Source organism: Chelonia mydas, chromosome 6 (genome assembly GCF_015237465.2).
Source record: "Chelonia mydas isolate rCheMyd1 chromosome 6, rCheMyd1.pri.v2, whole genome shotgun sequence".
NCBI lineage: Eukaryota > Metazoa > Chordata > Testudines > Cheloniidae > Chelonia > Chelonia mydas.
In genome coordinates, this window is record NC_051246.2 from 131,196,250 (window position 1) to 131,268,338 (window position 72,089).

Consider the following 72,089-nt stretch of genomic DNA (forward strand, 5'->3'; position numbering starts at 1 on the left):
GCAGTGCGGTTCCGGGGCAGCCTCCCAATAGGAGTTGTGGGGGCGAACAACCTAGTGAGTTTTAACACAGAACGTGATAAGGTGATGAAGAGGTTTATATGACAGGGTTGCCTGGGATAGCAGGGATTGGACTCAATAATCCACGTAGTCCCTTTCAGCCCTATGTTCCTTTCAGACTCTGTTTTCCTTCAGTGGGCCCTGGAGCAGGCCTAGAATGATTCATAGACTCCCTTGTGATCATGGAATCTGACTCCTGTATGGCAGAGGCCAGAGACCTTCCCCTGTTTGCATTAGAGCATATCTTTCATAAAAAAAGTCCTTAAACGATTCCTTAGACAGTCTCTGTAAGACAAGCCACATACAGAACACATGATGGTGAATATGGTAAAAGATTTGATTGGCATTCATTTAGGGTGAGCCTGAGTTACTCATGCATGGTCTCATCCCTTGTGAGTAAGTAGGTGCCAGAGGGTGCAGGGTCCCTTTCAAAGGGGACGTGGGACCAGCCCCTATCACTAGTGACTGGTTCCTTGGGGGAGCAGATTAGCTCGGAAGCAGGCATGCTGTGGCTGAGTAACGAGTGATCGCTCAGGGCTGGGCTGGAGGCTGAGCAGATAATATACAACAAGGAGGGGTGCCAGCAAGAGAAGGGGCTTGGTCAGCTCTTCTTGGGGCTAGGGAGGTAGAACTGCCTGGGCAAGGGGGTCAGGCAGGCTCAGCCTTTAGGAGTTCAGCTTTGGATGGTCTGGACTATTTAAAGGGTTATTTTGATAAGGAGACACAATAGGGCAAGGACCTGGGAGGTCTCCCTCTCGTAGAGGAAAGGAGAGTACCAGTATGAGGAGGGGCTGGGACAAACAAGAGGCAGGAAAGAATCACGTGAGGCTGTTTCATGTTGTGCCTTATGGACTTTCTGTTGAACCAAGGGCGGGTGAGGAGATAACCCTGGGAACCAATAGAAGAGCCCTGACTGGGGTGGTATTTGAGTTGAAAATGGCGACAGTGGTGGCCTGTGAGATGTGCAAGGGCGTGCACCGAAAGGGGGCACTGGCAGGGGTGGGGCACTTGATGTCTGACACAGAAGCTCGAAGAGAAATCCCAGGCTGACCCGAGGTAGTTAAGCAGAATGACTGAGAGCAGAATACTGCAGTTCTTATTCAGTCCAAGCTTCCAGGGAAGTCAGTGGGCATTTGACTAAGGAAGGACTGCAGGATTTTGTCCCAGAGAAAAAAACCAGTGATGGGAAACAGGTTGAAGGACAGACAGAAACTAGACAAACTGAAACATCTCTAGTAGAAAAGGATCGGGGAAAGAGACGGGCAGCAGCGCAGCATGGTAGAGGGGTTGACATGGCCCTGTATCTTTGATGCACAGTACTATTCAACACTCAAGGCTGTTCAACAGTTAGTGATTTGACCTTGGCAGCTCACTGAGTTCTGGAGCTCCTTGCCCTCCTTCTACCCTGCTTCCGTTTCTGGCGTAGCCCCAGATCATCCCATTATGGATGTAACTATGGAGCAGGAAAGACCTAGCCTAGGCTGCTTAAAGCCCTCAGTTGTTCTGCACTGATCCCAGGGGTGGGGGGTGGAAATCCACTTGTATTGGGTCCAACAACCATTACTAATTGAAGTGAGGTGGTTGCCAGTGTAGTGTGGGGTGATGTCAGCATTGACAGTGAAAGAGAGTAACCCTAAACAGGTGGAAACCGCAATCCTGCCCCCCAAAGGCGAGGCATCTCCTCCCACATCCATGGCAAAATGACAGCAGCAGATCCCGGACAGTCTGACCCGGTTCCCATGGGCTGCTCTCCTGGACGTGAAGACCACAATCCAGCCTTCGTTTGGTAGAGGTGCCGTTTAAGACCCAAGGTAATGCTGTTCCCCGATGTAAGAACTGGATGGCATCAGAGCTCCATAAAATGCTGAGTTTTCACTCCACCACTGTGACAATGGACTCTGACCCATCGCAGCAGGGATAATGCTGGTTGGATGAAGATTTTGCCCTGTAAACTAACTTAATCAAATGGGTAGAGATGTTATCTGGCTCCATCACTGTTTGGCCAGCCTTCCATTTATTGTGGATCCTGCAATGTATATTTTTCATAGACAAGTTTCTATTAGCTCCAATAGAGTGGGGAGAACAGAGGCCAGCTAAGGTTCCTTTCCAATAGCTCTCCTGGCCCTCTTCCTCCCTCCTTCGCTCCTGTCTACGCTTACTAAGGGGAAGGAGGTGTTTGGTTCTGTGAGTCAGCATAGCAGCAGGTTTGTGTTCATGAAGTGCAAGCAACACTTTTAGAGGGGCCCTGACTCCCAGCAAGAGACACAGTGAAGTTGGGAAGGGAAGAAAAGGCTTGTTAGCTCTTCGGTCTAGAGCTATCTGCTGATATTCTTGGCCGACTGCATATATTCCTTCACACTTATTGTTATGGCTAATACTAGTTAGTTAATTAGCTCAGAGTTTTCTTATGCTTATAGCTGCAAACCATATGTTTAGAATATCCTGTGTGTAACCCTTCTGCCCATCAGAATTGACAGCAACAAGGGCTGGGTTCAGCATCTAGGGGTTCCATTCCAATAACACAATGCAAAACTGGCTCGAGCCCCCACCCAGTGACCTGGGATAAGTATTTACCACCCCCGCTGGGTACCTCTAAGAGGCAATACTTCCCCTCTTGCAAGCACAGAGTCTGAGTGTAGCAAAAGCCTTTTAATAACAGAGAGAAACAACGTGGCATTATGTTGGGGAAACACCACCAACAGGATTCATAACACAATCCATGAGCAAAAATCCACCCCAAGCAAATTGGGCCGTGTCCTTTCTCTTCGGTTCTTGAGTCCAGCAACCCAAAAGTCACCCAAATTCCCAAAAGTCCAACAACCCAAAAGTCTTTGCCCCTGGTCAGTGCAACCCCAGAGTTTGAAAATTTATCTGCAGAGTTTTACCTCCCAACCTGGGTGGAGATGGGGGTTTAAGGGGCACCTTACAGGGTCCAAAGCCAATTACCCCACCTCTCCTCTCTGTCAGACGTCCCATGAACTGCTCCACAATATATCTTCAGGCCCCCCGCCACTACTTAACACAACACTCAGTGATTTCAGCTTGTAGTAGGGGAGCCTCAGTGCTGGTGTACCATTAGCCCAAAGTGAATTCAGCTCAGCAGCCTATAACTGGACTCCTAATACAATCAAAATTAGCTCTGATATTCTACAGTGGAGAGAGAAGGAGATGCAATTGGCATGTGGGGCCCATACCACCAGGCACTAATACCTGTCTCCAGCCTCTTTCAATTCACTGAGTTTTGGAACCCATGTCCCTTGCCTAGCGAGTGGTACTTAGTTGATGACGAGTCCCTCCATCATAACAAAAGGCCAAGTACAGTTCCACTGTCCTCGATTCACATAATCAGGATAACAATTTATTCTTCCTGCCCCAATAACAGAGACACTGGGGATCCCACAGCAGCCAAAGTGACCATTTGGGCAGCTATGGCCTCATGCTAGGTGGGGTGCGTGTGCCTATGCAAATGAGATCAGCCCCTGAAGTTCTTTTCCACAACTTGCCACAGCTCACCACCAGATGTCAGGGTGGAGCTCATCCTGACTCTGCTTACACCTGTAATGAGCAGCATCCCCAGCACAAGATCCTGGTGCATACTTCCAAATTATGCGGGAGAGAAGGGATGCAGCACAGTCAATGAAATAGTCGCAGTTGCTTTGTGCTGTAGTTTGATAATGGACTCTTCAGTCATCAGACAAAGTTCTCCTTCGAGTGATTGCTCGTGTCCACTCAACATAGGTGTCTGTGCTCGCCTCATGCACTGGTGCCGGAAGCTTTTCCCTCAGCAGTATCCGTAGGGGACCAGCTCCAGCACGCTCTGGAGTGGCGAGCACATGCTGCGGTATATAGGGCACCGCCGGTTCCCCCCACCCTCAATTCCTTCTTGCCACCAGTGACGGTGCTGGAACTGTTGCCGTTTCAGCTAGTGCTGGAGCTGCTCATTCGTATGAACTGGTTATCTCCTGTTTATACTGCATGTAGTTTTCGATTAGTGTTTATAAATCCCTTAGCTATAGTTAGAGACTTTGCCTCGGGTTGGGGCATGACCCGGTCCCCAGGCTTTAAGCCCTGTGATCGCTGCAAGAGGCCCATGGCCATTAGCCATCCACAGAGCAGTTGTCTGCATTGCTTGGGTGAAGGACGTATGAGTGAGAAGTGCAAAATTTGCAAGTCTTCAAGCCAAGGACTAAGAAGGAGCGCGATATTTATCTAAGAGCACCCCTTATGGAGTCGGCCCTCATCCTGGCACTGGAGCAACGCTTCTACTCAGCCCTGAGTGCCGTGACCTATCTGTGGCTCCGACCAAGAACCCGCAAGGAAAAGATAAGACTGGGTGTGAGCAAGGTCCCATGCCAGGCAACTCTTCACCCATGCTGGGATCTCGGGCCCAAGCTCCCGTGGAGCGATGAAGCCCAACCCGCTCCCCGCTGGCAACCCCGGATAGTGGTAGAGGCCTCTGTCAGCTCCGGATACCGTCCACACCGGAGACCCTGCAGACGGCGCAGGAGATCACGTCCCTCCCGGTGCTGCCCATGTCGGCTCCTCCAGTTACCCGGTCACAAGGTAAACCTGAGTTTGGACTGCTTTTGTCCCCACCTCAGTGGCACCGTTCCCCGTTGCAGGGGACGTTCTGCCAGCTGTCGCCCTCCTGTAGCTGCCACACATCTGACCGTGATAGGCAGGTGCAGCACAGCCCCATTTGGTCCCCGTACCGTGGGCATGGGCAGAGAGGCTCGAGGTGCAGCTCGTCAGCCACTGGGCGCAGACCTTTGGAGGCACACGCCCCTCGGCAGGAGTACCCTGTCCCAGCACCCAGTATCTCAGAGACCACAGTCATAGGCACCAACTTCTCCTGGCGCTGGTGGGAGCTCGTGGCCCCGGCCCCACCCCAACTCCACCCCTGCCCCGCCCCATTCCAACCCCTTCCCCAAAGTCCCTGCCCCAACTCCGCCCCCTCCCTGCCCCTAGAATCATAGAATCATAGAATAACAAGAGTTTGAAGGGACCTCTGGAGGCCATCTAGTCCAACCCCCTGCCCAGAGCAGGACCAATCCCAACTAAATCATCCCAGCCAGGGCTGTGTCAAGCCTGACCTTAAAAACTCCTAAGGAAGGGGATTCCACCACCTCCCTAGGTAACGCATTCCAGTGTTTCACCACCCTCCTAGTGAAAAAGTTTTTCCTAATATCCAACTTAAACCTCCCCCACTGCAACTTGAGACCATTACTCCTTGTCCTGTCCTCTTCTACCACTGAGAATAATCTAGAACCATCCTCTTTGGATCCAACTTTCAAGTAGTTAAAAGCAGCTATCAAATCCCCCCTCATTCTTCTCTTCCGCAGACTAAACAATCCCAGTTCCCTCAGCCTCTCCTCATAAGTCATGTGTTCCAGTCCCCTAATCATTTTTGTTGCCCTTCGCTGGACTCTCTCCAATTTTTCCACATTCTTCTTGTAGTGTGGGGCCCAAAACTGGACACAGTACTCCAGATGAGGCCTCACCAATGTCGAATAGAGGGGAACGATCACGTCCCTCGATCTGCTGGCAATGCCCCTACTTATACACCCCAAAATGCCATTGGCCTTCTTGGCAACAAGGGCACACTGTTGACTCATATCCAGCTTCTCGTCCACTGTCACCCCTAGGTCCTTCTCTGCAGAACCGCTGCCGAGCCATTTGGTCCCTAGTCTGTGGCGGTGCATTGGATTCTTCCATCCTAAGTACAGGACTCTGCACTTGTCCTTGTTGAACTTCATCAGATTTCTTTTGGCCCAATCCTCCAATTTGTCTAGGTCCCTCTGTATCCTACCCTCCAGTGTATCTACCATTCCTCCCAGTTTAGTGTCATCCGCAAACTTTCTGAGGGTGCAATCCACACCATCCTCCAGATCATTAATGAAGATATTGAACAAAACCGGGCCCAGGACCAACCCTTGGGCACTCCGCTAGATCCCGGCTGCCAACTAGACATGGAGCCATTGATCACTACCCATTGAGCCCGACAATCTAGCCAACTTTCTACCCACCTTGTAGTGCATCCATCCAGCCCATACTTCTTTAACTTGCTGACAAGAATACTGTGGGAGACCGTGTCAAATGCTTTGCTAAAGTCGAGGAATAACATGTCCACTGCTTTCCCTTCATCCACAGAACCAGTAATCTCATCATAGAAGGCAATTAGATTAGTCAGGCATGACTTTCCCTTGGTGAATCCATGCTGACTGTTCCTGATCACTTTCCTCTCATCTAAGTGCTTCAGAATTGATTCCTTGAGGACATGCTCCATGATTTTTCCGGGGACTGAGGTGAGGCTGACCGGCCTGTAGTTCCCAGGATCCTCCTTCTTCCCTTTTTTAAAGATGGGCACTACATTAGCCTTTTTCCAGTCTTCCGGGACTTCCCCCGATTGCCATGAGTTTTCAAAGATAATGACCAATGGCTCTGCAATCCTATTGAACTCCTTCTCCAAATCCCCGTCCCGGCCCTGCCTCTTCCCCGAGCACGCCACGTTCCTCCTCCTCCCACCTCCCTCCCAGTGCTTGCCGCTGTGAAACAGCTGTTTTGCGGCAGGAAGCGCTGGGAACTAGGGGGAGAAGTGGCGCACCCAGGGGAGGAAGCGGAGGCGGAGGTGAGCTGGGGCAGGGAGGGGAGCACCTATGACCACAGCGCCTATGGTCACGGTACCGCTCCAGGGATCTGTCAAGGTATCAATGGTACCATTCCTTAGACCATCGCTGATCCCCTAGGAGGGCATCACCACTTGTGGGAGCTTCCCAGCACCAGGCCCTCTCCGATTCCCGGTCCCGCTCCTAATCCTGGTACTGCTCGTGAAGCACAAGACGTAGATCACTAGCTCCAAGCCAGTGAGTCCACAATGTCTGCTGGGAACTTCGCTATTGCTATTGATTTTGAAGTGGAAGGGGCTCAGATACTATGGTGATAAGCAGCAGTATAAAACCCGTATATAGATAGAGAATCAAGCCCTGGCTCCTCCTCCAACAGCTGTACCATTAAATACAAGGGGCTCCATTCTTCTCTCAGCTACGCTACTGCAGCACTTATGGATTTAACTGGGAATAGCTCCCATGGAACTCAGGAGCGAATGGAGTCCAGGGATTATTGTCTGAGTCCAAAACAAAACCAGGCATTTCTAAGCCTCATGGGCTCTAAAACTAGATGCTGATTCTGGGCCTCAAAACTAGAGCTGGCTTGGAATGTTCTTCTTTTTCTCTTAGCTGGAAAATAACAATTTATTGAATCCAAAACTTTTTGTGGAAATATATTGGTGTCAGCCAAAATTTCTTTGGGAAGGTTTCTTAGACCTTGGTTGAAATTTCTGCTCCATATCAGAGAGAGAGAGAGAGAGAGACCCCCAGAATAGCTAATAGCCCACTTGTTAGGGCACTCCCCAGGTATGTGGAGACCGGCATTGAAGTCCCTGAGCCAAAGAAGGCAGAGCAGGGCCTTAAGCCTGGGTTTCCCACATTCTCGGGGAGCGCTGACCACCAGGCCATTGGCTCTTCAGCGGCGGTGTGTCTCTTGCTCGCTGTCGCTCACTCCCCCTCCCCACGTATTTTTCAACAGTCTTCAACCGAAACCAATATCAAAACCTCAATGTTTCATGACACAGAATTCTTGTTTTCTGACCAGCCCAACTCAAACCACCATTCTGCAGGGTTGTTTGCCTACGAAGAGAGGGCAAATACAAATATTGACAGAACCCTTGTCTTCAAAGACTTTTAAATGTTTAACTCTGTGAAACTCACAAAATAGCACCTGTCAAGAACATGCACAAACTTTTATATTTCACTTCCCTCCCTGCCTGTCAACCTTTGCTGTAATATGAGCACTGCCAGAGGTTTCCTACACTCTCAGCTGTTTCCTTGTGATTATTACTTATGCTAGGCCTTTCCTGCTTTTGAGTGATTTATCACTCCCTCTCCTTAAAGGGTAGCCTTGCTTTAGTGATGAATTGTTCTATCCTGGCTTCTTATACTGAGTTCAGGTGGGCAAGATTTGAAGCCATCTCACATGTCTTTTAATTACATGAACATAATTCTCTTCTTCATGCAGCACACGCATTCAGGCTAGCATTATTGTGCGGTAAGAAGGCTTTTGTCTATATTACGAAATAATTTACAAGCGTATAATAATCTGCCTGCGTTCGATGAAGTGAGCTGTAGCTCACGAAAGCTTATGCTCAAATAAATTGGTTAGTGTCTAAGGTACCACAAGTCCTCCTTTTCTTTTTGCGGATACAGACTAACATGGCTGCTACTCTGAAACCTTTACAAGGGAATTTATTAGTAACATTAGGAAGAAGCAATTAAGCTGTGGAGATGGTTCCATTTGCAAGTCCCAAGGGGCAAGTCTTGTTTTTCAGCATAGTGAAGCTTGCATTTGCTGTTAATTTCAAAGGTATAAAACAACAATGGGCCTAATCCAAACCCCACTGAAATAAAGGAAAATGCTGCCAAAGCCCACTGAAATCAATGGATTAGGCTCTGTATGTCTAGACTGGCAGATCAATTAAACTGCCGTATGCAGCTAAGGCGGAGGGGGGAGCAAGATAAATGAATAGTTAAAGAGGTTACCAAAATGAAGGAACTCGAATAACATTTTACTCAGCTTGTGAGAGGACAGCAGTCTTGCATACCTTTTTATACCTCATGAGCTTGACTTTGTTGGTAAGGATTTATGTCTCAGCTGAGTCAGATTTTCGCCTCCCTTAAATGAGAGGTGCCAGACCGTCGGTCACAGCTCTCTCATTCAGATCTACACTAAGCTATTCACCTATTAGCATTTCTCTGTGCTAAGAGCAATAACCTCAGCATGGAATAAGTGAGTGCACGTGCCCTAAAGGCCGTGGAAGATAAAATAGAGATAGCAGTTCGCATCAATGTACAAATGGAAAGAAAATTTGAATGCCCATGTTAAAAGAGCCACTTCTCGGCTATTTTCTACTGGCATGCATGCAGCAGATAATCCAAGCTCTCCCGGGCATTGGCAGCATTTTAAAAAAGATCTTTATGTAAGGATAAACTGTTCTGAGGCAATTTCTCCAGAACATTAGGCACAAACAGGCTATGCAATACCTGGGATGAATTCCTTCAAATGTTTTTTGGTCATGAACAAGCGAACAATTTTGGCTCCCACAATTAGAGTCTTAGAGCTATTTTAATAAATGTGCTCTGACGTAGCATATTTCAGTTTGTGGCAAGTATTAATACATCAGGTGTCACTGCACTTCTGTGCGGTAGATATTATTATAAAGATTCACACATAGCCTCATTCCCCTAAGAGCTTTATTTTTCAATGCCCCCCAGAAGTATATTCTCCAAATGAGCGGATATACGTATTTGTGCATATGAGCATACTCTGTGAACATCCACTTGGGCATTTTGAGGGCAGAAACAGAGTAGCACAAGCACACATGCAGTGACCCACACAATTGCCACAGTTGTACAAGCAAATTAATGTGCTTGCAAATTTTGCAGCAGATTTTTGGAGACCCTCAGAAAATCTGGTCCGAAGCTATTTGCCCGGGTACAACCTATTGTATTGATGATGCATAGGATAGTTACCCTGGAATTGAGGGGAATGTTACCCCAGAATTTGGTCAAGCTAATTGCAGCCATATTGTGTGCATTTAGCCATCATAAATTAATAAAAGAGGACACCACATACTGTAATTAAGGGCTAATTTGGACAAGCAGGGCTTCTGGAAGCAAGGCCAAATACTAGCTGCAGGCTTGCAGTTTCTGCTAATCAGAATGGGAGGAGGGGAGAAAAGAGTCAACAAGTTATGAGACTGAAAGAAAATAAGAGGACGGAGACCTTGAGTCTGGGCGCCTTTGATATGGAAACGTATTATGACTAAGGCCATGTCATGGGTGGGTAGAAAGCTGGCTAGATTGTCGGGCTCAACGGGTAGTGATCAATGGCTCCATGTCTAGTTGGCAGCCGGTGTCAAGTGGAGTGCCCCAGGGGTCGGTCCTGGGGCCGGTTTTGTTCAATATCTTCATAAATGATCTGGAGGATGGTGTGGATTGCACTCTCAGCAAATTTGCGGATGATACTAAACTGGGAGGAGTGGTAGATACGCTGGAGGGGAGGGATAGGATACAAAAGGACCTAGACAAATTGGAGGATAGGGCCAAAAGAAATCTGATGAGGTTCAATAAGGATAAGTGCAGGGTCCTGCACTTAGGATGGAAGAATCCAATGCACCGCTACAGACTAGGGACCGAATGGCTAGGCAGCAGTTCTGCGGAAAAGGACCTAGGGGTTACAGTGGACGAGAAGCTGGATATGAGTCAGCAGTGTGCCCTTGTTGCCAAGAAGGCCAATGGCATTTTGGGATGTATAAGTAGGGGCATAGCGAGCAGATCGAGGGACGTGATCGTTCCCCTCTATTCGACATTGGTGAGGCCTCATCTGGAGTACTGTGTCCAGTTTTGGGCCCCACACTACAAGAAGGATGTGGATAAATTGGAGAGAGTCCAGCGAAGGGCAACAAAAATGATTAGGGGTCTAGAGCACATGACTTATGAGGAGAGGCTGAGGGAGCTGGGATTGTTTAGTCTGCAGAAGAGAAGAATGAGGGGGGATTTGATAGCTGCTTTCAACTACCTGAAAGGGGGTTCCAAAGAGGATGGCTCTAGACTGTTCTCAATGGTAGCAGATGACAGAACGAGGAGTAATGGTCTCAAGTTGCAATGGGGGAGGTTTAGATTGGATATTAGGAAAAACTTTTTCACTAAGAGGGTGGTGAAACACTGGAATGCGTTACCTAGGGAGGTGGTAGAATCTCCTTCCTTAGAGGTTTTTAAGGTCAGGCTTGACAAAGCCCTGGCTGGGATGATTTAACTGGGACTTGGTCCTGCTTTGAGCAGGGGGTTGGACTAGATGACCTTCTGGGGTCCCTTCCAACCCTGATATTCTATGATTCTATGATTCTATGATTCTATGTCTACACTACAAAGTTAATTTGACTTTATGTAAGTCGACATCAAGCCTCCGATTTAAGCAAGTCGATCTTGCGTGTCCACACTATGCTCATTGTATTGGCGGAGTGCATCTTCACTACAGAGCTTGCACTGATGCATGGAGCACTGCATTGTGGGTAGCTACCCCACAGTGCACGTAGCCGAGTGGAATTTTGGGCTGGGCTTCCAATGACTTTTAGGACCAAAACACTGGCGCAGGTGGTTATGGGAAGATGGTGTTAGCCTCCCATGATGCACTTCCCTCCCTCCCTGAAATCAACGGCAAACAAACCAAGCCTTTTTTACACCTTTTTTCATAACCCTGGGTTACCCGCACAGACGCCATAGCATGATAAGCGTGGACCCTGCTCAGCTGTACACGGTTGTTGTGAGCATTACAAACACCTCACGCTTTATCCTGCAGTGTTTACACAGCCGATACAGGAGTCGCTGCGCGGAAAAATGTGATGCCACACAAGCAGCCCTGCTGGAAGACCTAGAGCAGAGCAATTTGCAGTTGCTGGCAACAGTCATGCATCACCTTGACATGGTTGAGCACCATTTCTGGGCCCGGGAAACAAGCACTGACTGGTGGGACTGCATCGTTATGCAGCTATGGGTGACGAGCAGTGGCTGCAGATCTTTAGAATGCTTAAGGCCACTTTCCAGGAACTGTGCGAAGAGCTTTCCCCAGCCCTGAAGTGCAGCAATACTAAAATGAGAGCTGTTCTGACAGTGGGAAGTGAGTGGTGATAGCTCTGTGGAAGCTTGCAACGCCAGACTGCTACCAGTCAGTGGGGCCATCAATTTGGAATGGGTAAATCTGCTGTGGGATCTGTTGTGATCCAAGTTTTCAGGGCCATTAACAGGCTTCTGCTAAGAAGGGTAGTGATTCTGGGAAACGTGCAGGACATAGTGGATGGCTTTGCCGCGATGGGGTTCCCTGACTGCGGTGGGGTGATAGACGGAACGCATATCCCTGTCTTAGCACCAGACCACCTTGCCAAAGAGTACGTAAATCGAAAGGGGTCTTCTCAGGGTGTTGCAAGCGCTGGTGGATCACAGGGGCCGTTTCACCAACATCAATGTGGGATGGTTGGCAAAGGTGCATGACACTTGTATCTTTAGGAACACAGGTCTGTTCAGAAAACTTCAAGCAGGGATTTTCTTTTCAGACTGAAAAATAATGGTTGGTGATGTTGAAATGCCAATTGTGATCCTGGGAGACCCAGCTTACCCCTTGTTCCCATGGCTCATGAAGCCGTATGCAGGCAGGTTGGGCAGGAGTAAGGACTGCTTCAACGATAGGGTGAGCAAATGCAGATTGGTGGTGGAATGTGCCTTTGGACATTTAAAAGGTCGCTGGTGTTGTTTGCTTACTATGTTATACCTCAGTGAAAGTAATATCCCCATTGTTATTGCTGCCTGCTGTGTGCTCCATAATATCTATGAAACAAAGGGAGAAAGGTTTCTGCTGGGATGTGGGGTTGAGGCAGATCACCTGGCAGCCAATTTTGAGCAGCCAGACACCAGGGCAACAAGAAGAGCCCACTGAGGGGCTTTGCATCTCCGTGAGGCTTTGAAAACCAGTTTCATCAATGACCCACAGTAATGTGACACTTATCTGTGTTGTTCCTTACCAACCTGTCCCCTCCATTGCATTTTCTCCCCTGTAAACTCCACCCCCACCAAACAACCATGTGCTGAATGAATAAAGAGCCCTTTCTCCTCAATCCGTTAAGTTTTATTATGCACACAGACACACAGAGACAGCAAAGAAAAGTAAGATAACCGGAGGCAAAAGGGCACCATACTCCCTGGAGGGGAAGCATCCGGCCATCGCTGACCTGCTGCTAATTACTCAATACCATCTCAGATTCTAGGTAATTATTTGGGATGATCTAAACCTATTGCTTATGTTTGTGTGTGCTTAAATCTAATAAATAGTTATTTTAAATAAGAGCACACTTATTTGTATCAATCTTTCATCAGACAGGAATGCTGTGTTCCCATTGATTTATTCCTGACACCACCTGGAGTGAAACAGTTATGTTACCACTGCTTTGGGTTTTGAAAACCCTGGGTAACAGGACCATCTAGATAAATTCCATGAATTATCACCAGTAGCAACAATTGTGTGGGACTGATTTAGTTGGCTGTCTTCAGTAGGGTTGCACAGGTGTTACTGATTGCAGAATTTGGCTCTGGAGTTAGAAACAGGTGAATAATTCTGTGAACATGTGAGGCAGAATACAATCTGAGATCACTGTGGTATAGCTCTGTTAATTCTGCAGTGCCAACAAGAATAAAAATAATAATAATTAAAACAAGCAAATATGTCCAGAGACACACTGAAGAATGACCAGCTTCTCTTGTGTGGAAGAACTGGTCCATTTCAGGGGAACATGTCCTTGTGAACAGCTAAGAGTTCATACAATGGGACGGTATATAAGCAGTATTACAGGGTATTTTTGCTAGGCTGTAATTCAGTAAAATTGGGTGCGCAGAGAAAGCATGGGAAAGGAACGATAATAGTTAGAATTGCATCAGTACCAATGAGTCAAGGATTCAAGTGCACAGCGGAGGGGGAGGAAGAAAGTTTAGAAGGAAGTTTAATCAGTAGGTCAAGATTTTAAGAGATGACTATGTTAATAGTTTGAAACATAGCTCTAACTCTGAAAAGTCATCGTATTGCATCTCACACATCAATATAACTGCTTACTTGGGACCTGGGATCAGTGCCCATTACCATCAATGGAAAGCCTCTCATTGATTTGAGTAGGTGCTGGATCTGGCCCCAAGTCATTCTTGTGTATTTATACGGCCATAACATCTGGAAGGCCCGACTAGGACCCAGATGTGCTAGGCACTGCCCGCACACGCAACGAAAATAATCCCCTGTGTCACAGAATCACAATGAGAGACAATAGGTGGAAACACCAAACTGATGGGGATGCACAAAGTAACGGACAGTTATGATTAGTATAATGAGTCAGGCCACACACTTTTGATTTGCAAAAGTTCTGGGCACCTGCAAGATTTAGCTAGGTGGCTAAAGATGCAGATAGGTGCCTAGTGGGATTTCCAGAACTGCCCAAGTACCTAACTTGCAATGAAACCAATATCAGTTAGACACTTGTGAGAATCCCAGCAGGCACCTAGCTTCATCTTTAGGCAACTAAACACCTTTGAAAATTAGTCCTTAAGGTCCAGACTCACAACAATATTTATACTCGTAATGTCCATTGACATCTGAGCCTAACTGCCTAGCCTCAGGTCCTATTAGCTGCACCTGTGTAAACCACTGCAAGCAATGGGATTGTACAAATATAACTGAGGGCCTGAGTTGCTCGGCAGAACCTTTGTTACAGGTGATGATGTGCAGGAGCGAATGAATAAAGCTGAAATTTCAGAATTTCCACACTCAGGGTTCAGATCTCACAAAAATCTCTTGTAAAATGTGCAGATTTGATACTGAAATCATGGCGAGACACTGACATGGAGCCCAATGATGCTGTGTGTACCGTCATGTCTCAGACTAGAAACAGACTTTCAATTCATCGAGGGAAGTAGAGATCAGGTTATTGAAGATCACAGGAGATCAAGTCAGAGCCAAAGCCATTCCCCTCAGCAAGGGAACTCCTTTCCTGTGCTTTGCATAAATGCCACCTTAGTGCTTAATTTTTGCCAGAGAGCCCTGGCACCTCTCAGCTTGGCAGTTCATAGCTCCAGCACCTCTGGGCTTGCTGCATCAGGTTTGAATGTTGTCATAAATATAAAGGGAAGGGTAACCACCTTTCTGTATACAGTGCTATAAAATCCCTCCTGGCCAGAGGCAAAATCCTTTCACCTGTAAAGGGTTAAGAAGCTACGGTAACCCCGCTGACACCTGACCCAAAATGGCCAATAAGGGGACAAGTTTCTTTCAAATCTGGAGTCGGGGGGGGACAAAGGGTTCTGTCTTTCTGTGTGATACCTTTGCTGGGAACAGATCAAGGGTGCAAGCTTTCCAACTCTTGTAAAGTTAGTAAGTAATTTAGCTCGAAAATGCATTAGATTTTCTTTTGTTTAATGGCTTGTAAATTCGCTGTGCTGGAGGGAATGTGTATTCCTGTTTGTGTCTTTTTGTAACTTAAGGTTTTGCCTAGAGGGATTCTCTGTGTTTTGAATCTGATTACCCTGTAAAATATTTACCATCCTGATTTTACAGAGGTGATTCTTTTACATTTTCTTAAAATAAAATTCTTCTTTTAAGAACCTGATTGATTTTTCATTGTTCTTAAGATCCAAGGGTTTGGGTCTGTGTTCACCTGTACCAATTGGTGAGGATATTATTATCAAGCCTTCCCCAGGAAAGTGGGTGTAGGGCTTGGGGGGATCTTTTGGGGGAAGACGTCTCCAAGTGGTCTCTTTCCCTGATCTTTGTTTAAATCGCTTGGTGGTGGCAGCATAGGGTTCAAGGACAAGGCAAAGTTTGTACCTTGGGGAAGTTTTTAACCTAAGCTGGTAAGAATAAGCTTAGGGGGTCTTTCATGCAGGCCCCTGCATCTGTACCATAGAGTTCAGAGAGGGGAAGGAACCTTGACAAATGTAAAAAAATTACGAGAGCCCCAGCACCTAATTGCTTGAACCCCAGCACCTCTTTCATTACAAACATTGCACTGGGCCATCTGCGTTTTCACCTGGCCAGGAACTGAAGGTGGTGTAACTGAGTTCTCCCATTGCTTTGACTGCAACTAGTTTTTGGGGAGTAAAGAAGGTCTCCACTGCAGCATCTGACTACCTTGGAATGGGCACTGGGCTTGAGAGATGACATCACGTAATTTACTGTTCTGAGCGATGCACTTTGGTTGCTTTATTAACAGAGCGACTGCAAAGCAAGCCGTGATTCTAGGAAAGGACATTGAGGGTTGTCAGGGAAGGCATAGAATTTATATTGACTAATTTATTTACATAATTGAGTTTTCCCCCAGCCCTGTCATCTTTCATAATAAAGTTTATTAATAACATAGACATCTAGTGATTGGACTCTGGCCTCTCCTAGGAAGTAATTGGGAGCTTGTGTGTGGGTGGTGCGAAGCTGGGATTGCTGGTGAGCATCAGGTTATAGATTAATTTATCTCTTGCCCCTATTATGCCTACTGGGACCCTTGCAATTACATCTATTGCACTGTTTCCAGTGATCTCTTATTTATATGAATTATAATTTGATGAATTTATATATTACCTATTGAATGTAATGATGACAGTTGATTCCCACAATCATCACTTAGTAACTATACACTTACCTCCTTATCATGAAGATGCAGCTATGCCTCAGTTTACCTCTGACTGGTGGGGTAGCTTATTCTTTCAACTAGACCTCCTAGGGCAGTGACCATTCAAAAGTAAATAATGTTAATGATTTTCCCAGCATCACACAGGGGTCCGTTGAAGAAATAGGAATGGAACCCCTGTCTCCAGAGCCCCATTGCATTGCCGGGACAACCATTCTGCTGAACTTTGTTGCAAGCTAGTTACAGTTAGACAAGGGTTAAAGACTTACTACAGTCAACACCCTACCCAATATGTTTAAATATTGCTTTCAGACGCTTCTACGCCAAATCCCTAACAGTTAATGTGCTGGGAAACTCAGCTACTTTCCCACTGCTAGGCAGTTACTGACCATTCACTATCATCCCAACCAAATTCCACTGCAATCTCATTTGTAATAACCAAATGCGGCAGGAAAAACAAAACCTGTCATCGCGTTGGTGGCATTTGAGAGTAATGTGCCTTTTCTCATCTTACTTAATTTAATGTGTGGTTCAGATGTTCCTGTCTCCAGTGTGATAGATCTTGCCTTGTAGTGCAAAAGCTCTCTATAATCTGCCTTGTTCAGAAAGTAGATTGTAGCTATTCATGCCTTGAAATAAAATATGAGTATGCTAGAATTCTACCCCCTACATTCCACACAGCAGTTATTAGTGAAACCAACATATTTCTTGGTAGTCATTGTTATTACATTATGACTCCTTGGGTTTAACTAATAGCTTCCCCCCTCCTCAAAATTCTTCTGATGTTCTGAAGCTTCCAGAATACTTAATACAGTAGTTTGCTGTAATGAAACTGCCTCATTAGGTTGATGCATTTGAACATACATACTAATCAGGGCTGTCACAAGGAAAAAACACTTTATTTTGTTCTTTCCTGGAGTTGCCACTTGAAACAAGACCAATTATTAATAGTGAATGGTGCATTTCAGATGCAGGCCAAGGAAAAGATAAGAAAAAGGTACAGACAGTTTCACTGGGCTCTGGAGAAACTGCTTGTCTCTAAAAGCAGGAGCACTTTCTCTCTCACTTGTATACCTATCTAATTGTTTGTTCTGCATAAAACAATGAATTTTTCAGATAACACTTTTACATCCATAATTTACTCTAAGGCCATAATTTCCAAGTGTGGGCAGAGGAACAGTTGCTCAGTTCTGCAAGCACTCAAAATAGATCTGCAAAAAAAACCCAACCCCCATACTATCTCACCAGGTCTCTTACATTAAATGTTTAATTAACAAAATTGTTATGCATTACTTATGGCTGCTGCTTCAGTCTATTGCTGTGTTTCAAGAACTATATTATGAAGTCTGGACTTGTTTTGTCATTTTCCTGAAAAATAAACCCAAAATTGGGTTTGCTGTATAGCACAGACGTTGATTCTGTCTGTAATAGGCTTCGGAAATGTTTTTTCCCCTCTTTCGCATAAAAAGATTCTTCTGTTTCTTTTGAGGTTCTGATCACATAAAAATGAATGTGTTCATGCTGTCTCATTTCATCTTTAATATTCATCTCAACACATCACTATTAAAATAACCCACCTCTTTTATTTTGTTATGTCAAATTACATTTATTGTAATGAGGGGTAAACAAAAATAGCCCCTCACCACTAAACATAATTGATCCTCAAGCAATGTTTAGGGTATAAAAAAGTTAAGCTAAGTTCTCTCCCACCACATGATCCTCATGAGGCTTACTATCGTAGCTCCCGTTCACATTGGTATCCACAGAGGTGTGGCAATATCTGCCAGGCTTGCTGCTGCTTTTCACTCTTCTGTGTTCTGTTGCTTCCCCAAAGTGGATGCACCATGGACCTGCTCCAAAGCCCATTGAGGTCAATGAAAAGATTCCCATTGACTTGAGTGGGCTTTGGCTCGGAGCCTATTTTCTATGGATTCCCCCCACTTGAATATATGAGATATACCTTACGTTAAGCAGCCTTGATAGTGTTCAGCAGAGAATACCCAGAGGATGTTGTGAAGGCCAAGACTATAACAGAGTTCAAAAAAGAACTAGATAACTTCATGGAGGATAGGTCCATCAATGGCTATTAGCCAGGATGGATAGGGATGGTGTCCCTAGCCTCTGTTTGCCAGAAGCTGGGAATGGGAAACAGGGGATGGATTACCTGATGATTACCTGTTCTGTTCATTCCCTCTGGGGCACCTGGCATTGGCCACTGTCAGAAGACAGGATACTGGGGTAGGTGGACCTTTGGTCTAACCCAGTATGACCATTCTTATGTACCCAACCTGAGTTACTACTCTGGGTAGAAAATGACCCAAGATAAGAGGCACATGAAGGAGTTGGGGAATCACTACTTGGAGAGTGAGTGGTGACTTTGGGGTTAAGCAGAATGGGATGGGGGACAGAGGAAAGAGAAGGCTGTGATATGGTTATGTTTGGATAAACTATATAAACATATCTACATGTCAGTGAGCCTTTTGAGGTCTCCCTTTTTCTTCCCTTCCTCATTTTCCATCAAGATAGGAAGGATAGACTTGTTCCAAATTTATCTGGCACTATAAGAGACCCTTGTTTGTAGCTAAAAAAAAAGCCAATTTATTTGCTAATAATAAATTTGCCTCTTAAAGATGGCAGTTTAATTCTGAATGGTTTTGGCTATCTATAACTGGCCTTCTGGGGACACCAAATTACTTGTTAGCATGCTAACAAATGTCATTCATCTGAGTAGGTCAGCCAAGGTGGCCATCTGTCACACTGTCCTCTTTGGAGCTGTTCCTTTAGAAGGATTACTTTAATAATAAGGAAGAGTTTTAAAAAAACGTAGTGTGGAGGATACTGGATAGCTCAGGATCCTAGTAACGGGAGCTGGAGCTTTTCTGTTAGCTCATTGATCCAAGTCTGGTCTGGATTAGATGTGGTGGTCTTCATTCACTTCCTAATGGACAGGTTCTTCGATTCCAAAGCCAGAAGGGATCATTTTGTTCATCTAGCCTGACACAGGCCACAGAACTTCCCCAAAACAGAAGAAGATGCATTGACTGGTTGGTTGCTGCTGGCAGCTTCAGCTAAGAGGTTAAGACCTGAATTGGCGTGGCATGTGAACTCTCTTTTCATTGCTTGAGGTGGTCACCCCAAGTATAACTGCAGGAACATTTGTGGAAGCTTGCTTGGCCATTGGCCATGATGTATTTGCTCTGTAGCTTTTCTAGAGCTGTCAGACCAGCACTTCCCCCAGCACTCTCTACATATAAAGAGACAACTGTGTGCACAAGAAGGGTTGTGTTTGCTTTCTTTCAGTGGATTTTCAGTCCCGGAAATCCCTTTTCAGTTCAGCTAATTGATGAGAGGAGTATTTAAACTAGAGCCCACAGAGGTATATGCTGCTTTGTAAAAATATTCCCCAAACCACAGGAAACCCAAACACCTTTGCTCCTATTTTAATACTATTGACTTAAACTAGATGTATTTAGAATGACTTTGGTTTAATACAAATGTATATCTGTAGAACATTCGTGGTTTTACCCCCTCCCCCAATCTTATTAACCATGAATTTTTTATGCTATGAAGAATTTAACTAAATTGTGCTAAGCCAATGTGTAGAACTCAAATCAAGAACAGACTAAGCCTGGCCCTTGTCTAGAATTAGCTCCTTTATATCTGGTTTCAGAGTAACAGCCGTGTTAGTCTGTATTCATAAAAAGAAAAGGAGTACTTGTGGCACCTTAGAGACTAACCAGTTTATTTGAGCATGAGCTTTCGTGAGCTACAGCTCACTTCATCGGAGCTGTAGCTCATGAAAGCTCATGCTCAAATAAACTGGTTAGTCTCTAAGGTGCCACAAGTACTCCTTTTCTCCTTTATATCTGATGATCTTTTGATTAAGGTGCAAGGTTTTGCTGGTCAGAAGATCTGGATTCTCTTCTCACCTTTGCCACATGATTATGCCATGTATGACCTTGGGAAAGTGCTTTCTTGCTTATTCATTTATTGATTTATCTATTTGTCACACTCAGAGATGTGGTAGTCACTTCAGAGAAGATGTAGAAAAACATGACCACTGCCTCAAAGAGGTTATAAACTAAACTTAAGCATGGGGTGGAGGTGTGACATGTTCAGATAGATGGCGCAGGAATCACAGACTCATAGACTTTAAGGTCAGAAGGGACCTTATGATCATCTATTCCGACCTCCAGTACAACACAGGCCACAGAATCTCACCCACCCATTCCTGTAACAAACCCCTAACCTATGTCTGAACTATTGAAGTCCTCAAATCATGGTTTAAAGACTTCAAGGTGCAGAGAATCCTCCAGCAAGTGACCCATGCCCCACGCTGCAGAGGAAGGCGAAAAACATCCAGGGCCTCTGCCAATCTGCCCTGGAGGAAAATTCCTTCCCGACCCCAAATATGTTGATCAGCTGAACCCTGAGCATGTGACCAAGAATCACCAGCCAGACACCCAGGAAAGAATTCTCTGTAGTAACTCAGAGCTCAGGAAGAATCGGAAGATAATGGTCTGGTGTGGGGAACCAGGTGTTTGAAAGAGGGAAGTAGTTGCAAGCAAGCCAGAAGATAATTGGCTCCCAGATAAGACTTTTAGCTGGGAGGAGAGAGGGGAAAGTACAGATCTTTGAAGTTTTGTGAAGAGAAGGAACAGCATGATTTGGTCAGAGCCTGGATATGATGCTTAAAAGTAGGACAAGGTTGTACACTCCCCTAGAAATATTATGGGAGGCCGAGTTTACATCAAATCTTCCACTCAAGGGCAGGGCTGAGGCCCAATGAGAAGGTAGGGGAAGGAAACTCTTAGTCCCACAGGGTAATTTCCCTTTGCACGGCTGTTTTACCCTGCTTCCCTCAGGCCGTATGTTTCCTCTGGATCAGTGCTGCCATTGATAGAATACTCATGGCAGTTTAAGAGCACCCCTAGGAAGGCCAAGAGGAAGTTACTTGCTTTCTCTCCCCTCCCCCCACGGCATAAACTCTCCACTGGATTTCAGCTGCAAAGCAATGGGATCAGCACTGGATGATGCACATGGAGAGAAGCTGTCCCTCTCTCCTTCCTCTCTATCCTCCTGTGATGGGATCTCTGGAGTGCAACCTGGGACTATGGGACTGCTGTGCTCCCTTTATTCACTATTCTGGGCTGTCTCTCACAATGCCTTACTGGTGGCAAGCAGCAAACCCCTCCAGGTGCTGTTACCACTCAGTACAACCGCATGTGGAGCCCCTCACCCAGCTAGATCGCATGAATGGTCCTGGAGCCACTCATGAATCACACAGAGCAAGGCACGAGCCAACCCTTCCCCCTCATCTCCCAGCCTTATACCTCAGGAAAATGCTGTCTTGCTCTGCTCAAGATCCTTTCTTGACCAATGCAAGTGCATTAATTGGTTCACCACTTCATCAGTGGAGAGTGGACATACACCAACCTTTGGAACCTAAGCAGACTTACCAAGCACTTCAGGCAAACTCACTTGTAAGGATAAACATTAAAGTAAGTTTATTGATTACAAAAGATGGATTTTAAGTGATTATACATGATAGACAAAAAGTCAGAGTCATTACCAAAATAAAATAAAATATAAGCATGCAGTTAAAACTCTCAACCTATAGACTGGGCAACATCTAGATTAAGCAGTTTTTCTCACCCCACTGGATATTGCAGGTTGGTTACAGTCTTTCAAACTCCGGCTTTTCCTCTTAGCCTGGGGACCTGTCTCTTCAGCTCCAGCATTCTCCTTGCCTTCAGCATAGGTGGGAGAGAAGAGAAAGGACGAAGAATGGGGCCACTGTGTTCTGTTTTATATCCTTATTCCACGTCCACGAAGAACAAAAGTCCAGGCATGTCTGGTGGACATTGCTGAGTCACCAGGTAAGGTGGAGCAAATGTGTTGTGGCCTTGTGCAAATGAGTTGTTCAGTTGTAACTACCTTGCTGGACAATAGATGCTGATGGTTGTTCAACACCCGTCCGGGTGTTGGTTACCTCCCTTCCTGTCATCTCTGGGGAGCTAAAACCTGGGCGATTCCCCAACTCACAGCATGTTCTAGTGAGAACCATACACCACAATCTCGTAACTTCATCTGCACCAATGAGATACATATTTAGATAGAACAGTGACTTTCAGCAGATCAGAGCCTTCCCCATGGTACCTCACATGGCATGCTTTATAGGAAATATCACAATTATATATAAATGATGAGTGTGGAGGTTACAGGGCGCTCCCCCAAAGTATAGAGAGGGTCACACCTCCCCTAAAATCCTATGAGCACCAATCCTGTGAAAGCAGAAGGGCAATCAGGACTTTCATTTCAGTTTGGACCTCCATTTCCTCACCTGTAAAATGGGCTAACACCTCCGTGGGAGGGGTGATATACAAATGTTTGTAAAGTGGTTGGAGAACCTTGGATGGAAGGTCTTGTGTGAGCACAAAGTATTATTGTGATTTTCTATATCAAAGATAAGTAGCCCATATCAAAGGGCGATGCTCAGCGTTATTATTTATTTGTTGGTGCTACATTGAGCGATGGCTGCTGTGTACATATAGTACGAGATGACTGGCTCTTGGTCCAAAGATCTCGCAGTCTTATACTGGTTACATTTATCTCCTTGTCAAATTACTACTGCCTTTGAGTCACAAGTCTTCACCATAAGAGCTTTCGTAAACTGGTGAATTTTAACCTAGTATTAAACGGAGTATAAGAACGTAAGAACGGCCATACCGGGTCAGACCAAAGGTCCATCTAGCCCAGTATCCGGTTTTCAACAGTGACCAGTGCCAGGTGCCCCAGAGGGAATGAACAGAACAGATAATCATCAAGTGACATCCCCTGTCACCCAGGCCCAGCTTCTGGCAAACAGAGGCTAGGGACACTTCAGGGAATGGTTTTTGTACTAAAGCAACACTTATCTTTCAGAACATGGCTTTGGAAGTGACGGGAGAGCTGCACGGTCTGGCTGCTGAGCTTGTGTTAGAGCAGCGCCCGCGGCCTGTCCTGGTGGCGTTTCAGAGGGTGCAGCTACACGGGACTCCTCTATCGTAACTGTATAGAAATGCAGAACTCCCACACACATTTGTCATGTGCAAACTATCAGCAGCATCGGTGGTGACAAATCAGCCTTATCCTGCCCCAAGGCAAAGTGCTTATGTCCTTCCATGTCTTTTGGACCAATGTGTGCGCTCTCTCTCTCTCTCTGGTTTATCTTGCCTCCCCTTTATAGCATCGACACATGAGGTGAGACTATATTGTGACTAACAGAGAGAGAAAAAGTTAACAGTAGCACAGATGGCTCCAGAGTGACTAATGATTTGGGATAATGAAGCAAGAGCCTGAAAGAAAGAAAGAAATCTCTTTGATTAGGCAACAAATGAAAGCAGAGGCTGTAATTAAGGAACTAGGAAGAAATACAGAACACCTGTCTAGAAGCAGAGATGGAAGAGCAGAGAACAGGCTGCGTGGAGAGTCTGTGGTGACAGTTGGCATGGCTGATTTCCATTTGTTTGTCTCTCTTTGTGTGTTCAGACTGTCACATTAAAATAAACATGAATCTTAAAGCCAAGTCGTGAATTGGGTTTTGTATAAAATTCAGTCTTTCGTACTGTTTAAGCAGAATTGTTATATTGTCCTGAGCATAAATAAAGCTGCATCAGATGGATTGAAAACTACAGCATAGATTAGAGTCTCGGTGAGTTTTTGAACACTATTGTGGATATGACAAGAATCCTCTAGAGTAGCAGAGTTAAGAGCTTTGCACATTAATTTCAGTTCAGCATTCAGAATCTGTCTGATAAACTATGACCCAGTTTCAGCCATCCAGTATTCATTTGGTGGGCCCGAGAACAAGTCATCTCAAGCTTTGTAATGCAGTTTTCTCTTGAAGTCATGGTTAAAAAGCCTTATGTATCCTGTAGCTGTAATACAAAAGATTGCAGCTAAACTTCTTATTGTATTGCCCTATCTAATCACCGCTGGTTTGTTGCACAGTCCTGTGATAGTGGGTGACTGGTGCTGTACGTAGTGATGGCTTCTCAGCTGTGCGCGGTCTTAGTAGATAGGTCTGTTTGTTAGCCTGGGATCCAATTTTGGGTTTGACTTTTTGATACTCTGATATTAAAATGTGTAAACAAGGGACAAGGACACTGTGATGTTGCTTCTGCCTTGTCAGCTGGATTTGTTAGTACAATGGGAACAGATAAGAGCAGTTAAAGTGTTACTCAGAGCACACTTGAAGATTGCTTCAGCCCCTATCTGAAGGCAAAGTCAAGCAACCAGTCGGGAGGGGAAAAGGGATTTAGGGGGGAAGGTATAAAACACTAAAAGACCAAAGAAATGCCCATCCCTGACTGGAGCGCAACCTCATTCCTTACCCCTCCCATGCGTACAAAAGGGGTGGGATGAAGACCCCCGACCCAAAATGGAACATGAACGTAAGTTGTAAGGAGTGGGACTGTGGGCCTGCATTGCAGGTGTATTTGGACCTGCTAAGAAGGAGGTGTGAATAGGAAAAATTGTAAATGGGGAATAGGAAATGGGAAATGAGGAATAGGCAACAGGGACACAGGCAAGGCTCTGTGGCATCAGAGCTGGGAAGGCGGACATGGGGTAAATGCTCTGCGGTGTCAGAGCTGGGAACAGAACACTGGGAAACAGACTCTGCTGGTGTGTAGAGCTGTGGATATACTTGCTTGGAACTAACCCCAATAAATATCACATTGCCTGCACTTTGGACTTCTGGTCTTCTGCTTTCTGTCTGCATGACAAGAACCAGAGGAGAAGGTGAAGGGAAAGCCTCTAACACATGGCAGATGGGATTTTTCAGAAGCATCCATCATTGGCCTAGCTCTGTTGTCATGTAAATCAGTGGTAAATCTCCCATTGGCTTCAGTGGGAGCAGAGTTAGGCAGATTCTGAGGCTTTTGAAAATCCCACCCAAAATAGTTGAGGGAGAACAAACATGGTTCTTCTCTGACGTCTGTGTGTGTGGGCTGCATACCCTTGGCTGTGGGCAGCTTCGTCTAAATAACTCTCCTTTAACTTTGCTGTTTACATTCAGACTCCTTTCTCACTAGCCTCTTTTTTCTGTAGATATCACAGCTGATATTTTTTCCAGTATATTTCTGTGCATTTTAACTACTCCTGATCAGATTTCCTACTATCTAGTACGTAGGAGAATGACAGTGTTCAGTTGTCATTACATTTATTTCTTTATTCATCCATTTATAATGTGCAGTCTGGATGGTATCTGTCATGCTGTCTGGAGTGGTTAATCACCTCAGGGCAGCCTGACAAAAAGCAGGGCAGAGACCCCAAATGGTGGAATGTTCTGTAATTAAATTTCACCAACCCAGTAACACGTGTGAACTCCTGAAGCCCTATACCAGTCTTACCATGGAGTCACAGACTGTCCCCTTGGGCTCTCCAGTCTGTCTTGCCACCCAGGCAAGCTGGACTTCATGATAAACGGTCACTTACATTAAAAGTCACAAAAGATTCAAGCTGCCTCCAGTCCCAAGAGACCAGTCACTTTCCCCAGGTCACTTTGTACCTTAGCTCAACACCAAAGACAATGCTGGTAGCCAATCCTATAGTAACCTAACTCAGGGTTTATTAACTAAGAAAAGAAATGGGAGTTGTTTACAGGTTAAAGCAGCAACATATATGCACAAATGAGTTACAGCCTGTGGTTCCAGAAGGTGACAGTTCTCATAATCTGTTTCCTGAATGTCTTATAGGGCTAACAGGGGTTGACCCTGGGGATCCCTGCTTTTATTTCTTAGCTCCAACCCTTGTGAGAGTCCAGGCAGCAAAAGAGAGAACTATTTCTTCTTGTGAGTGTCTATATGTCCTTCTCCCAGAGTTCGAACCAGTGGGACGAGCGCTCCTGCATGTAACTTCTCCAGGGGTGCATGGGGCAATCGACAATGTTTTTGTCCTACAATGGCTCATGAAATATTGATAGTCCTTCCTGAGGGGTGGGGGAATCACTCTTCCTGCCTAGTTTCACAAGTTCAGAGCAAGCACTTTTAGAGTTATAAAGCAAACGTATACTTTACATTAGCGGGGGATACAGACATTACAAGTAAGGTTAACACATGCAGCAAGTTACAAGCATTTTATTGAGTCTAAACACTAGACACATTCTTGCAAGTCTAACACCGACCTTGAACAATGCTAGCAGCTAGGTGAGCTGATCTGGTTCCCAGCTGCGAATCTGTCAGTGCTCAGCTGGTGCCTATAGCCTTGGCCAGAGCTGGCACCTGCTCTGCCAGTGTCACAGGATCTATTCTCCCTGAGGTAAGCCAAAAACATTCGTGGAGTGTCTAAGTTAGCATCTAAGGCCGGGGTGGGCAAACTTTTTGGCCCGAGGGCCACATTGCAGTTGCAAAACTATGTGAGGGCCGGGTAGGGAAGGCTGTGCCTCCCCAGAGAGCCTGGTCCCCACCCCCTATCCACCCTCTCCCACTTCCTGCCCCCGACTGCCCCCCTCAGAACTCTCGACCCACCTGCTCCTTGTCGCCTGACTGCCCCCTCCCAACACCCCCACCCCTAACTGCCCCCGGGACCCTACCCCCTACCCAACTACCCCTTCTCCCTGTCCCCTGACTTCCCCGCCCCCTATCCACACCCCCGCCCCCTAACAGACCCCCCGGGACTCCCACGCCTATCCAGCCCCCCCTGTTCCCCATTCCCTGACTGCCCCCCCGAACCTCTGCCCCATCCAACCGCCCCCTGCTCCCTGTCCCCTGACTGCCCCCTGGAACCCCCTGCTCCCTGCCCCCTTACCATGCTGGAGCCAGCCATGCCGCCATGCTGCCCTGCAGGAGTGGTGGGCCAGAGTGCTGGCGGTGTGGCAAGCTGAGGCTGTGGGGGATGGGGGACAGCGGGGGAGGGACCGGGGGCTAGCCTCTCCTGCTGGGAGCTCAGGGGCCAGGCAGGATGGTCCCACAGGCCAGATGTGGCCTGTGGGCCATAGTTTGCCCACCTGTGATCTAAGGCGTTACTTTAGTTAAGTTTTTTAGTTGACAATCAGTTAACTTGAGTTGAAATAGGACTAAAAATCTACTGTTGATGTACCCTAAATGACTAGATACGGTCTCATTACAGTCTCCTAGCAGTTATGCGTCTATGTTACTGTATTGACTTCAGTGGATTTACTCCTGATATAAAATGGTGCAAATGAGATGAGAATTAGGTCACTGGTCTGTGCTTATTTTGTCAAAGAAATTATTTCTAGTGGCAGAGAAAATTGATGCTTGCTGCCCAAAAAAGCTTTTGCCAAATGAAAGTGTTTTTTGTTGAAATGTGCTTCTGTTTTTTCTGTAATTCAGAATAAAAAACGGATTTTCTTTTATAAAAGACTTTTAGAATATCGACTGAGGACAATAAACTCTCTGAATCAATTAAACTACAGATTCCGATGCATGCTTAAGAATGCCTTGCTAATGGAAGGAAAGACTAAATTGCCTAATATGGATACTATATATGACTTTTACTTACACACATACACACACAAACTATATGAAAAGAACATTATTAAGGTTGCAAAGTCAAGCGCTCAAAAATTAGGGAATGCCAGAATCAACCTTTTCAACCTGAATTTAGCCCCCAAGGATATGAATTATTTAATTACATGATCACATACTGTTCGTTCCACATGCTCAGTCACTCTGTGGGGATGGCACACGTGTAGTCCTGTCACACATAGGAAAGCTGAAGGTGTGGAGCGTACATAACTGCTGTGTGGGGATGGACCATGCCCAGTCCCACCACACATGGGAGCTGTGAGGGATGGACCATGCCCAGTTGCTCTGGGGGGATAGTGAACACTCAGCCCAGCCACATGTGAGGGCTGAGAGAGGCTGGAGCATACTCAGTGAGGATGGAATGTGCATCCTCACATTCCATCCATTCCACCTTTGATTTTAGCAGGTTTAGGCTGCTAAAATCAAAGAAGTCTCCACTGAGCAATTTTTTAAAGGCTTATAAGTTGGCCAAGTTTGGGCAATTTTCATGAGGATGGCAAAAGGCATGTCCCTGACACAAAGGCTGTCCTCCTACCAAATTTCATATCATTGCTCCCAGAGCATGGGGGAGGGACAGCTGTTCAAAGAAAGGATTGCCAGACATTTTTAACATGGATGAAACAACATATTTTCCCTGAGGTCTTATAACGGGCAACCTGAATATAGGCTGCACTACCAGTCCCATCGATAATAATAAATATATTTGATATATTGGGTGGTTTAAGTGCTGTAGGACAATATTTGGACAATCCTTGCCTTGATACTGTATATCCTTCCAGTTGCAAATCACTGGAGACTGATGAGGCTAACCCAGTTCTGGATCAACAAGCATCCTGAAGATATGTTACCTACCTACCAATAATCAAACCACGTTTCCATTTCTTTATTGAAATACCAACTGTTAAAGATGATGTTTCTAAGAACCATGTCACAGGTTCTAGCTGCATAGTCTGATGCTCAATTGTTATCTCTGGCATCACTGGGATGACAAGTATATCCAAGACAGTGACACGTAGCAGTTTGCAGATCAAACACAGCATCTGGTTTAGCAATGGGTTTTCAAACGGCATTAAGTTTAAAGGAGTCCAGATTGTGCTGATTGCTTTGGTCCATCGTGACTTGTTCCACCTCATTAAGTGTCAGTGGTGGAGCAAAATCTGAAGCAGTATGATATACAGAGTATCTGGAGGAAATATCATCGGCCCAACTGGCGATGTTATTTCCTGTTCTTCAGCAGGCAGCGATGTAGTTAAAAGCCAGTGTAGAGAGCGTGTTCTGTGGTAGTAAGAAAATGCAGCCAGGTTGTGAAATGCTGTATTGACGGGTAATCTTGGTACTCGTTTAAATTTCAGCCCTGTTATAATTAAGCAATAAAAATGATAATACTTTCCATCTTCAGAGTGCTTTACAAACTGAACAAACTGCATCTCCTGACACCCCGGTGAGAAAGAAAGTAATTTTATTCTTCATATTTCACAGTTGGGGATGCTGAAGCGGAGATGTTTAAGTGTCTTGCCCAATACCATAGAAGTCAATCGGAATTAAAAGTTTGCAGAGATGGCTCTGAACCAAAGGTCTCGGTCTAGCTTCTCTGAACGTTTGGGGTATTCAGATCAGGAATTAAATGCAAACTTTCTGCCTGGGGCAATCTTTAGAACTCAGGAGATCCTGGCAAACAGTCCTGTGCTCAGATCATTAAACCGTGCCTGCTCCTGGGCCTGATCCAAAGCCCCCTGAGACTAACAGGAGTCTTTCTATGGGCTGCAGTGGACTTTGGATCAAGGCCTAAATAAGCAAGGACTTGCTTTGTGGGGTAATAATTTACGCTAGATAGAGTATGTGTTTAACAAGTGCAGGGTCCGTTCATCCCCTTGACTCTTAGCAATGTGGATTCAGAAAAATAGCATCCTTAGCTATCATCTGCTCAGTGGCAGTAACTCTCTGCACAGGGCAGCGACCATCCGAGGTGCTCAAGCTGCCAGCACTGGCTGTAAGTGAGAGAGGACTGACAGACACAGCATTCTAGGAGTGGGGTACTTGCTGCTGACATTTGGTGACCTTCAGAATGTGTTACAAGACCCACTTATTCTCCTGAGATTTCCCTGGGGCTTGGCAAAACTGAGTGGGGAGCTGACAGAGTTGAGAGGTTGGGTTGGGAAGATATATATATATATTTAGGACCATCCAGGGGTATAAGCCTGGTTGTGTGCCCTGTGTCAATATTTAATTTATGTTGTTGTAGGTAAATGCTGTACCACTTTGAGATCCTGGGCTAGGTGCAGTGAACACGTTTTTATGAATAAATGAACTGCAATGTCTGGGTGAGGCCTCTGAGAGCAAGAGAAACAATCAAACACCTGAGATAAGGTTAATCTGTCTTTGGGCATGACAACAGTCAGCTTCTGAGTCCCAGCTGAGAGATTAACTTAGGTCACTTCGCTCAGCTGTAACTTAACTGAAACTAGCAGGCTAGTAAGTGCCTGGCTACTATCTGTTGGGCCCTGATCCTGCCAGTGCTCGTGCCTGTGCTTCACTTTAGTCTCCTACCTCGAGTTTGACAAGTGCCTGTGTGTTTGCAGGATCTGTGCCTAGAGGCTCGAATAGCAGATTTCAGGCCGAATCTCTCTGAAGGCTGCTGATTAAGCAAACATGGACGTAGGACTTTAACTTTAGGTAGCTGGTTTCAATGGGACTTAGGCATGTACTTAAAGCTAAGGGTGTGCTTTAGTGCTTTGCTGAACAGGGACCATATGAAGAGGTTTCAGCTGAAATGTATGTCTGGGTGGATGCAGAACAGTACCAGGCGTTAGATGAACACTAAATCTTCTCTGCTTGAGTGTAGGCTAGATTTGGTCATGGAGGATGACTTTCACCCCGAGCAGAGGGCCAGTACAAGACCTTTGCACCATGTAACTCCCACTTTAACTGTCAAAAAAGATTCCATGCTGAGGGCTCTGTAGGATTTACATGATGCATAGGACTTCTGTGGCTCTCTGCCAAGCAGAGAATTTTACACAGTAGAATTACAAGCCTTGAGAATACTCCATATACAACCTCTGTATTGGACTCGCATCTCTCCTTGCCTGAGGAGGTTGTGAAGGCTAGGACTATAACAGGGTTTAAAAGAGAACTGGATAAATTCATGGAGTTTAAGTCCATTCATGGCTATTAGCCAGGATGGGTAAGGAACGGTGTCCCTAGCCTCTGTTTGTCCAAGGATGGAGATGGATGGCAGGAGAGAGATCACTTGATCATTACCTGTTAGGTTCACTCCCCCTGGGGCACCTGGCATTGGCCACTGTTGGTAGACAGGATACTGGACTGGATGGACATTTGGTCTGACCGAGTATGGCCATTCTTATGTTCTTATGACAAGCTGGATCCCTTGTTGGTAGAGAGCATCAACATCTGCCTGAGGGAGGAAGGGCTGCTGTCTTCTTCAAGTGGTTGCATGGCCGTCATTTCAGAAAGCATCATTTGACACGGACAGTCTAGCCTATGTAATCTTCCATCATTAGCTAAGACCGCTGAGAAAGCGGTGGTGAGGGAACTGAGTATCTGGCTGGTGGCCTCTTGTCTCCATGACGGTCAGCAGCTTTTATCATTTATTTTGGAGGTCAATTGAAATTACTAAACAAAAAGAGTAAGTATTCAGCAATGCATTATATCTTAACGAATGTTTATTCTTTTAGGCCCGCGCCCTTTCTCCAGCACACAGCTCAAGAGGTCCAGGGGTTATGGAAGCCTTCCTGTTATTCCTTGGAGTGCTAGTGGAACCCCTCTCTGGCTACAGTTGCAGGTTCAGGACCAGAGTAACCCCTGCTTCTGTTACAGCCCCCATTGTGTGTGTGAGTGTGGGGGGGATTGGCTTGTGTATCTACCTAGTCACGGACCTCCTGGGGCTTCCACAACAGTGTGTGGGAAGCCCTTACACAGCATAGCTGTTCAGCATGCGTAAGCTATACACCTCTGTCATAAATATAAAGGGAAGGGTAAACCCCTTTAAAATCCCTCCTGGCCAGAGGAAAAATCCTCTCACCTGTAAAGGGTTAAGAAGTTAGGATACCCTCGCTGGCACCTGACCAAAATGACCAATGAGGAGACAAGATACTTTCAAAAGCTGGGGGGAGGGAAAAACAAAGAGTCTGTCTGTGTGATGCTTTTGCCGGGGACAGAACAGGAATGGAGTCTTAGAATTTAGTAAGTAATCTAGCTAGATATGCGTTAGATTATGATTTCTTTAAATGGCTGAGAAATTAAGCTGTGCTGAATAGAATGGATATTCGTGTCTGTGTGTCTTTTTTGTAACTTAAGGTTTTGCCTAGAGGGATTCTCTATGTATTGAATCTAATTACCCTGTAAGGCATGTACCATCCTGATTTTACAGAGGTGATTCTTTTTTACTTTTTACTTCTATTAAAATCCTTCTTTTCAGAAACTGAATGCTTTTTTCATTGTTCTTAAGATCCAAAGGTTTGGGTCTGGGGTCACCTATGCAAATTGGTGAGGATTTTTACCAAACTTTCCCCAGGAAGTGGGGTGCAAGGGTTGGGAGGCTTCTGGGGGGAAAGACATTTCCAAACCATGCTTTCCTAATAAATAAACCCAGATAAACTTTTGGTGGTGGCAGTGGAAGTCCAAGGACAAAGGGTAAAATAGTTTTTACCTTGGGGAAGTTTTAACCTAAGCTGGTAAAAGTAAGCTTAGGAGGTTTTCATGCAGGTCCCCACATCTGTACCCTCGAGTTCAGAGTGGGGCAGGAACCTTGACAGCCTCCTTCTCAGGCGCCCTGCTTTGTTTTTCTTCTTCCGGTTTTGTGGCATTCAGGATGGGTGTGTGAAAGGTGGAGATTTCCCCTTTGTGCCTTATTGCTTCCTGTTAAGCTGTATCATTGCCTTAACTGTGTGTGGTCTACTGTAATGCAGGATGTGTGAAACATGCATGTTGTGATAGGATTGATTCCTATGAAAAAACAGAACCAGTAATCCGTCACTGAGTTTGGGAGATGCCCTGGAGACTCTGTATACAGTGTGGGGCCCTGCTCTGGCTGCTACGAGCTGCCCTGGCAGCGCAAGCCACCTGTAAGGTTCCTGTACTACTCTTCTTCCAGCCCGTCAGGAGGGGTGTGCGGTAGGACGGGACATAGCCAGGACATCGTTTGGTGCTCCGTGACTGCCAGAATAGTTCCTTGTGCCTGGGCAGTCTTCTTGAATGGTTCACTGTCCTTTGGATCAGAACACGAGAGAGGTGGGTTGAGACCAGTGTTGGGCTTAGCCCAGCTCCTCTGGATCATGCGCAGCATGTGTATCTGAGGTGCACTATATCCCTAAAACAGTGTATCTGTTTGGATTTTAGTTCTATTTGTTTTACTGAAATCACTGACTAGTCTGAGAGCAATAGAGTCCAGTGGCTAGAGAAGGGAACTACCAGCCAGGTCTCCAGTGTCTATTTCTGGGTCTCCCATGTGACCTTCTGTATGACCTTGGGCAAGCCACAAAGCTTTTCAGTTTCTGCACCAGCCATACGCATCCATCTCACTGGGGCCCATGACGTTTACTTTATTAACATCTGTAAATTGGTTTGAGATCCTGCTGTAGAAGCAGGAAGTGTTATTATTACTTGGTAAACTTTTGTATCACTTGAACATATGCTGAAAGCAGGTATTAATTTTCTTGTGGGAAAAAGAACACAGGTTTAGAGGAGTACATCTAGTGTAGCTGTCCTGAGAGATATACCCATGGATCTCCACTGTACATCCTTATAGCCCTATACACCTGCACTTCTGGAGGGGTATGCAACTCCTGCTGACTTCAGTACAAGCCCTTCATGAGGCAGGAATTGAGCCCTTTGTAGTTGTGTGTAAATGCCAAGAACACATATCAAACTATCCAGGTGCTGGTTAATAATGCAGGAGAAATAAATTGGTGCAGATGAGAGACAGAAATGAATTGCACGGAGCCTTTGCAGCATAGGAACAAACTTGAAATTCAAACTTGAAGTGATTTTTCTATTCTGCACTGTTTTGATAAAGGTGACAAGTGAAACAATGTTTCTAGCGCTGAAAGCTTCCACGTCTGACTCCTGCAAGTGCGTGGTAGCATTCAGTATGATGACTATCTGTTCAGGTTGGCAGGGAGTGCTGATAAGGGTTTGTCAGCTCCAAAAGTTTGTTTTCCATGATAACATTTTGCTGTAAGACACTATGGGTTTTATTCATGAACTTGCTTCAGTAAAATGCCTACAGATTACTATTTTAAACATCCCCAGCCTGGCTTCTCAGGCTTATTGTGTTTTATATGGGCACACATTTGCAGATAACACACAGGAATTCAACCCTTTTCACTCGAAGAGAGAGGAAGGCATCTCACAGAGGTATTATCGGCATTGAAAGCAATGAATACTGGTGCTGTGAAAAGTGAGTATGTCATGTTCTCTGCATTTTTTTTATTTTGCATTTGGCAGATAGGATGCTGGTGTTTCCTAGATTTGGAGGAAATCCTAGAACCAAGGCACTGAAGGGTCTGATGTTCTGCAGGTTTACACCATCTGTAGTCACTTACACTAGTGCAAAGTGGGTGTAAAAGGTTATTGAATCAGAATGGCAGTCTTTTGCACTTGTATTATACAGGTGACGTGCAAGGCCATGGAAAAAGAGGCCCTGAGTTTGATAGCACTGTGCTCGACTGTGGGTCAAATTGTTCACCATGCAGGAAAGGAACACTGAAAGGGAGAAGAAATTCTGTGAGGATTTGAGCCTCTGAGGAAGTACTTGGTGGTTCTGTCCTCAAACCCAAGGGATCCCTCAGACTGGGGCCTTCCATGTGGAGAACCCCCGTCGTCTTTTGGTTTCCTTGCAGTGCATCTCCAATGGATTCCTGAGCTGTTGTGGCCCCTGGAATCCTTGACATCTGGTCTCCACACCTAGAGGGAGAAGCAGAAAGCTAATACTGACTCAGTCAATATCAACTCTGGTGCAGATTTCCCCCTAGGGTTTTGGGGACCCAGCCCTTGTGTCTCTGGCTTGCCAGCCTCTGGTCCCCCGCCCCAGTGATGCCTAGCACTCACCCCCTTCTGTGCCCTACAGGTGAGGACCTGCAGGGTTTTGTCCCCTCTGGCTGTGCAGAATTGGATTGTTTGGCTCCATAAGCTTGATGAATCATGTCTGTACTGCATGAGAATTCACTGCACTAAACTAAACTCTGGAAGTGCTCTCCCACCATGCACTATGCCCAGTTTTAAAACTGGGGCAGATGGTTCGGAGACCATCTCTTATTGTTCTCCCAAACTTCTGGGCAGGAACCTGGGTGGGATTGCCCTAGGATATTACAGGTGCAAAACATGAGTTGGAACAGTTTTAGAAATGGGCTCCCCAAAGTTATACCTAAAATAATACTAACCACTTGCCTACTGCTTTTCTCCTGCAACTTGGAAATGGAAGTGTCAGCGAGTAAAATCTGAAAATTATTCAAGTGACTTAGCCTCCTAAGCCCCATAAATTTTTGAATTAGATATAGTCTCCAGAGTGCCTAAGTTACTTTTAAAAATAGGGCTTAAGAGCCTAAATCCCTTCGCCATTTTGACCATTTTACCCATTATCTCTATTTTACAGATGGGGAAACTGAGGCATAAAGGCTAAGTAACTTGCCCATGATTGGTATCTAGCCCCCCCGTCTTGTGCACTGTCTGCTGGACCATGCTATGTTTCTATATGGAAATGCTGTGTAAATGAATGAAGTATTCTTAAATCCACCTTGGCCCTGTTCACTGCTGAACGGTGCCTCTCCCTGCATCTAAAGGACTAACTGAATTACCAGGGGATGCTGGGACTTCTTTTGATTCCCCTTTCAGGACAGCAGTGATAAGAAATACAAAATCTGCTTATGAAGGTGCCCTGACATTGTCTCTTTAAAGGGTGATTTTCATTAACACACGGGAGAGTTGAGCTGGCTGCCTCCCATCAATGTCACTGGTGTTAAGTTGCTAAATTCCAGGTCATCGCATTGACATTATACTCCAGGTTTGCCCAGAGAAATGATGTAATTAATAAAGGATTTGGAAAAGTGGTTTATAATTAAGTCTCTGTGTTTGTCACAGAGGTCACGGAAGTCACGGATTCCCTGAGCACCCGCGGCACCCCTCTCCCCTGGACTGCCCCCCCGAGCACCCGCAGCGCCCCCTGGGCCGTCCCCCTGACCTGCCCCCACCACAAGATTTAGTCAGGGGTGTATAGTACATGGACAGGTCATGGACTGTGAATTTTTGTTTACTGCCCGTGACCTGTCTGTGACTTTTACTAAAAATACCCGTGACTAAAACACTGTGGGGTGGGGGGCTTGGCTTGTGTATCAGCATATTAAGGAGTATTACACTTCTCTCTCTGTTTCCTTCACTTTCTTTTTCACACATTTACACTTTTTCTTTCTCATGCAATAAATATAGTCTCCTATACATACATACTCAGTTAATCTGGAATTCATGTTCCTTATGGTAATCAAAATCCCTTGAGCCAATATTTTTGAAAGAATGTATTGGTTTTGTCAATAAAACAAAAAAGAACAAGATAAGTTCATGGAGGATAGGTCCATCAATGGTTATTAGCCAGGATGGGCAGGGATGGTGTCCCTACCCTCTGTTTGCCAGAAGCTGGGAATGGGAGACAAGATGAATCACTTGACGATTACCTGTTCTGTTCATTCCCTCTGGGGCACCTGGCACTGGCCACTGTCGGAAGGCAGGATACTGGCCTAGATGGACCTTTGGTCTGACCCAATATGGCCGCTCTTACGTTCTTATGTAATAAGTGCCACTTTCTGTTGTGTTGGAAAATGTCAGTAACGAAAGCAAAAAGAAAAGGAGTACTTGTGGCACCTTAGAGACTAACCAATTACCATTAACTAAAGCACAGCTGTTTGACATTAAATCACCATTTTCAGTGACAAGATGGCATAATAACACAGGGGTGATGGAGATTATCTGGCATCCTGAATATGGTGTTATTTCATAGTGTTTTATTCTTCTTCACTGTGCAGGCATCTCTCACCTGGTCACTAAACAGCCCTTGATATTGCAATGAGCTTTTTTCATATAATCCTGCAGGTTATTTACTTTGAATAAGAAAACAATGATTTTTAATAAGATGTGACTGGGAAAAAAAGTATGCCACTCTCACTCATTCATTTTTATGCAATTATAGGAATCAGAAATAACCTGTTCCAGATAAGACAAAAGCGAATTCTAGCTATGAAGCAAACAAGAATAGATCTTTCAGATTCATTCAGTGTAACAGCAGTTGTGAGCAAATGGAACATTTGGGCCTCTGAAATTACACCAGTACTGCACTGCTATCCCGCTTGCAGTTTTCTAATGATAAAACATTTGCGGTCCTCTTTCCCACTGAAAGGAAACGGACAGCGACAACACTAAACTTAACAGCAAGAGTTAAATAGAAACCCCTTTTCTAAATCAAAGCCAAATTTTAAAATACTACAACAGTGTAGTAAGCAGTGGTGGATTGACTTTTCTGACTTGCTGCTCACCAATTCCTTTTATCTTCTCAGGCTCAAGTGTCCTGGATCAAGGAGGCGATTTCCTTTACAGCAGCCCAAGATGTACAACCTCAGTAAGCCACCAGTCATCTCAGTTTTATGGGATCAGTGGACTACAGAGAGAAAAAAAATATCAACTTAATAATGGTTCTTTTCTATGGATGACCCAACCTTTCCATGCAAATTCTTCTTTCTCACTTTCAGTTCCCTATCATACTGGATTGTAGCTAAAAAGCGGATCCAGGTGTGAAAGTGGAACAGAAAAAACATTTAAACAAAGTTTAACGACAGAAATGTTCCCCCTTTCCTTCCGCTCCAAAACTCATTTGAAACAGATTGAAATCGGTTTTTACCTTCAGCAAAGTTGCTATGTTCAGCATAAATTTCCTTCTTAGTTCCAGTCTGTATGCTGAATAACGACTAAAAGTTCCCAGGACACAATCACGGAGTGTGAGTAAAGATCTCTTTCAGGCTTAAACACACATTTTACATTCAGGATGTTAGAGCACTGGGCACTTTTTATTCCCTGTTGCAAAAAATACACACGCAGAATGTAACAGAGCGGCTGGCCCCTTGAAACGAAGCAGGCCCAGCTCCCTGTGCTAGAACAGGCTCCCAGCTTGGCTAATTAAGAGGGGAGAGCAGTAAAGAGCTAGACTGTCAGTCAGGAAGGGGGAACGGGCAGCTGGAAGTTGTGGGAGATGCTGCCAGAGTCCCCTGGGAGGAGAGGCAGTGGGAACCTGCTGGCGGAAAAGGGCCTTGAGGTTGAAAGCCAGGGGAGTCAGGGCACAGAAATGTCCTGCACTAGGCTCTGAAGCAAGAGAGACTGAGGGATTCAAATAGGCAAATCCCCTGGGAGCTGTAGCCCAGGAAGCTAAGGAACTGCTTTTGTTGTTTGTCTATGGAAAGAGAGTCTGGCTGTGGCAGTGGGTCCTTCAGGGGCTGGAGAGAAGCCAGCCCCTTACTGAAAACTTTTGTTTCCCTAAGTTAATAATCTAGTTTCTGTCATGGAGTTGCGCTGAGGCAAACTGTCAAGATCCTCTTCCACATTCTTCTTAACATCCGTCAGTAAAATAAATGTTAAAAGGAAGATTGTGAATTACGTGCAAGGGTTGTCCTCTCTCTCCAAACCAGACGTTAAGAATCCTTCCCCATGTTTCTCATTTTTGGCCCTCCTGGGGGAGCGCCTGGCAGATACGTACACAGGCGTGCGCATCGTGCATCCTTGTGGATGCACATCATGATCTGGAACTTTGATCATCCCTAAAGGTTGGAGTTTGACAGCTGCCAACCATGAAATATTTGGGCGGTGTTGTCGACAGTGCTAGAAAAATGTGGACGCTTATATAGCAGCAGCCGTTGTCATGTAGCAGGCCTTTCTGCATCCTCGGTGGAGATGTTGTGACATCAAGACGGCTCTGGCTGTGTATCTAGGGAAGCCCAGTTATGCCAATTCTGTTGTATGGCAGTGAAATGTGGGCACTCAGGAAGGCTGAAGGGTGGTGGATTGACAGGCATGATTCTCGCCATCTTCATCAGCGGCTCCATGTTCAGTGGCAGGACAAGATCAGAAATGAGGATACTCATTGCCAAACTCAGCAGCCATGTCTCTCAGACCTGGTTCGGATTTTGGCAGCTTTCTTGGTACAGATATATTAGGATAGAAAACCATTGAACTGTGAAGTGTCTTTACCAAGGAATGGTTGACAATCTGGTTGACAATCGTGTGGTTCCCAAAGGTTTCAGTGTTGAGATAAGGTCACCAGTGACAGACAGACAACTGAAGATCCAGCTAGACCTTGATAAGGACCAAGCTAGAGATCAGTCTGGGTTGCACTGGATTGGCAAGGAGGCTGTGTCCTATAGTACTGTTATCTGAGCTTCGGAGATCTCTTCTTCCAAACTGTCCCCCTCCTCCCAGAGCTGAGTTTTGGGATACTCCAGTGTCCTGGCCACACAGTACTTCCAAGTCTTCTGGGCTGGATGCGACAGCTGCAGTGGGACCCAGTGGACCCTTTCTACATCTTTCTGCTCCAGAATAGTGACAGACAGCTCATCCTTTGAGGACAGGTGGCAGAGACTGAGTCTACTGGCCATACGCCCTCCTGCTGAGTGGAGTTATTTCGCCACCCGACCTCCCCAAAGAGTGCCAGGCTGCAAGGTCTCCCTTCTCACACAAGAAGACCTGCACAGAGCACATAAGAGTGCATGGTGGATGGGGGTGGGGAAGTGTTGGTATTTCCCCATATCCGTCTGGGAGGGACAGAAACATGAGGCCCTTGTCCAAACTAGGGATGGATGATTTGACTGGCATTTGAGATCAGATGCTACCTGTTACCTGCCAGTCAGTTTACAATGATCTGTTAATGCGTTAACTCTCCTGGAGTTCCTGTAGGGGGTTTTACATAGATAAGGCTATAATGTTTGTCAGGGAATATCCTAACCTTGCTCCCAGTGAAGTCAATGACACAACCCCTATTGACTTCAGTGGAACTAAAGTAGAACCTTGTTTCCTCTGCTTTAAACTTACTTTGACCTCGGTTAGAGCTGGCAAACTGACATACAACACACAGTGAACCTGGGGAACTCTTTGCCAGAGGATGTTGTGAAGGCCAAGACTATAACAGGGTTCAAAAAAGAACTAGATAAATTCATGGAGGTCCACCAATGGCTGTTAGCCAGGATGGGCAGGGATGGTGTCCCTAGCCTGTTTGCCAGTAGCTGGGAATGGGCGACAGGGGATGGATCACTTGATGATTACCTGTTCTGTTCATTCCCTCTGGGGCACCTGGCATTGGCCACTGTCCGAAGACAGGATGCTGGGCGAGATGGACCTTTGGTCTGACCCAGTATGGCCATTCTTCTATTGCCCCTATGTATGGTAGAATTGGCCTACTTCCCTCTGCCAGAGGAAGTGAGGGACTATAGCGACCATGTGCATAGTACCAGCTCTGTATGCGGGTTGTCAGAAGGATTTGAACCCAGGATTTTCAGCACCAAAGCACGGGTTGGTGCTATGTGAGCTACCATTACCTGGTAGCAGTAGTGGGTTGTTATCCCCTAGAGTGTGTTACCCATAGCTGTAGCTCTCTATGTGGTGTTGGAGGTGAGGGGGATGGATGAGACCATAATAATTAGTGGAACTTTAACTACCTGTAGCTATTATGGCAACATTTTGCAGAATCAAAGGTTTGTCCTGACCGTGCACTTTCCTATTGACAGTTTGGTTTCTTTTTAAAGGAACTGCTGTTCTCTTTCAGATAAGCTCATCTTAAAGGAGGCCAGCAAGGACTTCAGTGTGCACAGTACCGGGATACACAGTCAGCTAATAAAGGAATTCGCTTACTCCACTAATTTCTGCACTCTGGTTTAATTGAGCTCACTTTTATAAATCAGTGTCTTTGAAATAGTCTGTCTTCCTTGCTAAGGATGTGCCTCTCAGACTGCCCTACGCTTGGCTTTCTTTTTCCATAATAGCCTGATTCCTAAGCAAAGCATCAGGTAATTTGAATTCTAGTGAATTCTAACCATCTTCTCTATCCTCCTCAACCAGCCTGGCTCTCTGCTGCCTGCTTCCATGGCATGGAGGCCAAGAAGAATATCGCCACTTCCTCCTGCCTGTAGCATCGTGCCATACAAAGTATTGCAATGGGCAGTTCTCCTGGGGCACAAGTCTGTAGCGGTTCAGAGGTTCGGTTTGGATAAGGGCCCCAAAACGGGGATGCTGCTTATCCGAACGGCGCAGACTAGAGTCTCTCCACCCCATCCTTCCTCCCAAAGGCAGCTCTGGGGAAGGTGCTGAGAATCTGGGCGGCTTCTCTTCTGCCTGGCCAGCTCTGCCCCTTCTATGTGTACATCTTAGCTCGAGAGGAGCCCGAGTGTCGCTCTCCACTGCTCCACGTTGGTTCGCTTGTTTCCAGAGGCCTGGGATGCCAGGGGCCTTGCTCCCTCATGCCGCTGCTGTGGAAGGTCCCTCTCCAGTCAGTGCTCCGGTGCAGGGAGGCCTCATGTTCCCACGGGCTGAGCTCTGGGGTGAATCTGCCAGCCGGGAAGAGCTCAGTGTTTATCAGTATCCTGCCTGGCTGACTGAGGTTCGGTGAGGTGGGAAAATCCCGGCCCCTGCCCACGTTAGGAAAGTGTGGGGTTAGTGGAGCAGGAGGTGGGATGGAGTTCCAGGTGCCTCCTTGGGACAGGGCAGGCGTGAAATACTCTCAGCTGTGCCAGGTATTAGCCAGCCATGGGCAAGAGAACAAAACGAGAAACCCCCTGCAGTTCCCGTTGCCTCGGCGTGTGTAGCTGCAGGGGGTGCTGAAGAGGGTCCTCCTCCTCTCCATTTGATTTCCATTCATTTCCCTGGCTCAAGCCTCTGTTAGCCGCTGCCTTTTGATAGGTGTAGGCCAGTGGGCAGAAGGAGACCTCTGCCAGGTCAGGCTGGTGACAGGCTCCGTAGGGAAAAGGATAGTCTTTTTTATAATGAATTATTAATGCGTTTCTTTGAACGTGGTCATTAGCGGCTGTGCTGTGAGAGTCTGTGTCCCAGCTTGGGTTTAAGGGAGACCTGATCATACGTTACTGAAATAGACTGCGCATCAATCAGTCCAGCCATGCACCTGCCCTTGCCAGGCTGCTGCGAGGGGATCCAGCTGGTGGATTCTGTGTGCTTTAAGCCCTTAGTCTGAACTGCCTCATTTTGGGTCCTAGACACACTCTTGGGGTGCAGATTCTCTAGCGAGCATCCTCTCCTGAGAGCTGAAACCATGTGGTCCAACTGCCCAGCCCCTAGAGCCGCTGTGGAGCTCTCGGACTCTCCCTCTAGCTCACACGTAGCCAATCGCAGGGGTGAGCCTTCTGGTTTAACTTTTCAACAGGCTATGCGGTTGGCATAACTTATAAGATGCACAGACACTTTGCACAGGATTCTACCACCATTATTGCTCTTTCTTTTATAGCACAGGAAGTACAGATAAAGGCAAAATTAAGCCCTACATGTATTTTCCTGCCTCAGTTTCCTCACCACTCCAGAGCATTCTTTGGGCTGTGTTCAGGACCATCCAGTGGCCTTCTGTTGTAGTGCATGTCTTGGGTTCCTGAAATATGGAGCCTTCTGTCCCCTAGCTTAGCTCCTCTGACATTGGCTGCTCTATTCCCTTCCTGTCTCCTGCCCAAACTTCCTGTGTGGTTCTCTGACCTGCCCGTGCGAGTCCTTTAACCCCTGGCTTTGTCACCTCTGTCTTTGTCCTGCTTGGGGGGTTTCCACTCTCTCCATTCCCACTCTCCTTTCAGACAGGAAGTATCTTCTCCTAGCTCCAGCAAACCCATTGTCCCAAGGTGTTTCACCCTGAACAGGTGGACCTTGAGTTCCGACGACTCGCTCTCACCCATGGTCTGGAAGGTACATGCTCAAAGGTGTGTCAGCAATGGCGGATGCACCGAGACAGAGGGTCAGTCCCAATCCAGCTGTTTTCATCATAACAATGGCATAACATCTCACGACCAACCAGAATACGTATGTTGTACACAGGTTCCCCAAAGCATCACAATACCTCCACCTGCCATGTACACCTGTGTGCACACACACGGATACCAACAGAGTGTTCGGGGTTTAATGTGGGCTGTCCCCAGCTGGGGCAAATGGTGCCACTTTCAAGAGGTTCTATTCTTCCCTCTTGGATGGGTTCCTAGTGTGGGGTGGGGGAATTGCTCCTCGAAGGGGTCACTCGGGGAGGCTTGCACAAGGCTCCTGTGTATTCCCGGCTCCTGCGTGCATGTGATGCCCTTAGCGGAGCAGAGGGTCAGGTGATTTGAGCTGTGGTGTCGTCAGCATGCATCGGACCACAAAGCAGGAACAGATTAGGTCAGGGGACCATCTAGCCTGGTGCCCGGTCTCTGAGAGTAGCTGGGACCAGCTGCCCCAGAGAAAGGTGCGAGCATACCCCTCGTGGACACCTATGGAGTAGCGTGTCTGCCAGGGAAACTTCTTCCAAACCGTCATCCAGTAATGATTGGCTTATGCTCTCAGCTATGCGAGGGGAGGCAGACGGCCCCACCAGAGTTCTCTCCTTGGTTGGAAGGGGAGGCAGAGAACTGTCCATCTGCCTTCACTCCCGAGCTCTCCTCCCTGCAAGTAGGATCCTGCAAGTAGCATAGACAATCCAGGAAGTTTTTGGAAAGCGTAGGGGACAATTTCCTGGTGCAAGTGCTAGAAGAGCCAACTAGGGGGGGAGCTTTTCTTGACCTGCTGCTCACAAACAGGGAAGAATTAGTGGGGGAAGCAAAAGTGGACGGGAATCTGGGAGGCAGTGACCATGAGTTGGTTGAGTTCAGGATCCTGACGCAGGGAAGAAAGGTAAGCAGCAGGATACGGACCCTGGACTTCAGGAAAGCAGACTTCGACTCCCTCAGGGAGCAGATGGGTAGGATACCCTGGGGAACTAACATGAAGGGGAAAGGAGTCCAGGACAGCTGGCTGTATTTCAAGGAATCCCTGTTGAGGTTACAGGGACAAACCATCCCGATGAGTCGAAAGAATAGTAAATATGGCAGGCGACCAGCTTGGCTTAACGGTGAAATCCTAGCGGATCTTAAACATAAAAAAGAAGCTTACAAGAAGTGGAAGGTTGGACATATGACCAGGGAAGAGTATAAAAATATTGCTCGGGCATGTAGGAAAGATATCAGGAGGGCCAAATCGCACCTGGAGCTGCAGCTAGCAAGAGATGTCAAGAGTAACAAGAAGGGTTTCTTCAGGTATGTTGGCAACAAGAAGAAAGCCAAGGAAAGTGTGGGCCCCTTACTGAATGAGGGAGGCAACCTAGTGACAGAGGATATGGAAAAAGCTAATGTGCTCAATGCTTTTTTTGCCTCTGTCTTCACTAACAAGGACAGCTCCCAGACTGCTGCGCTGGGCATCACAAAATGGGGAGTAGATGGCCAGCCCTCTGTGGAGATAGAGGTGGTTAGGGACTATTTAGAAAAGCTGGACGTGCACAAGTCTATGGGGCCGGACGAGTTGCATCCGAGAGTGCTAAAGGAATTGGCGGATGTGATTGCAGAGCCATTGGCCATTATCTTTGAAAACTCGTGGCGAACGGGGGAAGTCCCAGATGACTGGAAAAAGGCTAATGTAGTGCCAATCTTTAAAAAAGGGAAGAAGGAGGATCCTGGGAACTACAGGCCAGTCAGCCTCACCTCAGTCCCCGGAAAAATCATGGAGCAGGTCCTCAAGGAATCAATCCTGAAGCACTTACACGAGAGGAAAGTGATCAGGAACAGTCAGCATGCATTCACCAAGGGTAGGTCATGCCTGACTAATCTAATCGCCTTCTATGATGAGATTACTGATTCTGTGAATGAAGGGAAAGCAGTGGATGTATTGTTTCTTGACTTTAGCAAAGCTTTTGACACGGTCTCCCACAGTATTCTTGTCAGCAAGTTAAAGAAGTAAAGGCTGGATGAATGCACTATAAGGTGGGTAGAAAGTTGGCTAGATTGTCGGGCTCAATGGGTAGTGATCAATGGCTCCATGTCTAGTTGGCAGCCGGTGTCAAGTGGAGTGCCCCAGGGGTCGGTCCTGGGGCCGGTTTTGTTCAATATCTTCATAAATGATCTGGAGGATGGTGTGGATTGCACTCTCAGCAAATTTGCAGATGATACTAAACTGGGAGGAGTGGTAGATACGCTGGAGGGCAGGGATAGGATACAGAGGGACCTAGACAAATTGGAGGATTGGGCCAAAAGAAACCTGATGCGGTTCAATAAGGATAAGTGCAGGGTCCTGCACTTAGGACGGAAGAACCCAATGCACAGCTACAGACTAGGGACCGAATGGCTAGGCAGCAGTTCTGCAGAAAAGGACCTAGGGGTTACAGTGGACGAGAAGCTGGATATGAGTCAGCAGTGTGCCCTTGTTGCCAAGAAGGCCAATGGCATTTTGGGATGTATAAGTAGGGGCATAGCGAGCAGATCGAGGGACGTGATCGTTCCCCTCCATTCAACATTGGTGAGGCCTCATCTGGAGTACTGTGTCCAGTTTTGGGCCCCACACTACAAGAAGGACGTGGATAAATTGGAGAGAGTCCAGCGAAGGGCAACAAAAATGATTAGGGGTCTGGAACACATGACTTATGAGGAGAGGCTGAGGGAACTGGGATTGTTTAGTCTGCGGAAGAGAAGAATGAGGGGGGATTTGATAGCTGCTTTCAACTACCTGAGAGGTGGTTCCAGAGAGGATGGTTCTAGACTATTCTCAGTGGTAGAAGAGGACAGGACAAGGAGTAATGGTCTCAAGTTGCAGTGGGGGAGGTTTAGGTTGGATATTAGGAAAAACTTTTTCACTAAGAGGGTGGTGAAACACTGGAATGCATTACCTAGGGAGGTGGTAGAATCTCCTTCCTTGGAAGTTTTTAAGGTCAGGCTTGACAAAGCCTTGGCTGGGATGATTTGATTGGGGATTGGTCCTGCTTGGAGCAGGGGGTTGGACTAGATGACCTCCTGAGGTCCCTTCCAACCCTGATATTCTATGATTCTATGATTCTATGATCCCCTGGAAAGCATGGACGGAGAGAGAGGAAGGAGATGGGCTCCTGGTCTTTCTGTCTGTCTGGGGAAGGGGGATAAAGGTCCCCCCACTGCCTTCTCTGAGGGCACTGAGTTCAGATACAGCTCCAGCTCTCTCCTACAAGGATGCCCAAAGTATTTATGCTTCAAGTGAGCAGGTTCCTGGATTCTTTCTGTTTCTGAAGTATGTCAGATTTGTGTTTGGGAAACGGTGAGAAGGGCTCCAGTCCAAGGGAACCAGCACCAACAGAGGCTGGCAGAGGTCAGCACACACCTAGCTTGAAACCCCAGATGAGGGCTCTCTTGGGACTAGGGGGTGATGGCAGGTGGTGAGTATTTATAGCCCTGTTCCAAAAGAAAAATGCCAGACTCTCTGGAATGGGCAGGAACTAGTGAGCAAGCTTTTAAATGACAGGCCCCCAGTGCTCGGCTAGTGAGAGGAGGAAGCCGACGATGACAGTAGGAAATTCCTGCCTAGGTAGGGTAGTTTATGCCATGGTGAACATGGAGGGCCAAATTCTCAGCTGGCATAACCCCACTGACTTGTATCTTGATGCTGTGTGGGCACAACAGAAACTGCTCTGACTGTGTTTATGCCATCAGGACTTGGAGTTTGTGGCTATCCAGGAACTGAACTGTGAGACATTCCCTCATGGCAAATATTGTTTCTGCTCAAAAGAACTTTGGAAAAATCCCTGATTCATAATTCATTATTATTATGAGTTTTCTTCGGACTGCAGCCCCAGCTGGGGTAAAGGCACCACTGTGCTAAGCCCTGAACACATGTGGCAAACACAGTCCATGCCCCAGAGAGCTTGTAACCTTAGCACATGAGGAGAGACACAGGTAGAGGAGGAGGTGAGGTGGGAAGGACACAGTGACAAGGACTCCATCATAAATGTATAGAGATTAAGGTCAGGAGGGCCGAGATCATCTTGTCTGACCTGCTATATATTGCAGGCCATCAAATTTCACCCATTCTCCCTGAATTGTGGCCAATAATTTGTGTGTGACTAGAGCATATCTTCCAGAAAGGCCTCAAGGCTTGATTTGAAGAGAAGTTCCTGTTTCGTATCTGAACTCTTTATTATTCTGGGCTAATGCACTGAATGTAGCAGCACTGCAGGGGATTTCGTGGCAGGACATAGCCAAAGGTAGAAAGGATGTGTTCAGGTCACAGGTTTGTTAGAATTTTTCCCCAATGCTATTTCTGCAGTTGTTTTAAACAAAAGCAAGAAGCCTGGCTTAATGGTCAGAACTGGGAGTGCTTCACTGGGAGTGTTTGACTGGCTCACCCCCAGTTTAGCACTATTTGAAACGTAAGTGCAGGTTAGAACCTGCCGGGCTCATTCTGAAGACTGGACACAGTAACTTCTGCAGGTACCACTTCGAATTAGAAAACTAAAAGAGGCAACGATTTCTCTCCAAAGCCCTTCAACCAAAGAGACAGCATAAGGTTGCCAAGGGACAAAATGATTCCTGCATCTACAGGATTCGAAAAGAAAAACACTAAAGGAATTTGTAAGTAACTGCTGTGATTTTTAAGTCAGCGAAATAGCATGAGTACTCCTTACTCAGCTGGTTAATTGACCAATTCCAGCAATCAGCAGAGGGGCAGATGTGATAGGACACTTATTTTACACAGTTTCAATGCATTTTGGAAAACAATAATGGTCTTTTTCTGTATTCAGGGTTAATCCTACTTTTTCAGCTCTTTTTTTCAGGAAAATAGGGGCCAAATCCTGCTGGTCCCATTCACAGGACGGTGAAAGTCGCCCCAGGGCAGAGGGACTCTGGGCTGAATTGGAACTTACATGGTGCAAAAACCTGGCACTGCTCCTCTGCCCTGATATGAACTTCACCTCCAGTGAGCAAAGCCGGCAAGTTTTGATCCACAATTGACTATTCCCCAGCCCCTGAACTGCGGTGCTTTTGTAGAGCTCTGCATAAGGACTGGTGCTTGGCTTTGCGATCTCATGATTGTGCATGAAAATAATGAGAAGTTTTTGTGGGAGTTCATATGGCTGTCGGAAGGTGAAATCCCGACATTTCTGCCAGTATGTCACAGTGCAATGGGTGGAACTCACTGCTTGGGCAAATCTGACACGTTTCTAAAACAAATTCTGAATTTACAGTAGGGATCCACATAAATCAACATATTTATGATGGAAATAAACCCTCTTCTTCCCAGGCAGAAAGAACCTCTGTGTCTGAAAGGATTTGCAGGCCCATGATCACAAAGAAGTAAAACCCACCACACTTGGAAGTGGGGAGGTCTTTTCCCACAGCCAGAGGCCTGCATTGTCTCATCAGGTCATTCTGACCATTGGTCTGTTTATTGCAGAGATGCCCACGTGGTATGTGTGCATATGCTGTCAGGATTAGAAGTGCTGTGAGCCATTTGTGTGATGCTCATCATCTTGGGCACGAGCAGGGATTGAACTGAGGATCTCTAGACCTACAAACCTCAGATTCGATAGTTTGAACAGAAAGAAGATGTCCTTTAGTTCACGCTGTAGATGCGCTCCTGCTTCTAGCTTTGGAGGTTCTTGGTCCGTTCTCTTATGGTGACCAAACACAGATATGTACACCTACACAAAAAATAGTATGTCTGAGTAATTTGGGGATTAAACCCGTACAAGAGTGCTGTGGTGTTTAGACAAATAAAATGACCAGCATTAGAAATGGACGGAATTCAGAGATAAGGTTAAACTAAGAGAATAAAATAGAGAATAAAAGAGAATAAAATAGAGAATAAAATGACCAGCATTAGAAATGGACGGAATTCAGAGATAAGGTTAAACTAAGAGAAATTCAAATATGTTAATATAGGGAGCTGCCACCAAACACCCTGTTGTGATAATTGGGCTGACAAATTTACCCAAGTGTGAGCTCAGCTGTGCAAAGGGAGTGAAAATTCATGAAGTGTAACAATAACCTGCAACAACAAATGCTGCTGGGAAAAGGGGCAAAGGAAAGATAAAGATTAAGTGAGTCCAGACAAAAAGGACTCCTGCTGTCATTCAAGGTCTGTGTCCAAATCATGCCTGGTAAACAAGAACAGTGTGGGACCAGAAACTAACGGGCTGGAATTGGTGTGTGGGAAGATAGGCCTAATTGGCAGACAAAAGAATGAGGGGACAGGCTGTTCCTCCCATCACTGCCTTTGGGGTCCTTAAAAGAAAAGACTTTCGGGGGAAAACCAATGAGCTGTCTGGCCCCAATTGCTGCCTGGGAGATGTGTGACCCAGAAGAAGTACCATTATGACTTCCAGCCCCATCATTGTGGCTTCCACCCCCAGAGTCTCCTGGGAATTCAGGGTCTACCCTAACATCACTGGGCCTTCACTGTCCTGATCCAGAAAGATATCCTAACCAGACAGGGCCAGAGAGAGGGATGCAGATGACATTGTCACCTCCACTGGGTCCCGCTAAATCCCAACCTCCACATGGGCCAGCCACTTCCTCCCCCCATGTGTCCTTCTTCTTCCTCACTTTATTCTGTTTTCTCATCCTTTCCCTTTTCTTTCTGTCTAATAAGAGTCTGGCTTAGCTGCCTTAGACTGTATATTTCGCAACACTGCTGTAAGTATGCTACCAAAGAGACAATTGAAAAGCCATGCCCTAAACAGCCCGATTCTGGTAAAAGTTTGCCAGGTCTCGGAGTGGCTAATAAAACTGTGGGCCATGCCCGTGTTTCTCCAGCTGTCAGGTTGCAAGTCAAAGTCAATACCCAAGACAGAAGCTGCATTTTCTGGCTTTGCTGTTGTTCTTTCGCCCCATCTTGAATGTGTTTGTCTTGTTTCCATTTTAGGAAAGGGGATCAGACTTACTAATCCGACAGCTTCAGCCCATCTCAACTAACACTTTCTGCCTCCCCCCCAGAAAGGATGGTTATTACCCTCTTTAATGCTAGCTAAGGAATTGTCAAAGGTGAGAAGGGGCAGTGGGGAGAGGGGGGCTTCATTCTAAAACTTCTCTCCAGAGAAAGAGAACAAGGGATGTTGGGAAAATGAAAGCCTTTTTAATATTTACATTTTAAAGGCTTTAACTGCTTCTTTTTTCTAGATCTTAAATAAAAGGGTTAATATTTTAATGGTGTGTTTGCCATGGCGCAAGGCAAGCTGAAGTCTCTGTAGATCAAACCCTGAACCTTGTTTAAAATTGTTTAACGTTGGACAGTGACAGGGTCAAGTTAACACCTTTGACTCTTTTGGGCCCATTTATTCCATCAGCTTTAACACAACCAACCTTAACTCTGCTTCTGTAGTAATGTAGGTCTCCAACCCCCCAGTCTTTGTGCCTTCTGCTTGCTTTGGTCTGATTCCACCAGCATTTATTCACACATTTAAGGGTTTAAAAGATCAGGGCTGTACATTTTAAGATGTGTTACTAAGGATCAAGGACTTTCTCAGGGCTTTTGCAAAATCAGAGATTATAGCTTTAAAGTTATTAAATTTGGAAAAGCCCATGGAACTGGTACCCAGTGGCATCCTCCCATCTTCCCTTGGTTGTCTTGTTTTCACAAGGGTATTAATTAATTTCCTCTCTCTGGCTGCAGAAATCTCCGGTTTAGAGAAGATACTTGTGGAGCAAGCTCACACTGGTATGTCTGATGCTGGCTGTAAGTATGATGTGTTAGCAGCCCACTTTCGTGTGTCTTGTAATTTCATGAATCTGAGCTCTAATTTATGGATCCTTGCATAATCTGCAGCATATGGAGTCTTTCAAAAGAATGGGGATGCTTACCTCCAGTGTGAGTACTATGTAAAGTATGTCCCGTTCTGTGAACGTGGAGGTCAGATTTTGTGCAATGCTGTATGATTAAAACATTCCAGTGTTTTGCCGTCACTGTTGATCTGAAACTGTTTGTCACAGATCGCTGAGTTCTGTCTAACTCAGGACACCACTACCGGGGCAGAGGTAAAGCTGTCTGAGTGTCTTAAATATGTATTTCTCATACTATTATTCTCCTACCCATGAATTTACTTATTGGACTGCAGACTTTCTTGACTCCAGTCCATTAATAGCCGACTGAACAATCTACTCCCCTGGTGCCAAACACCCTCACACTCCAAACTCCTCTGTGCTGTCTTCCTGCTGTCCCTCAGCGTGTGCAGGGCTGCTCCCAACGCAAGAAGTGACATGTGGTTTTCATCCTGCAAACAAAACAAGCCCAACCTAGCCCTTACCCTGGCGTATCTTACAGGCATTTAACACCACCACATTCACGCTGAGAAGCCAACGATTGAGGGGACAGACTCCAGGCCCCTGGCTGCAGTGGAGATTGCTGAGGGATTTTAATTTACTGCATGCCATCCACGTGATGGTCCCTGCCTGGGCTGGTGCATGTGAACCGGTGTGCTGATGTGACAGCACCTCCTTTGGTCAGATGGGGCGGGGTGGCCCTGAAACCAGGCAGGCAGAATCAGGCCTCATCAACTCCTCCTGCTAGGCGCTGAGCTCCTGCCTGCCTCCCTGGGCTCTGTGAGCTGCTCCAGCCTGTAGATCTGGTTGTCCCTGCTCTGGGCTGTCTCTGGGCGGCTTCTCACCAGCTTGCTGGCAGGACTTTCCTTCTCCAGCCTGTTTGTTCCTCGGGCAGATGCCCCACCCCTCTGCTCCCCAGCCCTTTTATTCTCCCAGCTGCTGTGCGGCTGCCCGTCAGTGCTGGGTGGCCATTCCTGCATTAACCCCTTGGTTGCCAGGGTATATAATCCCCATGACAGTGCTTCATTGCTCTGTTTTGTGAACTGTTTCTTTAAGCGGTCACGATTGGGTTGGCCAGTTTAGGAAAACAATTATGGAGCTGCTCACATTGAGGGAGAATTTCCTCCTGGTACAGGGTTGCCATGCGAGGAGTTTCATGTGCGGGCCTCCCTTGGACCCACTGAGATCGGTGAGGCATTCACACCCTTGGCCATTATTCGTTAATCTCTCTGCTGGCTCCCTTTTGCCACCCTTCTTCAAGGCCTTCCACATCTCTGCCCCTCGCAGCTCATCTCTTGTGTCTTGTCACCCCCTTAATGGAGACCTCGTCTGCTTCTTCCACAAGCATCTCTGGGCTTCCTTCGGTGCTGCCCTTTACTCAGGGAAGAACTAGTCTGTGGAATCACAGCTTTCCCCTCCTTTGAATCCCTCCTCAAAACCCACCTCTACTATGAGGCCGACATACCACTGCTGGGGAATATGGCTAGGCACAGGACCAGTGCGGGCACTGATGATAAGTCATGTCAGTAGCCTGTGCAAGTGGGAGTCTTCTTACTCTTTCCATCCTCCTCCCCAGAGCCTTCTCTCCTGGTTGTTACATTCGCTTGTTACCTCTGGACCTGATAGCTCTGTGAATCTGGTCCCTCTTTTTAGTGTGTATTGGTTTAGTGTGTAGTGCAGTGGGGCCCTGGTCCTCGTTGGGTCTTCTGGGTGCTACTGTAATACATCTGTGTAATTATAATTAGCTTTATTAGAGCCTGGGCACCAGAACTGCAATGGGAAGAGAGTGGAGATTAAATTAGACGGCAATGAAGAAATCCTTGTTACACCAGCCGATGGAACTCTTTGCCAGAGAATGTAACTAGACTATAAGAGGGTTCAAAAAAGAACCAGATAAATTCATGGAGAATAGGTCCATCAATGGCTATTAGCCAGGATGGGCAGGGATGACGTCCCTAGCCTCTGTTTGCCAGAAGCTGGGAATGGGTGACCGGGGATGGATCACTTGATAATTCCCTTTTCTGGTCATTCCCTCTGGGGCACCTGGCACTGGCCCGTGTCGGCAGATAGGATACTGGGCTAGATGGACCTTTGATCTGACCCAGTATGGACATTCTTATGTTCTTATGTTCAACCTGCAAGGAAATAGGTGTGAGTGAGCACCTCTCATGGGGGCATGGAGATGGGAAAGGAACCTCCAGTCCAGAGGGAATTGCACTGATTCTGACTAGCACGGTTTCTCTTGCCATCCTGTAGGAGCTCCTCTAGCCAACAGTCCCTTGTTTCTGGCACTACTCCTGGTCCACAGGCTTTCCATGATGGCAGCCACATACTTTTGACGTGGTCACCTCATCCAAGGGCTAGGTATCATTTTCTTCTTCACTGCCTCTCCCAAGAGTCAGAAGGTTCTTTTGTTCTGGAATGGATCAGCTTGTGGGGTGAATCAGTGATAAAATGTAAATGCTCTTGAGTTTTGTGGTGAACTGCTCTGTGTATTAAAATGTTTGCCCCATGCTCTTCCTCCTCCCTGCATGTTTTAATATCAGATAGTCACTTGATGTGGAAGTTTAATATCAAAATGAACTCTCTCCTTAGCATCTACATTCAGCACTAGGCACCAGCTTCCTCAGGCAGCTTCTGCAGTCATTTTACAGGGGCAGAGAGACTGATGGTGAATGGAAATTTCTCTGTGGTGGGAATCTGCTGTGGGTTTCTGTCTCAAAGGCTAGAATTTCCTCTCCTGCTTGTCACTACCACCTGCTGGAGCACTGGATGAACTAGGGGCTGATTGTTCTCCCACCGTGTCCGGAGGTAGAGGTTTCTTCCATGGTGTTCTCTGAGAGCTTTTTTCTGTGAGTTTTTGGGGTCATCTTCTCCCTGTCCCTCTAGCTTCCCCAGACAAGCACGTGCCATGGGAGGGCACGAGGAGGGGGAGGAGGAATCTCTTGCCTGCATCAAAGACTTTTTAAAGTCTGGAATCCCAACATTTCCAGCTCAGTCAAGCAGCTGATTCCCACTCAGAGAGGACAAAAAAATGACAGGGGACTTGCAGCTTCCAATGGAGGCAAACGGTCCCTGTCCTGGAAGTTGTAGTGTTCAACCCAGCTGGACATCAGGCCGCCTAATGGAGATGGTTTGAAATGCTCAACTTAGGTCTGAAGAGGTGGCCCGGAGTGCCCACCTATGAGGCAGTGGTGTGTAGTGCAGGCTACTCTCCAGTTCAAAGGAAATGTTGTGTCTTTTTAAAAACACATGTTGATTGAAATAACTGTACAGAAAGTATCTTAAACACGCTGTCTATATCTAGCAAGATTTCTGTTTCCCCCCCGCCAAATATAGGTACTTTTCCTGCAAATGTGTGCTTGCTTAGATTACTTTACACACAAGTAGATGCTTGTCAAGGTTCCTTCCCCACTCTGAACTCTAGGGTACAGATGTGGGGACCTGCATGAAAACCTCCTAAGCTTACTTTTACCAGCTAAGGTTAAAACTTCCCCAAGGTAAAAACTATTTTATCCTTTGCCCTTGGACTTCCACTGCCACCAACAAACATTTATCTGGGTTTATTTTATTAGGAAAGCGTTGTTTGAAAATGTCTTTCCCCCCAGAATCCTCCCAAACCTTGCACCCAACTTCCTGGGGAAGGTTTGGTAAAAGTCCTCACCAATTTGCATAGGTGACCACAGACCCAAACCCTTGGATCTCAAGAACAATGAAAAAAGCATTCAGGTCTTACAAGAAGAATTTTAATAGAAGAAACAGTAAAAAAGAAGTAACAATAAAAAGAATCACCTCTGTAAAATCAGGATGGTAAATACCTTACAGGGTAACTAGATTCAAAACATAGAGAATCCCTCTAGGCAAAATCTTAAGTTACAAAAAGACACACAGACACGAATATCCATTCTATTCAGCACAGCTTAATTTCTCAGCCACTTAAAGAAATCATAATCTAACGCATATCTAGCTAGATTACTTACTAAATTCTAAGACTCCATTCCTGTTCTGTCCCCGGCAAAAGCATCACACAGACAGACTCTTTGTTTTTCCCTCCCCCCAGCTTTTGAAAGTATCTTGTCTCCTCATTGGTCATTTTGGTCAGGTGCCAGCGAGGTTATCCTAGCTTCTTAACCCTTTACAGGTGAGAGGATTTTTCCTCTGGCCAGGAGGGATTTTAAAGGGGTTTACCCTTCCCTTTATATTTATGACAATGCTCTTCCTCCTCCCTGCATGTTTTAGTATCATATAGACCTGGCACAGAGCTTCCACCGTCCTTCTACTCAGGTGACTAAAGTTAAGCATGTGTGAAAGGGTTTTTAGGATTGGGGCCAGATGGAGTGCAATGAAAAAGTTTATATATATATATAAATACACACACATATATATATATATACACACACACACACACTGCATATATATATACACACAATATATATACAACACCCACCCAATAAATCAATATATAAATAGTCTATTCTATGCTATCGCACAAATGGGTGTTGCAGGTGCTCAGCACCTCTGAAATCTGACCATGTATTTTGGTGGCTAAATATGGATTTAGATGGCTAACGTTTTGACCTCCGCGTTTAAAGCCTGGCATTAGAGAAGTAGGTGAAAGTGTGATTGCACTGAGAGGTGAAGAGCTGCCAAGTTTTGTAATGATCATTCATTCATTCCAAGCAGGAGCTGTGTTTTGATAGATAGAGAGCCCAATACACAGGAACGGGCACATTTGCTCTGTGTGCAACAGTTCACATTTGTGTGCCCAGATATGTATTTGCATGAGCATATTGGGTAACTATGTGCTTCTACAGTTATCCACATTGCCTGTGAAAACGTGCAGGAGGAAATAGAAGGTTTTTCAAGTACATGTTTGTGGATGTGCCCATTGCACACAATAGCTGCAAGCGTATCCCATGCTCTGCGGTTAGTAGCTTTATAGATGTCTAGTAAGCAATTGAGCCTCAGTACCTAAGCAGCAATTTGCTTATCTCTTGTTGTTTATTTTCAAGTGCCATTATTTGAAAACCTAACTTGTGCATTTTATCTAATTGCTGGTTTTGCATGTGAACTTTTTTTCCCCTGCAAACTTTAAATTGACTGTCTTTGCTCATTTGAAGTATCTTTCAGCCAAGATAAATAAACAAAAACAAAGGGTCATGTACTGATTACACCTTCCTCAGCTTGCTGGTTTGATGAAAGCTTCCCCCGTCTTGGAATAAGCTGTTTGCGATCCCATCTGGCAATTGTTCAGTCTTTGCAATGTGCACACTGTCGGAAGCATTGATCTCCATTCCGTTTTTCCTCTCTTCATGTCTCTGGCTGACGGGCCAAGGACAGCCATTCCTGATTGTCACTGACAAAGCTCACTATGCAAAATATCCTCCTCCCCAATCTGGTCACCACACCATCAAAGCCCTAACTGCCGAGAGATTTCTTTATGCTTCTCTCCGTTGTTCATCTTTCAGATTATTTGTTACAGTTTTACAACTCCCCAGGTGAATGGTGAAATCTTTTAGCTTAGATCTAAGAAATATTCTGCAAATTACATGACACAGCGCCCACCAGAGCTGAGCCTGAGCAGATCAAAACACAGATAGAATTCCTAACTCCACGCTACCTCCAGAAGGGGCCAAATCTGAACACTCAGGCTCAGGGGAAAGTTCACATTTTGTAGCTGGATTTCAGACCTCCAGGTTTGGGGAAATTGAGATTCTGTGTGTTCTATTAGAGAGGCAGGAAGTTTGCATTTGGTGTTTGTACCTGGGACTTTGGTTCTGGACCAGCTCTGGTGTAAATTATCCCTTCTCTTCTCCCAAACAGGTGACGTGGGTGTCATTTGCATCTTGGTTTTTTTAGGCACTGAAGTTGTGGCCGTTTGTGTTGTTTTCAGGAGGCAGCATTTCTATGTTACGGCATGACAACACACTATGTTTTGACAGAGTTGGCAGTTAATCTTCAGTTCCAATAAGTGATTGAATAGCAAACATTGATTTACACCTCAGGATGTGTGTAGTAAATCAGACCTTCGATTAGCCTAGTTGGAGGACAAATCTTCTCTGAGCCTCCTTAAATGAACTCATAATCTCTGCTGATAATACATAATATAATTGTTCATTTCCATACACAGCATCTCACAAACAGGGCTCTGCACATGCAAATGGACCTGCCTGCAAATGCTGGAGCAGCAGTTAGGGAGTTCTGTAGAAAGCTGGCTGTGGGGGGTAACTGTTCTACCAGGAGATGGTCATCTAGGCTCAAATTTTCAGACACAGTTTCCCCCACAAATATTGTGCATGCACTCAGAAGTCTGGGCTAACAGGTACATGCATGTTCAGACTAGCATCTCTAGCTACCAGTTTTTGCCGGTAAATATATAAAAATCATGTACATAATTTTAGAGGGCAGCTTGAAACGGCTGCTCATAAAGACAGACATTTGGAAATGGAGAGCACAGCTGTTCTGCTCAGCTCAAGAAGAAAGTGAACAAGTTCAACAAGTTGAGAAGAAAGTACAATTTCTAGCTGAACTGCACATCCCTGCTGTGATGTAAAAAAACTTGAGGTTTTAACAACTCAAAGTTTTCCTATTAGCTAGAAGAAACAAGCAATGCACCAAATAGTTTGACATCAGGGGTAAATAGCTCTGCTTCCATGGCTTTACAGATCACCTGTTTCTTTGCCCGTGATACAGCTTCTTCTACGGGTGGGGGAGATCATCTGTCAGTAAATATGTTACTGGTTTATTGTTTTGTCAGTATCCTGTGGTGTGAAATAATGCCCAGCATTACAGGAGTTTAACAATCCCTAACTAAGGAACTTTTTATTCCTCTTAGTGCACATTAAAGGCCTTGACAAACACCACAGCAGAGAAAAATCTATTTTTGATTGTCTGACTCTGGCACTTGCTATAACAAAGCCATAATTCTAAAGGGAAAAAAATCAGACCTCTCTGTTATCCTACTGCACACCTCAGAGCCGAGGAGATGGCTCTAAAGATGCAACAGCGAGGCTTGTTCGGCGTGAGAATCAATGCGCTTTCTGTGCTGGCTCTTTGCTAATGCCTAATGCTGGGCCCCTCACAAAGGGGTGAGGGCTGTGAGAAGAGATGTGGCAGAAAATTAATGCTAATGCTGCAGGGAAGATCACAGACTGCGAAAGGAATAAAACTGCTGTCCCCGAGGAAGCAGAGTGGAACTGCACAGACTTCTCTGCATCTCCGGCAGGGAATCTGCCTCTCTGTCCGGCTTGGAACTGCTGGGTTGCTCTGCTTCCTCCAGCCCGGGGCAACAGGCAGAGTCCTGTTTGTACCTCTGGCGCAGACAGCCTGCCAGGGCCCTCTCCGGGCTTTCCCGGGGAAATGCTCCCCACTGTGCTCAGAGCCAGAGGGTTCTGCAGCAGAGAGAGCGCCGTCCTCGAGACAGCATCCGAGCAGTGCAATGGGGCCCAGCTACCACCAGCTGCGAGCTCGTGTCCCTACATTCTGCTCCATATGTGGGCATCTCCCCTCCCCCCGTTTTGTGTTGGAGCGTCTCGGCAGCTGGTCGCGGGCTATTAGCCATTTCTCACAGCTTAGGTCCTGCTGCCCCAGCCCAATGCCGCTCCGTGGGGGACTGAAGTGTCACCCCCACATACCAGCTGGCAGCCCCCAGGATTCCAAGGAGGGTGTGTGACTGGGCGGGGAACAAGCAGCCGAGCCCGCACTCGATCACTCTGGCTTGCCCAGGGAGGGTGACTGGGGAAGGAAGTGTAATTAGCTACCTGGGGTGGCAGGCTGGTGAGCTAAAGGATTAATTAGCCCATCAGCTGAGGGCTGATGAAACAGGCCCAGGAAGGAAGGGCTGGGGGAGACGCAGGGCTGGCTGAGCCCGGAGTGGGCGAGCTCCCCAGGAAGGGGACCACGTCTCCTCTTCGGGAAAAGGGCTGAGGACCCCAGGCCCCCTGTCAATCGCGTTGCGCTGCAAGGGACTGTACAGTGTGGGTTGGGGGACACAGCGCAGCTGCCTCGCCAGCGGGGGGAGCTGGAAGGGTTCTGTGGAGCGCAAGGGCAGGAGCAGCCTGCGCCCTGCTACGGGCTGCCGCAGGGCCTAGGGAGCGCCCCTCCTGCAAGCCCACTAGGGCTGGTCCCCAGGCTTTGTCCAGCTCCTGGAACTGAATGGAGCCCAGCCACTGCCCCAGGCTCGGCACACACCTTCTACCCGGGGTCCCCTCCAAGGGCTGGAACCTGCTGTCCAGCCACCTAGCTCCTCTGGGCAAAGCACTGACCCTTCAGACCCCCCCCCCAGACCTGCACCCCGAAGGTGCGAAGCTGCTGCTGGTTACGGTGTAACTCTCAGGGCAGGTAGCAGCTGTGAAGCAGTCGGTACACAGTCAGTACACATCTGCTCGGCGCAGGCTCACACCTTTATACTCATTATATTTAACCATATAAACCCCAGAGAACACAGATCACTCAAAACAATCCAAACCCTGAGTCCCTCACGAGCTCCCCTCCATTGGGCGTCCTGGTGTGGAGATCACGCGTTTTCCATCAGGCAGCAGGGGCCTCCACCCCACCGCCTACACTGCCCCGGCAGCTGCCTCCCTCCCCTTCACCTGGTGCAAAATCACCCTTGCTTCCAGTTCCCCCGGGAGTCCCTTTATAGCCTTCTGCTGGGCTCACCTGCTCCTTTTGCTCTGCCTCCTGGTAATTTCCCATTACTCCCCCCGCCCCTCATCAGACAAGAGGGGGAAGTGGCTTCTCCCAGCTAGAGCCAACCTCTTGCCCAAAGGTGGTTTATCTTGAATAGACCATCTTTGCGTGCTGCTCACTCCCTGTTGTGGCCTGGCAGAGCCAGGACAGAACCCGGCTCGCTCACGGGGGAGCTGCACACCTGAGCGCTTTCCACGACACGGCCATTCCACGAGGTCGTTGTTGTTCGAAGCTGACCATGACCTCGCTGATCGGTTTGGTTTCTGTGAACACGTGTGTGGCTGATCGGGCCAATTTGAGCTTTGAACTGAGATGCTGCTGGGGGTGACTTGATTAACGGGGAGATTGAGGCTGCTGGCGTTTCTGCTCTGCCTCAGCAGTTCTCTGCTCAGAGCCTGTAGTGCTCCAGCCTGGATGAGGCTTCACCAGGCAGAATGATCATGGGTGAGAGGAACCTAAGCATCCTCACCACTCTCAGAAGCCCCGTAAGGCCCAGTTCCATCCACACCCCCTTCAGCGACTTCACTCCATCCTCAGCTGCTCCCCACAGATCCACTCCACACAGACATCCTTGGTCATCACTCCTCCTCATCTCCTCCCCTTCCAGTCTCCTCAGATCCCTGTCAACATCAGGGCACCTCACCTGATGCTGACAAGAGGTTTCAAAGATGCTAGTGTAGACAAGGCTCCAGCCGGAGGGGGAATGCAGTGTATTGTGGGAGTGTGGATAGGCCAATGTAGGAAAAACTAGCAGCCTGGAATGAATGACAACCCCATCCCCAACTCAGATTTCATACTCCAGCCTTCAGGGAACTGAGCCCTTCTTAGCGTTTGCCTTGGTCAGGACTGAACAGAAGAAGAAAGACGCAAAGTGTGGATGCCAAATGGCCTTTCAAAGCAAATAGCGACTTCAAACATCTTCCTGGCAATGATTTTTAATTGTTCTGGTCGGGTCAGAGAAGCAGGTGCAACTGTGGGAGAGAAAGTGAAATTCAATTTTACTCAATGAACTCTAATGCATTGCTCTTTAAACAGCAAAGTGTTTTGCTTGTATTCTGACACCTGGTAGATTTAGGGAAATCTTTTCCTGCTTAGCAGAAATTAATAACACTTATAGTGCAGATATTAAATACATATTCACTGTAATCAAGCCAAATGAAATACTCTTTCAGGAGGGAGAAATGTTGCACTGAATGGCAAAGATAAACACAGCACAAAATGCATTTCTTATTAAACAGTTGGGCAACATGATTTGTTTCATGCATTAGTCTTGATTCATGCTGCCCCATTCACATTAATAGCCAGCCATAAACCATTTCTGTCAGCTGAGTTTTACTCAGAGTTAAACTGTTGTAGTTTCTGACATATTTGCCAACTTTACTGCATCCTGTTGCTTTTCCATAAGAGTCTGAACATCAGTTTTTAAAAATGCCTCTAACATGCTGCGTGAGCCGTCACGAAGTTGTGGTAACACGTGACTCTTTCAGCGTGATTACACTACGAGAAGTGCTATAAAAGTGTTATGAGAGTGAACAGTGAGATGAACCACTCAGCGCAAATGCTCCTCCCTGAAACTTTACCAAGGTGCACGTTGGTAAGTGTGTCACAAGCCTTGTTAGAGGATGGGTGCTGAGCCTTAACCAGAGAACTGACTAAAAGTAACAGAACCGGATGGCTGAGTAGCCCACTAGCATTCGTGAAGATTGTTTCATGGCAGCTAGAGCCAGTGGACACGTTTCAGGCTGCAAACTGAGAACAGCCAGCACAAAGCCAGCAGGCCACTTGCAGAGTTGAGCCTGGATCTCCTGAGTCCCAGACCAGTGCCTTGCCCTTTGGGTCATGATGCCTCTCCAGTATCTGAAATGTTTTTGTCAGCCATGATATTGTAGACTCCGTCCTTGTCTACACACTGACCTTGCTCCAGTTTCATTAAAATCAAATTTTAAATCAATTTGAGTTAAACTGGTGCAAAGCTTTGTGTGGAATCAGATTGCAACTGGCGTATGTGACTTTAGCTTGTGTCTCTAAAGTTACCCATAGAAGCTGAACTGATATAAAACGATTAGCGTTGCAAGCAGGGCTTTGCACCACTTCAACTAAATTTTTTTAAAACACTTGGTTGGTTAAAGCACTGTAACTTTGTGCTTAGACCAGGCCTGAGGCCCCAGTCCTGCAGTCACCCGCCCCCAACGATGCAAGTCAGCCTGTTTGGGTCTGGTTGGAGCATAATTTTCATCATTTTTCACACCTTGTGTTCTTTTTATTTTTTAAGCATCCTAATGCTGCTTCATTAACTGTTGAAACAAACTGCCTCAGGGAGTGGTGGGTCCTCCATCTCTTGAAGTCTTAGATCCAGGCTGGATGCCTGAGTCAAACACTAGTTACTGGACTCAATACAGGGGTAACTGGGTGAGATTTAATAACCTGTGATCTACAGGAGATCAGACTAGATCAGGGGTAGTCAATTATTTTTTGTCAAGGTCCAAATTTCTTGGTCCGGGTATAGTCGAGGTCCAGACTCCAGAGAAAATAATAAGAAAACTACAACAACAATAAGAATGATAATAATAAGTAAACAAATAAAAAGATTTCGGGCTCTGTTCAAAAGTGTCTGAAGGTCTGGATTTGGCCCATGGCCCTCCGATTGACGACCCTTGGACTAAATAATCTAATCATCTCTTTGGGCCTCACTTCGATTTTTTTTTTAATCCCAGTCACCTAAAAATGGTCCAACCCATTGTTTGTTTAAAAGAAAGTCCAGCAAAAGAGTCTGGATTAACTTCCAGACTTATGCTCTGCATAGTTCTTATACTGGGACATTTTCATAGATGAGTTTTAATTTCTTGAAAGATGCCATTACTAATGAAAGAGCTGGTACAGTCAGAACAGTAACTGCACAACCTGCCTGGCACGTAATTAAAACCGACAGAAATAACACACGTGGAGAATGGCATTTTTAAGGCTGTTTTTTTCTTATTTCCCAAACATGCCCCACAACAGTATGGGGGTGAGTAGAAGAGCGGAATCGGACCGTGAGCCCATCCTCAGGACTCACCGGTCTCCTGTTTCGCTCCTTTTCAGCAGCATTTAAACAAGTGAAATTTGTTCCCGATGAACCACGGCGAGAATGCCAGGGTCAGCATAACTCCTGATCAGTGTGCGTCTGACACTTGCATTTCAAATGGCAGTGCAAAGTTTCCGGTGTTCAGGAAAACAGTGTTTAATTGCCAGGCACAGGGCACAGTTTGATCTTTTACAGAAAAAAAACAAACCCCGAGCAAAAGCCCTGTTTTGTTTGTAATTGGAATTAACAAGATCAAAGCCAACATTTGCAGTTGTAATTCAGAGGTACATCGCTAACCACCTCCGTTTAGCACATTTCTTGCAAAATGTTGAAAGAGTTCTAGGGGTTTTAATTCTTGTTGCTCGTTACTGGGTAATTAATTCTGACGGGGCTCACAACTTCCCTACCGGTTGGTGGTTTGGAGTCATTCGACTGCTTTTGCATTCGGAACACAGCTGTGTGAGCGCTTGGATTCCTGTGCAGTCCAGCCCTGACTCGCTCTTCTCTCTTCACAGAGACGAAGAATAAATCAGGAAGAGAACGTAAGAGCATTTGAAGTTCTTTAAGAAATATGGGGCAAAGCCTGGGAGATAATCTACTGTGGCTACAATATGCAGACATTGTGTAGTGTTTCTCTTTTCCTGACATAGGCCCTCAATTATCCTCCCGGACTTCCGGCAGACTCTCCAGACTGGATCAGCATCACCATGTTGCTCCAGGCTCTCTGGCTCTGGCCGGGACGATCTGGAAAGTGGTACCATTAGGAACTGTTTCTAAATTTCAGCCATGCTAATGAGAACAGGCAATAAATTACACAGTTGATGTAGCCGTGGCTTGAAAAACAACTCCCTTGCCAAAGCATGAATGGTACCAGCCCAGGAAAAGGTCATGAGCACGAAGATGAGCACCTGCCCATTCCATCAGTCCTGCACTGCCCCTCAGTGACCTCTCCATGGACCTAGCCCATGGGGAGGCAGCTATCATTATTGCCTTGGTTAGCAGATGTCTTATTAGCTTGGAAATTGCTCCATGTCCTTTTCTCCTTCTGTCTCCCCGTGCCAGCATTCTCCAGCAGTTCTACCCTACAGGGCAGCTTTAGTTCCTACCAGAACTCCAGAGAATCTCATGGAGACTGCTCTCCCATCCGCTTGAGCTGTGCCCGCTCACAGGCCACCTACTTTGGGGGCTGCATGGGCCCCTTGAGGCCCCCCTGATAAAAGGGAGATGACAAGTGCCTTTCATTCGCTCCACCTCCCATGCCCCCGGGTTGGTCTTGTGCCCCCTGGGGCAATGGCACCTGATTCCGCACTTGGGGAAGTAATGATAAGAGCGGCCATACTGGGTCAGTGACCAGTGCCAGGTGCCCCAGAGGGAATGAACAGAACAGGGAATCATCAAGTGATACATCCCCCATTGCCCATTCCCAGCTTCTGGCAAACAGAGGCTAGGGACACCATCCCTGCCCCTCCTGGCTAATAGCCATTGATGGACCTATACTAAATTAATGTATCTAGTTTTTTTTGAACCCTGTTATAGTCTTGGCCTTTCTAGCATGCTGAGTTAGAGCTGGTGGCTGGAAGTCCAGAAGGTCCAGAAGACATGAGAACGGCAGTCCCAGATTGAAAAACAGAGCAGGGCGAGGCCAGCGAGGAGCCGACTTGTCCTGGGAAGTTTGACTGTCATCTAGGCCCTGTGATAATCTGTTTTGTGTCACCTTTGACATGATGCCTTGGTATATGTAACTCTAGGTGTTCCAAAGCCAACACCTTCGAACACGGCCTTCATCCCAGGTGCCTGGCTTGAGACACCTTGGGGCTGATTATCAGTTGGACCAACCAACCGCAACTGCAGCTGGAATCAGCTGGAATCACTGGCCGTTGGGCGAGCTCAGGACCCTTAGAATCAGGCCCGGCTCTCTCAGGTCGAGCACCATGAATCCGAGGCACCCCAAATTAGTGGTACCTTTAGAATACTCCGGCTTGGGTATGCGGTGCAGAAACAGTGATTCACTGTAGCCTGGTGGGAGGAGCCAGTCAGGATCTCACAGAAATTCAGAACAAATCCATTGTGATTTTAAATTGTATTAGACAGGTGAATTGAATCCTCTTGCATCAGCGTAGGTAACGATGACCCCTCCACTCCCAGGGGTCCCCGCCTTGTCTATAGCAGCTTTGTGGAGCTTAGTTTCAGCCTGGCAGCAGGCCTCATCCCCTTTTCCACGTGGTTTTTCACCCATATGATTATCAGTAATTATTTATTTGCATTATTCCAGTGCCTAGGAGCCCCAGCCGTGGAGCAGGACCCCATTGTGCTAGGCACTGTACAAACACAGAACAAAAAGACAGCGCTTACAATCCATGTGTAAGGCAAGAGATGATACATGGACCCAGCCAGACTGACCGGGGAGTACAAGGAAACAACGAGCTGATTGTCAGCAGGACAGGCTGCTGTCTGCACACACCTGCACACACATGGTAGGCGAAGGGCTCACCCCATTCAGACTGTGTTATGTCCACCAGGTGGATGGTTATGATAAACCTTTTCCTCCCTTCTGGCTGGAGACGAGTAGCCCTCTGTGCTCTGCAAAGCTAACCGTAGCTTCTGGCATTAGCGAAAACAAAGCTTGTTGAAGGCAAGATACAGGAACATTTTGCCCTGGTACAAGCACAGGAGCCATCATGACCATTGGTACCTGGAAAGTGGAAAACAAGACGTAAGGAAAGGTCCAAAACCAGTGAAGGGACTGGTATGAACTGGGGTTTGGATCTTAGGCAACGTATAAATGCGTTTAGCTCGTAAACAACCTTATTATAAGCCGAGGTAACTGTGAGGGTGTATTTTTGGAAGCACGCCTTCAGTGTAAGGTGAACATGCTGCGAGATAAGCATTGCTTCCCGAAAGATGGGGCATCTGCATCTCCCTTTTGTACTGTACTGTTCTGTCTGCAGGCCGTGCATTGGCTAAGCTTGGTTATTTGGTCTCTGGAACATTTTTGAACATTGAACAGCAAGTGCGCTCAGTTAGCTATACGTTTTAATCAGGCCTGCCCTCTAGTTTCTCTCTTTTTTGGGTGTTTTTGGTTTTAACCGTGGAAGCCTCTGCCGCTCCCGCAGCTGCATGTGCTCGGGGAATCCCTGCACCCGTTCAGAGCCCGTTGGAGTCAACCCTGCACTTGGAATAATTTGCAGGATTGGCATCTCAGCCTGCTGTGGGTCAGCCGGGAACATGGGGCGTCCTCAGTCCCCTCCTGTAAAATGAAATGACAAGCCAAACAAACGCACTGCATTCACCCGCCCCCATGAAAAGATGTCATGCTGAATTGCTGCCACAACACGGGGCAGGCTGAGGCTATAGATGGGAGCACTTCTGGGTCCCCTTGGCATTCTCAGTGACTACTGCTGGTTTTCCTGGGCTCCAGAGTCCTGAGGAAGCCCAGAACCCCAGGGAACTAGTCCCAGGAGCTAGGAATGCCCAGGCCCCTGCCTATGTAATACAGTTGGGCTGGGAAGGGGGGTGGGGAGGAAATCAGTGCTCTTATTTCTTCTTCTCAACCTTTCCCTTGTGCTTTCATGTTAGCTTTCAGGGAGGGGTTTCAGTGGAATCAGAATATACTTCTGGGTAAATTCTTAGTGGCTCTGCCCCTTGGGCTCCATGCTCAGTGGCTGATTGCTCTGTCCCAAGTCTAAAATTGCATGGCTGTACTTTGCATTATATTGCAAACTCTGGTCTAATTTGCTGTCCACCAATAACCCTGTCTCCTTCAGCATTAGCGCTTGCTAGTTTTTCCTCTGTTATTGAATATTTTCATTTGTTCTTATTTCCTGCACTCCCTCTGATGTACTAGTTTGCAATTTTCCTAACTGACTCTCCCATTATTGTCTCCCCATTTCCAATCTCTCTACACCTCTGTATTATTTCTTCGTTCTCACTGGTGTTAAGAATGTCTCCCTTTTACTCTCATCTGGTCATTTAATTAATGTATTGGTTAGTCCCTCTTCCAGATCATTAGTGAAGATTTTATGAGAGACTGGTCTTAAAATCAGTCTTGCAGTGTGATGCTAGACACCCCTCTGAACCTCAGCACCAGTGCATTGCTGATTATCATTACCCTTTAGACAGCCTTTCAGTATGTTTTCAGTCCACAGAAACTCTACATTCTCTACAAACTCGATAAATGTTTGAGTTCCCTTTATGGGAGCTGTCAAGGTTCCTTCCCCCCTCTGAACTCAAGGGTACAGATGTGGGGACCCACATGAAAGACCCCCCTAAGCTTATTCTTACCATCTTAGGTTAAAAACTTCCCCAAGGTACAAACTTTGCCTTGTCCTTGAACAGTATGCTGCCGCCACCAAGCGATTTAAAAAAAGAACAGGGAAAGAGACCACTTGGAGATGTCTTACCCCAAAATATCTTCCCAAGCCCTACACCCCCCTTCCTGGGGAAAGCTTGATAATAATCCTCACCAATTGGTACAGGTGAACACAGACCCAAACCCTTGGATCTTAAGAACGATGAAAAATCAATCAGGTTCTTAAAAGAAGAATTTTATTTAAAGAAAAGGTAAAAGAATCTCCTCTGTAAAATCAGGATGGTAAATATTTTACAGGGTAATCAGATTCAAAACATGGAGAATCCCTTAAGACAAAATCTTAGGTTATGAAAAGACACAAAAAACAGGAATACACATTCCCTCCAGCACAGCGAATTTACAAGCCAAACAAAGAAAACCTAATGAATTTTCTAGCTAGATTACTTACTAACTTTACAGGAGTTGAAGGGCTTGCATCCTTGAGGCAAAGGTCTCACACAGAGAGACAAAAACCTTTTTCCCTGCCTCGAAATTTGAAAGTATCTTGTCCCCTCATTGGTCATTTTGGGTCAGGTGCCAGCCAGGTTAGCTGAGCTTCTTAACCCTTTACAGGTGAAAGGATTTTGCCTCTGGCCAGGAGGGATTTTATAGCACTGTATACAGAAAGGTGGTTACCCTTCCCTTTATATTTATGACAAGAGCCATCTCAAAGTCCTTGGAAAACCTGGTTCAAGCTCTTTCTAATCTGGTCACCTCTTTTCACCCTCCAACACAAACCGATTTGTTTTACCTTTTTCTGCATTTTTGACACAACAAGGCAGGAATTTAGGTAGCATTAAGGGAACAAAGGGCTGCAAAGTTGGAGACTTTTACTTGCAAATGAAAACTACCCACTGTGAATAGGCTTGCAGACATCCCTGGTGTTCATTTAAGCAGCTTTAACACAGCTACCATGTGCCACTTATCCACTGTTTAGGGTAAATGAAAAGCATTACACTGATTCAGCATCTTGTCATCTTTCCAGTTATGTGGATGTACCATTGAGCAGGGAAATCTATTAATTGCAATTTTAACTTAGCTCTTTCCCTCCAGGAATCTCAAGGCCCTTTAACAAGGAAAAATCACTCTGATCCCCGTTTAACAGATAAGGAAAGTGAGCTGGAGAGAAGTTAGTGATGGTGAGTCAGGGCCAGACCTGGTTACAGAAGCCAGGTCTCCAAACTCCCAGTCTGGTGTCCGGTGGTGTAATAAATCAGCTGCCATCATTGTTCTTGTTCTCATAGTGACAGCAGCCTCTGTGCTCCTGGCTTTAGGGTGCCAGCTGTGCCTGTTTCCATTTCCAGGGGTAGAAACCAGGGGCAGCCCCACTTAATTAGGACATGAGACTTGGCTCAGACCAAGACATGACTATGGAAAAGTCCAGTGGAAAGAACTGGCACCGCAGGTGAAATCAACCCAAAATTCCTGGGCCTGAGCAAGTGAAGCGTTGACTGGGTTCACTCGGGGGTATTTACAGGTCCCTGGCAAACTGACAAGCGGACAAAGGGAGTGAGACTCTGCCATGTCAGTAGGAAATCTGTTATTCTGCCAAACCAGCAACACCCATCAGAGGGTGGTATTGGATTGGTATCCAGTGAGGGTTTCTGCAGTTTATTACCTGGGTGCACAAAGAAAGTGCTCATGATGGCCACTCTGAGGACCTGCAAGGGATGTTGCTGGATGGGCCACTCCCTCCTGCGTTCACTAGTGCTTGTGTGACAGACAGGCACAACTACGAGATAAATCTCTCTTGCATACACATGTGAAACAGAAAGTTGAAAATCCTGGTTAAAACTCAGGCCTCTGTTACCTGAGCTAATGGAGTTCCCCTCTGTTCCCCTAACTGTTAGTAGTAGTAGGTCCCTTACCCTCTCTGTGATCGAGACAATAAGGGCAACTTGCCCCTCCGCCCACAAAGCCAGCGCATTACGCTGCCAAAGGGTTTATGATCTGACTTTGGAGAGCTGCCAGCTTTTCATGGGCCAGGTAGCCGAGAACAAACCTGATTCTCTCATATGCCCTTGGTGCATTCTTTCATTTTTAAAACAAAGTTAAATGTACAAGATGGCAACAGCCTCCTGCTCTTGGCGTCTTTGTGGTCACTAGCTGCAGGCTGACAGCAATTCGGTTATTTCCACTCTTTATGCAAGCGCGGTGCACCAACACAAAAATCATTACCATGATCTGTCAAAGCCAACTTGAAAAAATTCAATAGTATTAGCAACAATAAGTGAAAGCTATGATTAAAATGTCCCAGCTCCTTACAGAGCGAGCAGCAAACACAGATCCTGAAACAATCATACATGCAAAATAAAAGTCCCCAAAGAACAAGCCTGACACAACAATAGTGCTGCTTAGTGCCCGCATTTTGATGGGATTTGAAAGACGGTGTGTGTTCGGTGGAGATGACAATATCAATCAACCTAATTAGATCTTGTTTGCATAATCATATGCAATTTACATTAAGAACATAGAGATGGCTAAGAAAAAACAAGGTTTGAATGAAAAACAGAACCTTTGAATGAGTTTTCCTGAAAAGGAAGTTGTTTACGAAGTTAAAAACTTGGCCAGAATTTTCAAAGGTGGGGGCTGAGAGTTGGGCACCTAGACACTGAGAACCTGCAGCTTTCACCAGTGTTAGCTCCCTTTAAGAATAAAGATTTGCAGGGGGGCTGAGAACTGAAGGAATCCAAGAGTTTTAGCCCCCCTTTTGGAGCATTTTTTGTTTAGCACTTCCAGCTGGACAGCAGCTATGTCTTTGCTTTTCCAGGGACACCTCTTTATTACAGCCTGCCAGGCTCAAACCCTGGTTTACAAGGCTCTTAAGCACAAGTGCTCTCCGACCTGCCACCCAGCTGACAGTGGCTAGGGTGAAGCTGAAACCCAAGAGAAGACCCCTGTCCTGGAACCTGATTGGCAGAATAGTGGGGGTCCTGATTGGTCCACAGCTTCCATATAAACCCAGCACAGGAAGAGGAAGCTGTCAGTGCAGTTGGAATCTACTGTGGTCTCGCTGCCACTCCCTGATCTGTCTTGCCTTCTGGTGTTCAACTTGTGATTCTGATCTCTGGTTTGTCTCCTGCCTCTGACCTCTTGCTATTGTGACCTGGCCTGGCTCTGGCTACCCATTCATGATTCTGCTCTCAGGTTTGCCTCCTCCTTCTGATCTCCTTGTACCTTGACTCAGCCAAATTGACTCCTGTCCCACGCCTGTGGACCCTAACTCTGACCAGGTCTGGCTGCCCATGACCTGGCTGTGTCACATTTTCATGGTTCCTCCACCCCACTGCAGGTTCTGAATTCTAGGTTCTGTACAGGTTTGAAATATAAACACATACGTAGATCTGGTTGAAAATTTTCTGCTGGAACATTTTTGACAAAATTGCAACGTTTTCTGGGAACACATGGATAGTATTGGAATTTTTTTACTCAAAATATCAAAATGACTTGATATAGTTGGAAGGTTTTGTTTTGACTTTGACTTTTATGTTACTTTAAAGTCAGAAGCTTCTGTTCTATTCATTGAAATGATAATGTCAAGAAGAAATGTTTCAACCTTATCAAAATGAAATGTTTCAGTCAGGTGATTTTGATGTGTCTGAAAGGAAATATGTTGGAATGTTGATTTCATGGTCAATTTGGACATTTCAACTTTTTGTTCCGATTCAGAACAAAAACAAAAGTTGAAATGTCAGCATTTCCTGTGGAACGGAAATCCCGTTTTTTGACCAGCTCCGTGCATAAGCTTGGGACTTCCCAAACCGATATCATGACTAAGGGGATTTTCTATCTGTCCTTTTGATGTTTTTCTGCAGTGTTCATCACTGTAATATCTTACAGCTGCTTAGCGTCTCTTTCTGAGAAAGAGAAGTTGAGGTTTACAAGTTCCTGTTTTGTCATGGATTTGTAAAGGTGTTGGTTAGAAGCGCTGTTACTGTCAGAAGCTGCCACTCCCTGCTGGCAATGAAGTGACATCAGCTTTGCAGAGTGATGAATCTGGCCCCTTATGACGACTTTGGAAGTGGGTTATTGTATCACAACCTTGACTGGGACAGCCCTTGATTACACTGGAGGGTCAAGAACTGGCATCAAACCTCTGACAGCTTCTCCAAACCAAACCTTCTCAGGTGCTCCCAGCATCAGAGTTGACAGGAATTTCCTTCTTTCCCATGCTGCAGATAGGTTCTGCCACACGCAAACGATCTTTCTGGATCTCACATAGGACAGTAAAGGAGGGCTATTGAAAACAGAATAGATGTGCTGTCTCTGATCAGCCCTGCTGCCAAGGGAGAACAACATAAACACAGTACAATGTAGACACTGATTTCTTTCAGAGCTGATATTCTCACACTTCCTGTAAGCAATCACACTTTCCACACCCAGAGCCCATTTCCACCTGGAATCAGGATAAACTGGCTGGATCGTTCCCGAGATTTGCAGGCAGCATGCAAAATGACACATGTGTATTTGGACCAGGGTGTTAGAGACAAACTGGGCCTAGTCCAGGTGCAATTGCTAAGGGTGGTAGGGAGGGAACAAGCAGCATCCCCAACTCTGCAGTCCCTGTGCTGGGAGACAACGCCTCTCCGAGCCTCCTGTTAGGTGGGGCTGTGATGTGACCATGCGTGAGGGCTGTCAGCCGTTTGGCTTGGATTGAGGAGGGCAAACTGGGAAGTCAAACCCAGTCTGTCCACGGCATGAGGCACTGGTGGTACCTCAGGCTGGTAGAGCTATTGGTTGGAGCCTCTTGTTTCAAGCAGGGACTAGGGGAGAGGTAGGAAAGTGTCAGGGTTCCCTGTGGGTGGGTTTACTCACTGCCTGTAGGACACACAGTATTTCCTGAAGTCTCTTCCTATGTGCTTGGGGAACTTGGGCATCCAGCGACGCTCAGTGTTGTCCCTGAAGCAAATGGGTTCCCATGTTTTTGCAACAGGGAAGCAAGGTGTGATGGAAATGTCATGCCCAAACTTATAGCTTGGGCTGGGCCAGAATTGGAGCCGGGAAGCTCTGGGCCACTTTAAAGCTCTGAATTTACCTCTGTGTGGATTAGCTGGCAATCTGCAGCTGCAGACTATTCCTTAGAAGGAGATTATGTTAAAAAAAGCAGGACTACGCAGGTACTAGCTATCCAAATCATGCTTTAAAACGGGAACTGCAGTGGCAGGCAAAAGCTAACTAGCCTTTGTATTTCAAATGTATTAGTTTAATAGGGCTAAGCACAGGAATCCCCAGTGGGATTGTGCGGTTGGGAGTGAGAAGGAAATCAGCCATCCAGAAATACTGGGGAGAAGTGGCAGATCTTCCGCAGTTAAGGTGAGATGTGCCT

At 46.4% G+C, this 72,089-nt stretch overlaps 1 long non-coding RNA gene across 1 annotated transcript; it reads left to right on the forward strand.

Annotated features, from left to right (window-relative positions):
* Positions 1-14,997: 14,997 nt before the first annotated feature.
* Positions 14,998-38,494, forward strand: LOC122466372. The gene is made up of 5 exons (XR_006291806.1): positions 14,998-15,072; positions 32,963-33,099; positions 34,167-34,267; positions 35,462-35,843; positions 37,410-38,494. It is a non-coding gene; the product is annotated as an uncharacterized LOC122466372 (long non-coding RNA).
* The last annotated feature ends 33,595 nt before the right edge of the window (positions 38,495-72,089 follow it).